The sequence below is a fragment of the Mixophyes fleayi genome, chromosome 3, assembly GCF_038048845.1.
Source record: "Mixophyes fleayi isolate aMixFle1 chromosome 3, aMixFle1.hap1, whole genome shotgun sequence".
Taxonomy (NCBI): Eukaryota; Metazoa; Chordata; class Amphibia; order Anura; family Limnodynastidae; genus Mixophyes; species Mixophyes fleayi.
The window spans coordinates 301,467,616-301,539,704 of NC_134404.1; the positions used below are offsets into that span (position 1 = coordinate 301,467,616).

Sequence of the window (72,089 nt, forward strand, 5' to 3'; positions counted from 1 at the left end):
ACAAAAGATACACACTCAGAGGCATAACCTATGGGAACTAATTTTTAAACAATGGAACTGTACTCCAAAATTATAGCTAGCCGAGAGCTATGACAATGATAATGTATTGCTTTGCTTTACAACTACATGAAATGAGATTAGAGCATAGGTTGTCTCCTGGATAAAAGTCTATTTACTAAACTGCGGGTTTGAAAAAGTGGAGATGTTGCCTATAGCAACCAATCAGATTCTAGCTGTCATTTTGTAGAATATACTAAATAAATGATATATATAATCTGATCGGTTGCTATAGGCAACATCTCCACTTTTCCAAACCCACAGTTTAGTAAATATACCCCTAGGTCCCGATCAGCAGTGCTTTGAAATATACCACAATCTGTTGGTATAACTCCATGTGACATGTCCTAATTAATATTAGGGTTGTATGATGGCTCAAAATTAAGACTCTTACTCGTAAATTGTGATTCACTTTGATTCCCTCTGATTCAGGGGATCGCAGCTTCGCTCACTTGCTATTAGCCATCTACAATTTTTTGTGGGAGCAGCAGCTAGCACTGCACAGTGATTGAAAGTTAGTGAAGGTGCCTAAAAATGAAAATACATGGGGGGTGGGAGGTTAGTGTTGGCCCCTGATTCTAAACTGGTAGTTGTACATATATGGGGTCTTTGTTCCCAGATATAAAATTTCATGCGGAGGTCTATCAAACCATAAATACTAACTCAGGCATTGTGATTCTGAATTCTATTTCTTCCCAATCTGTCACTATATGGATTATAAAGATAGAATATTCTACCCCTTCGTTAGCTAGGATATTAACTCATGAAGTATGACTATCATTGAAATACAGTCCAAATAATTACATAAATATAAGTACACTGGGTCATACATCTTATATAAAGATCCATTTCTAAGAACATCTTGACAATCAGAGAACATAACTATTGCTAATCCAAAGTTACAAAAGATTGGAAAAAAGTTATCTAGATTTGAACATCAAACTATTGAGGATACAAATACACTTGAATACATATGGGAACAATCATTATGCACACAAATAAACCAGTGTAAATCATACTTACCTTACCTCCGGGAGGGGGTCCGTCAAGCCTATGCAATTTTGGCCAATCGCAGCAGGGGGCGGGGCCACGATGCCGCATTTAGCCCCGCACCCACCCATCTTCAACAACGGAGACAGCTGGATCTGGGATTTTTGCCTGCTCTCTCGGGAGTCCAGGAGAACTCACAAAAATTCGGGAGTCTTCAGGACTATGATGTAAATGGCTATTAAATAGATAAGATATCTATGCAGGAAAGGACCCAACACAAACAGCACTAATTTTAATCACTGTAAATTCATTCTTTTTTACAGACCACCTATTTGTTTTTTATTTTTTCAGTTTTAAATAATTACAGTAACTTACTCAAAACTATTTTAAAATTAATTTAATTTTTAAATTAACTACCCCCAAACAACATCACTATAGAAGACTGTCTTTTTCTTTCTTCTGAGACTGTAAGAACTAGAAAAATATATATTAGGAGAGGATTAAAATTGATTCTAATTTGCGGCCAAGGACAAAAAATTTTAAACATATCAATCTACTTGTCTTTAATTTGGGAGGTCCCAGTCTGTCACAGCATTGCAGAATGTTTTATTTCTACCCGTGTATGTTAGTTTAATTCAAATATAACAGTTTGCATGTTCAAAATAGTCACTTTAGCACTGCCATCTGCTGGAATGTGAAATAATTGCAATACGCTAGAGAAATGGAAAACTATCGTACTATACACTTAAAAAGGCACTATCACCTACTGTAACATTTTACTAATGTGCTCCCAGAACGGGCTACATGTAGTAGCCACGGGGCTCCATTGTTCTTACAGTTTCAGCCAATCAAGAGATGAGACTTGTGATTGGTCCTCCCGCTCACACACCCCGTACACCATCATTTTAAAGTGATGAATGTAATTGATTACTTAAATCTACACTACTACCTACTGTAAATTTTTACAAACAAACATACTCCTCCTAACCAGAGCCCCTAGGTCTGCTGCATGTAGCCATCTTAACCGGGCTCTACTGACTCTGTAGTAAACTTTAGGACTGCTAAACCCCAAGTCATACCAATGGGCATGAGGGGGGGGGGGGGCAAATGGGGTGAGCACCTGGCTCCTCTCTTTCAGGGACCCCCTGGAACCTACTACTGGAGACAGCTATTGGCCTCCTGCATTTTAAATTATATCTACATGGAGAGGGCTGTAATTATAACTATAGGGAGACGGTTGTAATGATATCTATAGGGAGGAGGCTATACTGATATCTATAGGGAGAGGGTTGTAATGTTATCTATAGGGAGGAGGCTGTAATGATATCTATAGGGAGGAGGCTGTACTGATATCTATAGGGAGAGGGTTGTAATGTTATCTATAGGGAGGAGGCTGTAATGATATCTATAGGAAGGAGGCTATACTGATATCTACAGGGAGAGGGTTGTAACGCTATCTATAGGGAGGAGGCTGTAATGATATCTATAGGGAGGAGGCTGTACTGATATCTATAGGGAGAGGGTTGTAATGTTATCTATAGGGAGGAGGCTGTAATGATATCTATAGGAAGGAGGCTATACTGATATCTACAGGGAGAGGGTTGTAACGCTATCTATAGGGAGGAGGCTGTAATGATATTGTGGTGGTCGAGTACTGATGGGAAATCCTTCCCTTCCCTTGTCTCCCAGATACGAGTCAGGTTCTTTTCTCTTTTGGATATTCGGTGGTCAGGAGATAAATACTTCAATGAAAGGGACAAAGATTGGTCAAACAACTTGATTTTATTGAGAATGCGGTAAGGATAGTTTTGGTAAGCCACCGCGCCACTGACCCCTTCAGCTCAATAGTAATGACAAAATAATGCGTCTGATCAGCATAGAGCACAATAGCATTTAACATATAACATACACCTGGTGAGTATAAGGCAGAATAACGATAACATCTTCAATACACATTGTCTAATAAGGCACACTGGTAATCACAGTTACTACTTTCACGTTAACAATATCTGACTGGTGATGATGCAATAACCATCAATAATAACCCATCAAGACTCTTACGGTCACTACCGCGCCCACTAGAGGGCTACTTCTTATTCAGGTGTTTGGGGTACCGTGCTATTCCCTATGGGTCAGGCACCCAGCTTTTAGCATCTACTGCTGAGTTAACTTGAATTGCAGCGGTACCACTAACACTGAATGTCATACCTTCAATATTAATAAATCAATTCTTAGGTAAATCACATAACATTAACATCATCTAAAACATTTGGTGCACCAAAATTATCCCCGGTAATGTTACCATATTTTCCACTCAGTCCTGGGCTGACCTGTGCACAGGAATTTGGATAGTGTTCCAATGTCCTGCAGAGGTTTCCATCAAGGGTTAAGTATTATAGTAGAAAGCAGGGCTGTTGCTCATTTCAGCCACAAGATGGCGCTGTTCTCTCAACAGTCAATGAATATCAGCACATGTGCTCTGCAGCAGGGTATAATGTCCAGATATCAGCACACACACACACACACACACACAAGACACACACACACACACACACACACACACACAGGATATAGCTGAAACGACCGTCTTAATTGTTCCCTGCAGCCTGTGTATAGGTATGATCTGGGGGAAAAGCTCTCACAATCCTTCCTTGTACAAGAATGCAATGTCAGTTTTGGATACTCTTCCCTCTGACACTGGGGTGTGTGCAATACACTGCAGGCTGAGGTTTTACCTTGAAAAGAGTTCTGTAGTTAGTGAATACTGTCTTTGGCGCCCCACTGCGTGTCCCCAGCTGTTCTCCGTCCGCTTTGCTGGCAATGTCACAGTTCTGGCAGCAGCTTATCTTCTCTCTGCTCGGCTGCACATCCTCCCCCTTGTTCCTTCTACCATGCTGCTCTCTCTCTCTCTCTCCTCCTTCCTGCACAACCTCTTCCTGTTACTCCCCCAGCCAATCAGGGCCTTCATCCTCCTCCTGTCAATCACTCCTGGGCACAAGTTTTCAGGAGCACAATTAACCCCTTGTAGCCCTGCATTTTAAAAGCGTTTATGCACTCCTCTGTGCTGTTCAACAGGGCTTTGGGGTACCACATTCACCCCCGCTTTTTCAGGTGCGTGTCCTCACGCATTAAGACATAAAGGTGGTTGTTCTTTATCAACTCAAATCACACATCTACAACAGTTATAATGGTAAACATTTTCAATGACAGCAGTTTTAATATACATTATATACAACAATTTCAGTAGATCTCTAATCCTGATACCGCCAATAGTAGCTCGAAAGGGTCAGTGGGCAGCTGAGGCAAAGTCCCTTCGCCATCGTCTGGCTCTTCGTCCCAGTCATCCCTTGATGTTTCTTCTGGCCCTTGGTCTGGCCTTGGGCGGAGCTTGATAAGGGTTAGGCCGTAATCACATACGGGTTCAACTTCCACTTGGGATCCAGCTTACTCCGGGGTCGATTATTCTTCTTGAGGACGATGCTCCTTTCTGGCAGCCGACAGGCCTGCGCATCCCGGTCGTAGTCTTTCTTCTGCCGTTTGTAGAAGAACGGAGGAGGGCACCTGCGCTGAACAGGTCTCTGCTGAGGGGACACTTCCTCTGCTCTCACTCCCTCGCTCACTTGCTCTGCACTTACTTCTCCACCAGATTCTGCAGCATTCTCTCCTCTTGGCCGGTAGAAACGTCTGCGGAACCTTCGTTGGTAGGGTGCAAATCTGCTTCCTTTTACTGGTACACCACCAGGGCCAGTCACGTTTGCTGTCTCGGCACCCTTCTCTCCATCCACAACATCAAATTCCACAGTCTCCCCATCTCCAACACTGCGCAGAAACTTCCGTGGGTTATTTCGCTTTATTGCTGTCTGGTGGACAAAGACATCTTCTTTGGTGTCATTTCTGTTGATGAAGCCATATCCATTCCGCACATTAAACCACTTGACAGTGCCCAAAACCTTTACATGGGGACCAGCGGACTTTTGATGACCTTGTAGGAGCCGAACAGAATGTTGAAAGGCCTGATGACCGGGGGACGCCACTTGGGTTAATTTACCCTTCAAAGTCACCACTAGCTCATCCGGGCATCTTTGCAGCACATTCATCCCCAGGATGATGGGGGCTATGTTCCCTTCACAGGGGGCGGTGACGAGACAGCTATGTCTTGGCAACAAGGTCGCTCTGATCTGGATGTCCGCTTCCCAATACCCTTCACACGCAATCTCGAAGCCGTTACTGGCAGTCAGCCGCAGCCAGGTTGGGGGTGGTGATAACAGCTGCTCTTTGCCCCAATACTTGGGGAATGTAGGTAGCCGGATGGTCGTAATCTGCGACCCCGTGTCAAGCATATCCAGGGTCTCCACTCCATTAATTGTAACGGGTAACGTGGGACATTGTCCGATGAACTGGGGCCTCCAGTTTTCTGGATCCGGATCTATTCCCGGGGCTCGCCCCAAAATTCGGCCCTCAATCTCGGGGTGTCGGAGTTTAAATGTACGTTTTGGTCGCAGTTTCGTTCTATGTGTCCTATCCCATGGCACCGGCGGCATATCGGGCGCCCTTGACTATCGAATTGGTTGGGCGATCGCCGTACATACTCGCGAGGTGGTTCCCACCTGCCTCGGGCTGGTCTTTGTCTTTCGGGCCTCCACTCTGGTTCCGCATAGGTGGGTGGCGGTGGCCTCGCCATTTGGCGCATCTCTCGCTGAATTTCTGCCATTCCGACGGCCAGCTCCTCCATTTGCTCTTTGAGCGTTTGCATTGGGTCTCCGGTGGGATACTGACCGCTCTGTATTACTAATTCTTGGGCCCGTGTTGATTTTTCTGTGCTGCTTGCCATGGCTCCCCTCGAGCTTGCGCTTTCTCTGAAGCCCACCAATTCTGGGTATTCTTCCTTCCTTCTCCGTTGGTTACTGACAATGGCGATGGCGGTCTCTTTAAACTCTCGGAAGGTTTTGCCTGGCATCTGTGCCTTCATCAGTCGTAGCTGAATCTTAACGCTTTCTTGGGCGACTCCTTCTCTGAACTGTACGGTCAGGGCTTCGTCCGCGTTTCGTACTTCCTCTTTGTCCACTGCCTGAATGGCTCTTAGCATCTCTTGTAGGCTCAGGGCATTGTCCCGCAGTGTCTCGTTCAGTTGTTGCTTGCGAGCATATAGTTTCATCTTCAGCTCCGGAAGAGTTCTTGTCTCAAACGTTGTGGAATTTTTTTTAAAAACTTGTGCCACTTCTTTCTTGTCGTCCCTCGGCCATGAGATTACTTCTCTGAGCGCCGACCCTGTGAGTTGCCCTATTACGATCTCCACTTTCTGCTGTTCATTCAACGGGTATAGCCGGAACATGGATTCCAGTTTGATCTCGAATTCTGTGAATGAAGTCTCCTGTAGCTTGCCGTCGTCTCCGCTGTACTTTGGGAGCCATGGGGCCCAAAAATAGTACGGTAGGGTTATGGGCATATTTGATGTTGCTGCTGGGGCGGCCTGTTCTGGGTTTTGTGACCCTGCTGGTTGCTGATCCATTTTTCACTGAGGTTATTACTCTCCTGATGCACTCGGATCCTGTTCGTGACGCCAAATTTTATGTGGTGGTCGAGTACTGATGGGAAATCCTTGCCTTACCTTGTCTCCCAGATACAAGTCAGGTTATTTTCTCTTTTGGATATCCGGTGGTCAGGAGATAAATACTTCAATGAAAGGAACAAAGATTGGTCAAACAACTTGATTTTATTGAGAATGCGGTAAGGATAGTTTTGGTAAGCCACCGCGCCACTGACCCCTTCAGCTCAATAGTAATGACAAAATAATGCGTCTGATCAGCATAGAGCACAATAGCATTTAACATATAACATACACCTGGTGAGTATAAGGCAGAATAACGATAACATCTTCAATACACATTGTCTAATAAGGCACACTGGTAATCACAGTTACTACTTTCACGTTAGCAATATCTGACTGGTGATGATGCAATAACCATCAATAATAACCCATCAAGACTCTTACGATCACTACCGCGCCCACTAGAGGGCTACTTCTTATTTAGGTGTTTGGGGTACCGTGCTATTCCCTATGGGTCAGGCGCCCCACTTTTAGCATCTACTGCTGAGTTAACTTGAATTGCAGCGGTACCACTAACACTGAATGTCACACCTTCAATATTAATAAATCAATTCTTAGGTAAATCACATAACATTAACATCATCTAAAACATTTGGTGCACCAATATTATCCCCGGTAACGTTACCATATTTTCCACACAGTCCTGGGCTGACCTGTGCACAGGAATTTTGGTAGTGTTCCAATGTCCTGCAGAGGTTTCCATCAAGGGTTAAGTATTATAGTAAAAAGCAGGGCTGTTGCTCATTTCAGCCACAAGATGGCGCTGTTCTCTCAACAGTCAATGAATATCAGCACATGTGCTCTACAGCAGGGTATAATGTCCAGATATCAGCACACACACACACACACACACACACACACAGGATATAGCTGAAACGACCGTCTTAATTGTTCCCTGCAGCCTGTGTATAGGTATGATCTGGGGGAAAAGCTCTCACAATCCTTCCTTGTACAAGAATGCAATGTCAGTTTTGGATAGATTCTCTCATCACTCTTCCCTCTGACACTGGGGTGTGTGCAATACACTGCAGGCTGAGGTTTTACCTTGAAAAGAGTTCTGTAGTTAGTGAATACTGTCTTTGGTGCCCTACTGCGTGTCCCCAGCTGTTCTCCGTCCGCTTTGCTGGCAATGTCACAGTTCTGGCAGCAGCTTATCTTCTCTCTGCTCGGCTGCACATCCTCCCCCTTGTTCCTTCTACCATGCTGCTCTCTCTCTCCTCCTTCCTGCACAACCTCTTCCTGTTACTCCCCCAGCCAATCAGGGCCTTCATCTTCCTCCTGTCAATCACTCCTGGGCACAAGTTTTCAGGAGCACAATTAACCCCTTGTAGCCCTGCATTTTAAAAGCGTGTATGCACTCCTCTGTGCTGTTCAACAGGGCTTTGGGATACCACAATATCTATAGGGAGGAGGCTATACTGATATCTATAGGGAGAGGGTTGTAATGTTATCTATAGGGAGGAGGCTGTAATGATATCTATAGGGAGGAGGCTATACCGATATATATAGGGAGAGGGTTGTAATATTATCTATAGGGAGGAGACTGTAATGATATCTATAGGGAGGAGGCTATACTAATATCTAGAGGGAGAGGGTTGTAATGTTATCTATAGGGAGGAGGCTGTAATGATATCTATAGGGAGGAAGCTATACTGATATCTATAGGGAGGAGGCTATACTGATATCTATAGGGAGGAGGTTGTAATGATATCTATAGGGAGGAGGCTGTAATGTTATCTATAGGGAGGAGGCTGTAATGTTATCTATAGGGAGGAGGCTATACTGATATCTATAGGGAGGAGGCTGTAATGTTATCTATAGGGAGTAGGCTGTAATGATATCTATAGGGAGGAGGCTGTAATGATATATATAGGGAGGAGGCTATACTGATATTTATAGGGAGAGGGTTGCAATAATAACTATAGAGAGGGAGCTGTAACAATAACAGAGACATGGAGGGGACAATGTGTTAGATTTGGAAGGAAAATTGGGTGAGATTTGGAAGGGGCAATGAGAGAGAGATCAGGGTAACAATAACACAGTTTTTCTTTTTTTTTGTGAATGATGACACTATGCATTAATGTTCGACCAGAAGGGGCACCCTGTTTTAAGCGCTTCGGGCCTCCCAAAGCCTTAATCCAGCTCTTACTAAACCTAAAATAGAATGCCCTATGTCTTTATAAAACATGAGATAATTGACATTCTGGGGCATATTAAATTAGCTGCGATGTTCCTCCGCCCCTATAGAGAGCGAAGAGACATCTGCGGTGTTACATTGCAGTGGAGTGCTTACGTGACTGTTCCAGACACACTCTGCATCTAATTGAATATGCCCCTCTGTATGCATTTTCTGTGAAGTGAGTACAAGTTATTGAAGTTATTGGTCATCAGTATTTTTCTGGTAAAGATGGCTAGAAGTGCCTTGCTGCAGTGACCTTCAACAGTAGTCAGCTCTGTGTAGGAAATATCTCCCTCCTACAATAAGAGCATTACCTCAAATATGTACAGTCTGGATACGTTCTTGAAATATATATATATATATATGTAGTGGTTTTTTTTGTCATAGAACTCACAGAACTGAGACCCGGCACCTTTTTTCAATGGATTTTCAATGTTTTAAAAGTAACTTTTGAACATTTGATGTTTGGTCCACGTGGACTTGAATCGCCCTGTCCAGCGTAGCAGGTCGGTGGCAAAATCATTAAAACAGTGCATGCGGGCTGCTTGTGTGTTGAGTCCGATGCATTCGTACTTCCTTCTGGCTGGCACTGCTCGGCTTGTGGCGCTGCTCAGCTTGTGATTGGTTGTGTGGTCGTGCGCTGAGAGCTTACTGCGGGCGGTGACCGTTATGTTTTGTTGGGTGTGTGTACAGTGATTGACTACGTGATACGAGTTCCAGCACCTATTTTCTTATATAAAAGCACTATATATATATATATATATATATATATATATATATATATATATATATATATATATATATACACACATACACAGTGGGCTGGTATATGGTAGTATTACTATCATTATTGTTATCGTAGATTTGTAAGGCACCACAGTGCTCCGCAGCGCCATACAGTAGGGAAGACAAGGACAAACATCAAACAGGACATATGTAAAACAAGAACAGATAAGGCAGGCAAAATTAATGGAAACATGAAAACAAAGGGTATGAAGGACCCTGCTCATTAGAGAGCTTATATTCTAAGGGCATACTTGCCAACTCTCCCTGAATGTCAGGGAGATTCCCTGAAATAGGGGTGATCTCCCTCACTCCCTGAAGAGTCTGGCATTCTCCCTGATGCTGAGCCAGTACAAGACGTGGTTGGCTTCGCCATCTGTTGAATGATGACACAGTTCAGAAATTGTGTCCTATGTCCATGTATTGATGCCTATGGAGGTGGCCATTTTCATGGAGACCAAGATTTAATTAAAGACTGACAAGTAATACAACATGACTTCAGTAATAGATACAGAAATGTAAAAGACACTTAAGTCTCTAGAGATTCATTAGCTGCTTTTCTTTAACTCATAGTTGCCTACTCTCCCGGAATGACCGGGAGACTCCCGCATTTCTGGGAGACCTCCCAGGCTCCCAGGAGAGCAGGGCACCCTCCCGGTTCTCGCCCCCCCGCAATAGATAAATTGCGGAGCTTAATGACGCAAATATTGCATCCTCTTAGCCTCGCCCCCTGCTGTAATTGGCCAAAATTGTGACAATCGTTTAGAGGGCAGGGCCAAAATTATGCGATTTGTCAATCCCCGTCCCCACACGCCCACCTCACCTGGGATCTCCCTGAAGCCAACGAGGAAAAGTTGGCAAGTATGTCTAAGAGGAAGAGGGCACAGCTAAAACAAGAGGAGCGAGTGTGGCTCAGAGTGGAGATTGGGATAGTTGTGGGGGTGCATATATGTATATATAGTATATAGTATGCCATATATATAGTATATATGTATATATAGTATGTATATATATATATATATATATATATATGTATCTAATATATAAATGTCTAGTGGCGTGTGTTAGTCTGTCTGTGTGTGTGTGTGTGTGTGTAAAAAATAAAACCAAGCTGCAGCGCCACCTGCTGGGCGGAGTTATACACTGACCTACTAAATTCATAGTGTGTGTGGAAAAAAAAATTCAGAAAGGGCTGAAATTTGGTATACTAAGATGTTTTTAATTTGTTAATTTAATTTGTTAATTGTTAAAAGTGTTTATAAAGATTTTAAAAAAATACATACCGTATATACTCGAGTATAAGTCGACCCGAATATAAGCCGAGGCACTTAATTTTACCACAAAAAACTGGGAAAACTTATTGACTCGAGTATAAGCCTAGGGTGGGAAATGCAGCAGCTACTGGTAAGTTTCAAAAATAAAAACAGTGCTGGATATCGTTAACACTGGGCTCCCAATAATACAAACGTGAGGTTGCAAATGAATATATCAAAATTTATTGTTATTAAACATCAATAAAATTTTACAAGTACATAATATATACCCATATCCTAATAAATTGTACACAAATGGTTAAACTAAATCCTCTGCACTTGGTATCAAGCCCAATAGGTGAACACAGATATAAATAACATTCACTAAAGACAACTCAGATCATTAATATATAAATCAATGAGACAGTCTGTGGATACTAAATACATGTGCCAGTTAAGTTTATTCGCCTTTAGAAGGTGATGAGCAGTTACTCCTAAGTGTTCAGAACAGTACAGTAATTTAGGCTTTAGTAATGCAAAAGATGCTGCACATACACTAAATAGAATTTGATAAAATAGCTCAGATAAAGATAAGTTTGATTTTGTTTGCTGGAAGAAACATTTTAACAGAACAATTCAATTTGCTTTGTGTGATTTAACCCTTATTATACTTGAAGTTTGGGATGTTTTTAGACTTTTCAATGATTTCACAGTTATGCAAAAGAATCTTCAGACACTTATTAATAGGTGACAAAAAATGAAAATATTGGACTTTATAAAACTGCTGCAAATAATTGCAGTGGACAAGTCAGGGTACTCACATGTGTCTCTGACCAGCGGGGCTAGATGGAAATGTCCCGGTCTTTAGCTTTGACTGACAGGCTCCTTTTCATTTAACTTTATTGTTCCATGTGCAATGAACACACAAAAACGGGCTACAATAAAATGGTGGCTGACAGTGATCCACAGAGGCTGCAGATGCCTGCAGATGAGCGGGGGAGACTGGAAAACGGAGACCAGGTAAGTGGGACTTGAGTATAAGCCGAGGGGGCTTTTTTCAGCACAAAAAATGTGCTGAAAAACTCGGCTTATAGACGAGTATATACGGTATATATTTCTTGAAGGAGAAGTGACAGTTGGGAGTGGTTGGTGGTTGCCGGGGGTGACAGTGGGGAGTGGTTGGTGGTTGAGGCCCGGGCTATGGCCCAAATGCATGACAAGAACCTTTTTAACACCTTAAGTAGCTTGATTTGACTAGAATGCATGAGTATCATGCACGGGTTAACTTGTATATACATACATATAGTATGCCATACTGCCACTTCTCCTACTGCCTTTATTGTAGTCCCTCCCTATACCTCCTGATAGGAAGTGTAGTGGTGCCTTTCTGGGTCGAGAAATCCCATTCTAATTGCATACAACAAGCGAAAGTAGAACAATGAGTCCAGACCAGGAAGCTGTCTGAGGATTATCAAGGTTTCATCAGGGTCTTTGACAAAAAGCGGGCAGAGGCCTTCAAACAGCACAGAGAATGGGACTGCTGCCTAGCAGAATGCCACCAAGATGCATGGTACCACAAGGGGCATGGCCCATGTCTCAGTCTGATCCTGTAACAAGGGCCATGAGCAAATACATACAGAATAACATGGATTGAGGGTTCATGTCCAGGTCCTAGCTTGTCAGTGTTCTTTAAAACTCTTAAGTCTTTTCCTGCAGTTATGGTCAGATCCTTGGTATTAGCCTTTGCTGTCACACAGTTACAGTTTCTATGAGTTGGTCCTGATTCTGTTCCTGCTATCCTGAATTTCTGGTATGCTGATCCTGCTTTCTTGAGTTCCTGGCACCCTGTTCTCAGTGTGCAATCCAGAAAAAATGGCAAAACTGTTCCCAGTTTACAACCCTGAGTTCCAGACACCCTATTCCCTGTGTCAATCCTGAGTTCCTGACTCACTGCTCCCCTTGTGCATTCATCATCTACCTTAGCCTAAGAAGTTTCACAGATCTCTAACTTCACTTTTGACATAATTCCTGACACGAAGTATGGCCGCAACAAATACTGTGTCATGACATTTGGCTTATTCAGTGCCCCAACCATCTGCCAACCATATGTGATTTCCCTCTTTGGGACCTACTGGAAATTTTAGTTCTTATCTAACTGAATGATATGCTCATTTTCTGTAGCACACACGAGGAATATCATAACCACATGAGAGAGTTATTGCAGAGACTCCTGGATAATATATTTGTCAAGATTGAGAAGTGTCCCTTTAACCAGTTCATGGTGAGCATCCTGGGACATATGATTTTAGCTCAGGGCAACCAGAGAAGCTCTAAGCTGTGCTTAGGGTTTGGTAACTACCAGGAATTTATTAAGACTTGTTAGCTCCATAACCACCTTGAGACCCCAAGGACACATGGGTCCGCAGGTACAACATGCTTTTGACGCCTTGAATGGTACCTCGGTGCTCATCCTTCGGTATACCAAACCCAGTCAGCCATATATGCATTAAGTTGATACACTTGAGAGTGGAGGAGAGATGTGATCTCGTAGACTGACTTCAAGAACATCCTTCACCCCTGCACCTTCTTTTCAAAGAGATTCACCTCCACTGAGGTCAACCAAGAAGTGGGAAGGTGGGATTTGCTGGCTCTCTTGGAGGCATCTTCTGGAGAGGGTCAGATCTCCCTCTCCATCCTCACTGACCACAAGAAGCTGAATAAATTCTGGGAACGAAGAGATTGAACTCTCAACAGGCACAATGGACCAGGAACAATTTAATTATATTTGCATGGATCCTCTCAAATGATCAGTCATGAACATTGAAGCCATAATCCATCCAGTCTAGATTCTAGGATTGGCCATCTCTTTGGAGTTGCTGGTCACAATCCAGGTTGAATTGTCAGCCATCAATAAGGTGTCTGAGGCACGAGACTGCAACAAGTGCAGTCCCCTTTGCTGCCTTTGCTGCCAGCTGCAGCTCCTGCAGTAGGGACATGATTTATGATTGGCCTGGTACCCTTGCATCAGGTGAAAAATCAATTTAGTCCATCAAGAAGTCTGGTGGCTGGCTGTAAGGCTATCTGCACGGGATTAGAAATTTCATTCCACTTCTTGTCTGGCTGTCAACTTGGTGGAACAGACAGACAGAGGCGTTAACCATTCCTTCTAGCAGTTTCTATGGTGCTCTAATTGGGACCAGTTGCTCATAGCAACCCTTTGAATGATCCACTTGTTTTAGTTAACTCTGGATGCCAGTTACATATTTAATTGGCTTAAAAATATTTTTTTTTCAAGTGGTTTATTATTTTTGCATGACGGTCAAAAGCACAAATGTATAGAGGTCAGTGTTTCCAGGATTACAAGCCCTGAGAATGTGATCTTGCTCCAGAATCAACTTCTTTCACATTTCACTTCTATGCAAGAGACACACAGCAGCTGTTTGCATATATTTCAGTAATTAACATGACATAACTACAGTTTCAAGTGGAACCTATCTGCTATATAGCACCCAATATATGGCTCATACTTATTAGTGACACAGCAGGAATTATAAATTAGTCATGGCTTTGTATTGTAGTACTGTGGGAAATTGGTGATCAAATTAATCTAACATGTCTTTTCCTAAATGTTTAATGGTCATGTTTCAATTTGTCATGGGGCCACTCAAATAGTAGGCAAAGAAATGACTGATTTTGATTGGTGCTGCCCAAAAATGACTGTCTCAATCACCAACAAGAAACAAAAGCTATGATAAATTTCACAGTTTGCATTCACCTTAATTGTTTATTTAATTTTTGTCATATTGTATACAAAATATTCAGAAAGTGAACTTATAGTTTCTTAGAAGGTAAAAGTTTCAACATGAATGTATGACCAACATCTTATGTTTAGTAATAACAAGCATATTACACACGAGTTGGGTACGAAATCACAACAGAAGAAATACCGATACTTATCCTGCCAAGATTAAATCAGGCCCCTTGCTGAACAACCTGGGGTGAGGGTCATGATGACAGGGGGACCCCTGCTGCAGGTTCCCATGCTATAGTGCCACCAGTCCTGGCTGGCTTGCCTAGTGCTGGTTAGCATGAAATCAGGGCAACCCTACACCACCCCCCCCCCCCCCACCTCCCCAGATTTTGCGGCAACCAACACTAGGCTGACAGCTCAAAGGTTTTTTTTTATATCTATTTTTTTACCACATTTACCTGTGGGTCCGGCAACTGTGATGCAACCTGGCCCGAGAGCAAGAGATATGACATACTTTCACGTCCGTATTACTGGATACGGCTGTGCCTCTGTGTGCTTGAGTTTGGCTTGCCCACACTGTAAATTGACTATGGCAGAGAGCCCCTTCCCCGCCCAGTTCACTCCCCAAAATCATACAGGGTAGTAAGTGCCCTTTCTGTGTGCTGTTGCATGATACAGTAAGTACGGCCGTATATGTCGGTTCCAGGAATGCGCAGAGTGATTTTGTGCACGATACGCTCTTCCTGGGCTCCCCACTGGAAGGGCTGGATTAATACTGCAATAAACTCTCCAGTTCATCGGAGTAATTCTATAGCTTTAGCCAAGTCTTTGGTTTCGCAAATAGCACATTATAAGCAAATACCATTCAGATAGAAAATTAGCTGTTTCTAAGCAGTCTTCACAGGGTCATAAGAGTCAGGGATATCGGAGAACAAAATGAGTCAACATGTAAGTCGGGTTAATACAAAAAATGAATCATAATTGAAATACAGTAATAATTAAGGGTACTTATTCTCTTGAAAATGATCGCCCCCGCATCAGGGTTCATCTGCGTTCACAGAAAACTGGAGTGGGGTGGAGTGAGGGTGTTTCTTGCTAAATATGAACTAAGCACATGAGCATTTGTACTGTAATACAAAAAAAAGGGTGGAGATGATATTTGAGCAGGGGCATTCCCTGCTTTATGGGAAGGAGCACAGCCTTTGAGTTCTTCTTTTAGCTCTTAGTTAATGGAGCTCAAGGGGTAAATTTATCAAGCTGCGGGTTTGAAAAAGTGGAGATGTTGCCTATAACAACCAATCAGATTCTAGCTGTCATTTTGTAGACTGTGCTAAATAAATGATAACTAGAATCTGATTGGTTGCTATAGGCAACATCTCCACTATTTCAATCCTGCACCTTGATACATTTACCCCTAGGTCTTATCCTTATATTTATAATGGGACACATTTTGCACATTCCAGTTGCACTTCTGCGTTGAGTTTAAGGAGAAAAGCTGAAAACATTAAATTAATTGAGGGGTTGGATCTAAAGTGGTAGTAGGTTAGATTTCGTTGAGAAGGTTTTATTATTTCTACCATACCCATTTTCCAGACCATGCTCCAACCTTCAAAATTAGATGCAAATTGAATTTAATGGGGTGTTTCCAAAGACAGAGGAGTGGGCATGCACTCTGAAATGCTCTTGGCAGACAAGTAAGTTCTCTAGCCCACATAAAGAAGCTGTGTGGGTCTATAAATTTTGCGGTTTGTAAATGACCCTTGCACAGTTCTGTGACATTGGGAGGAGATGTACAGGATGAATACACTGGACATTGTATAAATTGTTTCTCCCAGTTTAAGGCTCATCAGTGTAGGATATGGCTTTCTGTTCAGCATGTGAATGCTATAGATACAACATCTGTTTACAACTGTAAATATGAAGCTTTATAGCTTTATTCCAAGAGTAGTCACTTCTTTGAACATCATTTAAATGGAGTCACTATGCATTCAAAAGATGACAGACAAAATTTGCCTCTATTGGGACTGTCTCGGCCCTTACCTGTATTATGCTTTGAATGCTCTGTGGGTAAATGTAGAGTGACATACCAACACTTTCTGCACTCTGCATATATCAGTGTGCTCCCTACCCTAAAGCATTAAAATCACATTAAAAAATAAAATTAGTTACATTAGCTAAATACATCAGATATTTAGAAAATAGAAAATAAATGTGTTTATAAATTACCTTATTTACGAATGCTCTCTTGTTTATAAACAGAAAAATTAACCCCAGTCAGTAGGAGAAATTGAAAAAGTTCTGCTGACTAATATCTTATATTTGAGAATGAATCAGGCAGCATATGAAACATTTCTATCATCCCACTCTGCTTCGCCCCCAAGCAGCCTACATTAACCTCACATTCTTTTGTACTGCCACATGTCCCACTGCCTTATGTCACCACTACACAAAGACAGTCTGGGAAGAAACATATGCAACATTTTCAAATATTATCTTGTATTAAATATTGCAGCATGAAACAAGACAACTCACCAGCATTGCACAAAACAGTGACAATTGAATAATAATATTTAGATTTTTAATAGTTTTTTTCATCAGATATCACAGTTTAGCATGAAAACTAGAAAATATCAAGGTTTGCAAAGAAATCTGGGAGATAGGTTTAGGGGAGAAGTTATGGATGCATGGGAGGAGTCTGGCCAAAAAAATTTTGGCCGTAGCTTTAGTTAAAGAGCGTGTTTCGGAATTTTATTACAAAAGACTTGTAGCTATAGCTGTATGTAAAAGTAGGTAAAGTAGGATAAATTTACTAAAGTGTGGATTTGTCAAACCTCCATTTTTTGGGCGATTTTCTTTACGGTTCAGTAAACAACCAGATTTACTAAAGACCAAACCATTGATCCTGATTTCTTTTTTTTTTATATATATATAATTTTAAAATTATTAACATAAAAAAATGTTTAAGCTGCCGTTTGGTAAACTGACGAAACACCCTCCAAGAAAAACACAAGAGAAAACAGGCGGCTGTGAGAAGTGAGGGCTCAAACCGCAGTACTAGAGTGTTTTACACCAATGATTCATGACTGTATCTCAGACACAATTGGACAAGTGGGCTTTCAGTTCATCAAACACCCTCTCTGTTCTATACCACCTTCTTGGCAAGGTTCAGGAAATATACCTCATGTACTGCTGTCTTCATAAACATTTATACACTCTACTTTTGGAATAAGCTGCATGTTACTCCTTATCTATGGAAGCCAATTGCTCTCTCGAAACCCACCTTTTCACATTAGCCTGTCCTACACCCACCTGATACTACTTAATGTTGTCAGGCGCTGCCTCCGCACAGATATTTGGTGCAGGAGACGACTGTCTGTCTGCTCCGACGGTCGCGTCCCGTTGCATACTAACTGGATGCCTTCTTCCTCTCGCTGGCCATGTACTGCGTGCGCATACGCAGGTGAGGTCGCATTCTGTTGCTGGGCAATGGGATGCTTTCTATTTCACATGAAATTTTGCTGCCCAATCAGGGCTCACCCCCTTCTTAAATAGCAGCCTCTGGCACCAATATGGTGCCAGAATATTGGTTTCACTATCTGCTCCAGCACTTCTTTGTTGTTCCTGTCATCTGCTTCACATTTGGTTTTGACTCGGCTTGCCGTTAGACTACTCTTCTGGATTGTGTTTTGGTGCCTTATTGCTCTCCTCGTTGTTTACTCCTAGCTTGACCCGACTATCCTCTGGATCACCCCTGTGTAAGTTCTGCATAGCTGGTTCTGCCCAGAAATTTGTTTGACCACGTCTGTCTACTCCTTTCAACTACGCTGGTGACGGTCTCAGAGAACCATGACCTGCACACCCTCTTGCAGCGAAGCCCAAACTCTCTTGATCCCTGATGAATACCGGGAGTGCTTTAGAGTCTACACCTTCCTATTCACTTGTGCAATTACCAGCTAGTAGACACACCTGCTTGTTATGTGACAAATGTTCTATCAGCTACATTCCCATCTCCACTCTGGGTCCCACTAGCTCTCATTGTTTCAGCATTGTTCTTAGTCTAGACTGTACGATTTCAAGCGCAGGGAACTCGCTACCCTTTGATTCACTTGCTTCACCAAACTTTTATGTACATGTTAGGTCTTTATATGGGATTTTGTATTTTGTGTTTGTTTGTTTCTTTCAATATTTTCTTGAATTTTACAGATTTGGGCTTTAGGGTTACATAAAATAATGTTTGTTCCCAATTGTAAAGTGCTACGGACTTTGCTGGTGCTATATAAGTAAATGTTGATGATGATGATGATGAAGGGTAGTCTGGTGGCATAATGGTTAGCATTAATGCCTCACAACGCTGGGGTTATGATTTAGATTTTTGACATAATATTCTTAGTCTATGTATGTGGAAGGAAATATAGATTGTAAGCTCCAATGTGGTAAGGACTAATTTAAGTGACTACATAGTCTCTGTACAGTGCTGCGTAATATGATTTGTGCTATCATTGTCATCATAGTTTATTTACAAGGCACCACAGAATCCATAGCACCATACAATCAACAAAATATAAACTAAACAGTATACAAATAAGTAAGGGGCAAGAGAAACAATAAAATCAGTAAAAATCAATACAAGAAGAGACAATAGAGAAAGGAACTACATTAGGAGACACAATTAGAATAAAAGAAACTTTGCAAAAAGGACGAGGAGATAGGAAGCAGAGAGGGCCATGCTTGTGAGAGTAAACATTAAAGGAGGGATGTAAATGGAGATAGTATGGGTTGAAGGGAAGAGAGTGGAAGATTTACATGGAGCAAAAGGAGAGTTGTTTAGTATGGGGTGGGGTATCAAATTGAGACAATAAGGGTGAAGGGAAAGGAGTAGAAGAGGCTGGTGGAGATTAAGAAGGTAATTGTCTTAGAATGGGGAGTGGTAGACAAGTATGAACAAGTGAGTTTTGATGGAGTGCTTGAAAGGTGGAAGGTTGAGGGCAAGTCTGATCAGGCAGGACAGGGAGTTCCAATGGTGGAGATAAAGTAGATGAAGTGTGAGGTGGTGAAAGGAGAACAGAAGAGATGATAGAAAGGAGTGGGAGAGTAGGGGAGAATTTCTTGATAAGGTTGAAGACATAGTAAGGGGAGGCCCTAAATGGGGCGTTAATAGGGTAAGCAGCTTGGATTGTATTCTGAAAGGAATGGGGAGTCAATGGAGGGCATTGCAGGGAGGCATACTAGAAGAGGAATGGCGGAAGAGGAAGATTACTTACAATGCTGCATTCTGGACAGATTGTAGGGGAACAGATGTGTGACAGGAATGCCAATGAGGAGGATATTGCTGTAATCAAGAGATACCACAAGAGTGTGGATGGTGGTCTTGGTGACATCCAGGAAGAGGAAAGGGTGAATCGTGGCAATGTTGCGAGGGTGGAGGTAACAGGATTGAGCGAGGGACTGGATATGGGGAGAGACATTGAGTGTGGAGTTAATGATGATGCCCAGACAGTGCATATGGGGAACAAATCAAGCTTAAGAAAGAGAGGAGGAGGGGAGATGGGGATGTGACAATAAATGTAATCTATATTCATTAAAATAAGGCTAAAGAAAAAGAGAAAGGACTAATGGTGTTTTCGGAGTCCATGATAGGGTGGCAAGGGGACGATAGGTAAGTATGTTAACAGTGGAAAACTGGGGAAGGAGATCAGCTTACAAATCAGGGTTTCAATCATTTCATGATTAGACCATTAAAAATCGCTATATCTTTTCATGATGATATCTAGTTGGAGGCCACATAATAGTAAAGCCCAGATGACCATGTGCTATGAAATCTATTGGAGCTGTTGTGGAGAATTATTGTTAATTATTAAGTGATATATTTTCTAAACCTTATTAATTACAACTAAAAGTGTTGGTAGTTGGTTGTTTATTTCCTAGTAGGATGCAATCAAACACTTTGCTGCATTTGAGATGTGTCTGATGAATATTGCTGTATGTTTAAGTGACTCCAGGCGGTGGAAGAGGGGGTGGGGGAGGTGCTGTGAAGGAATGAATAAGAAGAGCATCAGGGAAGCGCAATCCTACATGCTCTGCACCGTTTGAAGTTCTTTCATAAGATATTTCCAGACATTTGTTTTTGACGGGGCAGGTGGCTTATCATATGTTTGACATTGTATGTAACTGAGACTTATGCATTTTATATACAAGTAAAATATCTTTTACCGACCCACCATTTCAAGCACCCACTGTGAACCTATAAATTGATTGAACAACCTTAATTTTTGTATTAAAGCTGATAACATACATGCTCCTCTTAAGACAAAATTTTAGACAAACCATTTTTAGGATGTTCAGTGTTCACCATTAGGAGGGGGGACTGTCACTAACTCAGCTTTGGTTCCTGGTGATCAGTGCAGCTTGGGTGTCGGCTCATCTGCTGCTTCCTAGCCTCCAGCAACAGGTTCCCTCTCCTCTCTGATCCTGCCCACATCCGATATTCAATGCTTGTGGTCATGTGATTGCAAGTCATAGGGCAGGACATGCAAAGTTGCCTCAATATTTGTAAAGAAACGGGCAAGATGTATGAAACCAGAGTTACAACTCCTTATTCTAATCCAAACCCGGACTGCACGTTTTAGCCTTGTTGTTCTCAGGAAGTATCAGTGATGGAAATGTAACATCTTTTGGAAAAGCATGTCATGGGTTAAATTCCACATTCACAGGGAACACTCAGGATTTGAGAGAATTAAGTTACCATTGTTTCTTCTGTTTACTCCCTATTGTCCACTAATGAGCTCTACAACCAGGAGCCGGACCCAGCAAAGGTCACCTGAGGGAAGACACCTGGGGAGGTAGGGGAGGGGCTGCATAGTGTGAGTAGCCCACCAATAGAGACCTTATAGAGACCGTTTGCAACTCCCCTGGGCAGGCAGTTCCCAAGGTGGGATTATGAGGTGATAAAAGAGGCTAGCCTGGGAGTTGAGAGAGAGAGTGAATGACTTTGGCCAAGAGGTGATGCTCTGCCAGTGATTCACTGTGGAACATATCTCACTGGATTTACCTGAACTGATTTCACTTGTTGGACCTGCTATGTTAAGGGGGGCATGCTGTAATTAGTCCTGTTCTGCAGAATAAATCATCCTTATATTTTTCCTCTAATACCGTGTCTGAGTGATTTGGGAACCACGTATCTTCACCTACCACAGCTTCTGGTTTCTGTTTCCCTGTGATACGTTCTACTTGCTTATTCTCTCTAGGATTCTGGGATGGGGGCTCTTGCTAAACTCCATGCCTCCGTTCTGCTGGTGCAAATTCTGGTTGACAATTTGAATCAACCATATTGTAAATTGTTCATGACTGTAACTTACATAGCTGATATTAATAAAATCATTTTTTATCAGAATAGATGACTGTATGATAAGTGACACAGTGACCATATCATAATAGGTGGCATCACAAAATGTTACACACCAAAGGTGTCATTGTAACGGGGCCTACCTGTTCTCAATTGGTCAACCTACCATTCACATTGTATCTTCAGTATCAGTTCTACACACACTGCTTCAGTCTAGGGGAAAGAAAGCAACAATTACTCAGGGGGAAGTATAATGTAAAAGGAAAGAGGGAGTGTCCGAGTTGGTGGCAAGGAGAGGAGATACTGCAGTGTATTCCTGTTGCCAACACCTTTATTTTGATCTGGACCTGGGCGCAGGGCTGCAGATATTCAGGATAGAGAAGGCTCCTGCCTAAATATCTTACTCACCAATGGTGAGGGTCTCACCAAGAGAATAACAGAACTGGGACCGAGACTCCCAGGACTGGCGTCTATGAAAGGGACGAAGCACAACAACCCTCCCATAGAGCTGTCTACCCTTACTAGTATGTACCAGACACTCTAGTGTTAACTACAACAATAATAGCGGCACCCTGGTCCGAACAACACTCTATGTGATCAGTATGCTACACAACATTAGCTTCTAACACTAGGTATAGTATACTACCCTATCTAAGTCACCCACAATTTCATACAGCGAAACTAAGGAGAAATAGACAGGACAGTACAGGACAAGATACCAAAAACCTACAGTACTTTTAATGGATCCTATACTGGAAAGCACCTCAAGAGCCTATCATTAATGGGGGCCTACCTTTTGAGTGCAACCTCTTACTTGATAGCAGCTCTAATGTCTAAATTTCCCCCACATGCCTAGTTTCTAAAATTTGTTGGCTACAGGTAATACATAAAGAAATAAAGTCATCCGCACAGGGTTAGGATATTCCTCATTCCTGCTTCATTATTAGTAATTAGGTGAAGAGATGCTCTTCCCATTTGTAAGTATAGATGAAAAAAAGAATAGAGTAATGGATTTACAAAGCACTCCTATCCAATTCAATATTTCCATTAAAAAAAAACATGGGTCGGTACCTTTATTAATTATATTATATTAAAAGAAACCTATCTCTGTAGCATATAAATATACCCGCGGTCTATGAAAGTGAGATATATTAAAAAATAGAAAGAATGTGAACAGAAAAGAGAATGTTGTTTAAAATATAAACCATGGAATATGGAGCCAGTAAGTGGGATCTGTGGATCAACCGATGATCACCATATAGATATTCATCAGTCCATGATCCTATTATCATCCATTGTTTAAATGAAATCCCAAGATATCAACGGCAATCAACAATGTATAAGGTAGTGACAGTAGATAGTTAAATCATATGGTCATTCGTATATATGTATTTAAAAAGACCACAAACTAAATAGTCACAGGTATTTGGAGACAGAACAAGGCAAACTCCCACAAATTCTATTCCCCAGTGTATGTATATAGAGACATTAGATCTGAGGGATCCTGATTACAACAGTCCCTAAAGCAGCCATAGATGGTATCTAATGGTGTTATTCTCAGAAGAAAAGCTCCATTGTGAAAGCTCAGTACATTTCCCCTGCTGCTACTCCTGTGGATGGCCTCCAGCTGTTTTCCTTCTTCATCTTGGCATTCCCTGGCTTTCTGCTGCCTCTCGCCATCTTATATCAGTCAGCTCTTCTGACTTGCCCTGCCAGCTTCTTGCTTGATCTCGGTGCCGCTGCTTCGCTGCAACTCTTCATGCTTGAATTTGCTGACTTGTCTCCTGAGATTCTCTTGAATCTATGTCCTCTATCGGACTGATTGTGTCGCTGCAACGACTGAACGTAAGTCGTGAGTGCGTAGTCAATGACACAGCGAGCACCGATTGGCTTGCAAATGGCTGGGGATGAGCTCGGACAGACGGAGAGGCCCCCTAGTCTGTTTGGGCCCCTCACAGCAGTACTAGCCATACCCCCCTGATGGCGGCCCTGCGAGACATTTATGTCAGATCAAAACCGTGTCTTTTTTCTGAGGTGGAGGGGACAGTGTGCGCACACTCAACACCACTGGATGTCACTGGAACAGCATCGTTTGACCGTGTACACGCTGGAAGTGAAGGAGATTGCAGCTTTCCTGCCCTTTTACACATAATGGGAATACGAGACGGTCACATCTTTCTCCTTCCAAAAGGAAAGTGGGGACAGTGGGTAATGACAGTTCAGTGGTGGCTCTAAAATAGCCTGGAGAGCTGAGGAGATGGGTATGTTCCTGACCCTTCAGAGGAGAGTGGTTCAGACACCAGCAATAGCAGCGGTGATGAGCCATTGCGAAGCAGTGGAACTAAGTGATGGAACACAGAGGCACGTTCTATGCACATTGATTCTTGATTTGATGGCAGCGGTATTTTGAACACAGAAGGCAGAAAAGGTGACGCGGTCTCCATCAAACACTTTCCCAAAAAGTGATGGCAGCAGGACAAATAACAAAAAGCAGTACTGCCTGCACTGTTAGAAGTCCCTCTCAAAAATAGTCAGCAATATCCAGCATGTTCACCGTAATGAGAGTGAAGTAGCCTGGGTCATGAAATTTCCCAAGCACTCAAATGAAAGGTTCAAGCTATTTGCACGATTTCAGAATAGAGCTGACTTTGCACACAACACTGAACTGATGAGAACAGGGCACAGCGTTCTGATTCCTTGCAAATTTCCTGACAAAGAGATGGTTGCCGATGGCTTCATGCACTGTGCAGCCTGCTAAGGCTTGTTTGCAAGAAAATACCTGTGGAGATGTAATACATGAAGAGATGTAAACTAAATCAAATGGGCAACATTTGCTCAGCCTGTTCCACCGTACATCAGTGGTGTCTTTTGGAAGCTCCTGATTGACATGACCCCAGATTAAATTTCACTTGCAGTAAAAAATTGTCACTGTATCATACACATAGGGCAACATCTCAGTTAAGTTAATACTACTCAACATTAAATCCAGGGGACAACCAAGTACCGGTGAATATATCTGGTTCCATAGTAACGGGGGTTGTTGAAGTTGAAGCTCTTGTCTACAACGGGGTCTGATAACTTAACTGGTAGGGTGATTCATGACACTTAGATCTGGCTTTGCTTTCATTTTGGTCTTGTCACCAGGAGCAACCTTGGCCTCTAACATGCTGGTGAGATCTTTAACACCAGGAACTAGTACATTGCTCGAATCCAAACTCACTCTCTTTGACCTATTTATTTGATCTTTGTTTAGGCTCTGCCTGTTTTGACATTGGGTGCCCTATTTAATAACCCAGGTTCTATTTGGTTTAAAAAAAAACATGATTAAAAGGGCATAGGCAAAACAGGAAATTAAATACAAACATATTATAATATTACTGATTTTATTACACAATCTATTAATCAAAATAGATAATTTATGTAAAAAAAAAACATAGGAAACAATTGTACATAACAAAAAATACACTTATAATACAAAAATGTACAAACTGTATTTACAAAAACTCCAATAGTCTACGTAGCACTTATAAAACTACCATTAGTAGTATGGAGCAATTGTGCACATTTAATATATTTGTTATAATATATAAGTGTCTCTATCTTTTTAAGTCCTTCATCACAGAATGTAGGTCACTATACAGTTAAGGTGAATTGTTGTCAAAATTACTAAAACAGAACCAGCTTTGCAGTTCTGATCTGAATAATTTTAAAAGTGTTATTTGTTACATGTTAGATAGATAAAGTAGAAAGTACTTTTTAACTTCTTCACTACTAGACATTAATGTCTACTACTATAGTTAATGAAACCCCCATGACTGGATGTGAAATCCTGTAACTGCTAATAATGAAACATCAAGCATTTTCATTGCCTTTCCACAGTCTGTTCCATCTTACCGTCAAGTAGAAATTTATAGAAATCCACCCTTTAACAAATTTTCTTTAAATCGTCCTCCTTCCAGTGCCTCAATAGCGGTCTTTTCTTCTGCTGTTAATGGAAGAAGAATTTGGAATCTTAGCACTGCCGACACTTTTGTGTCAACAGCAACTGATTGGATAGAGAACACAGCTACCTAATCAATGGCTACTGACACAAAAGTGTCAGCATTACTGAATTTCAAAAATTCTACTGCCAGCAGCTGCAGGACAATGCTAGTCACCAGCACGGGGAGTCATCCAAATGGCTGGAGTTACTGGAGCTTAAAAAAGTTTTTCTGATCAGTGATGATTTTCCTTAGAACTGGTCCAATGTTGATATAAATATGTATGTTCCCTTAACACAGTATAATCAATAACCATTTGGGTAAAATGCAGACAGGTAATAGATAATTTAATATTACAGGATTAATGTTTCCTTGGATGAAGTGTTGACAATATCATGGAGCAAGGAGTAATGCATTAAATTCTTCTTACTCCAGGGGAAACGATATCTTGTTTGACATTGCTGCATTAAGTGGCTGCTTGAAATGTCTCCATATGACTAAAACCACACGCACAGCGAACACAGCACAACCCACCGCCAGCAGCACCGCTGTAAAAATGGGAATAAACTGATTAACACAATAGGAATTCAGAGGCAGGTTGACCATACATTAGCAGAGACCAATCAGTACTGCTAAATTATTGCCGGGCTGCATTTTCTATGCCATCTGAACATATACAGTACAAGAGTATCATAAATGTAACACTATTCTAAGATTGTTGTAATAAATATAAACTTTTCAACCTTCATGCAGCTTTAGCCCTACGTGACAAAAGTAGAGGATATGGAATCAATTTTAACATTACACTGACTGGGATCCCACGTAAAAGCACAGTGGTGTTTTTAAACATTGAATAAGTATCTGTGTAACTGACAGAACCTGTTGCCTGGACTGTCCGGACCAGGCTATAGGTCAAACATGAACAAGAATACTGTCTGCACTTGGTCTGTCATACAACGTTTCTTTAAAGGCCCTACGTGTTAGAAGTGCAATTGTGACACAAAAAAATACAATGCTCAACATTCTAAGGGCTTGTATCAATTTAATTTAATATTTGTAACAAAGGATTTACATGTGAGACAAATACCTAAACAGTTGTTCATTGGGAGTAGTCATCTAGTTGGCTTTATTTTTTTGGCTTATACGTTATTTATTATTTTTTGGTAGAGGGGAAAAATACACAATCGTCAGGCAGTGAGGAAATAATAGGTCATAAGGAAATATTAGATGCGGCAGTAAAAGTATAGCACATAAGTCAAGGAAGTCATAACTTCACTAATAAATATGAGAAAATTTGGTATCAGTGGAGGACTTCTCCTTTTATTATGTAGGTACTGTGGGAGATGGTTGGTACTATGTCCTGTACTGATGCCTAGCCCCTAATATTTTAATATTCGGACATTATAGATATATATGATCATTTTGAAATGATAAAGACCACTTTTTGTGACTGAGGACACTTCACAAAAAAAAATATTAAAATGTTTTATTTATTCTTATATTGTATGTTTAACCACCAATATTTTAATATTTACTGATTTACTCTTTGCTTAAATATTGTAAGTTTGATTTTATGACACTGTTACTACCCTTACGTGGGTTTAGCTTTAATGTAGTTAAGCTTTTTTTAATAATGTAAAATATTTCAATAAAAAATTTGCGTAAATAAAAAAAAAAACAAAAAAACATAAAAAATGAACATGTGCATATAAACATCGTTGTATCTTTATATAGACATCAGTATTTTAAAATATGTATTGCTGGCCGCAAAGACTGTATACAAGACAACGGAATTGTAAAAGGGATGATCAAGTAGCCACATTTTATATGCTTACAATAAAAATATTACCATATTGTTTTAATAATAAAAATATGCTAAGAAATAGGTTATCTTACCTATGTAAATATTGTTTCCATCTGGTGAAGATTTATTAAAGTTTTTGTTCAAAGCTCCAGATAAGGCCACGATAACCACAGGGTACACCGTCAGTGTATATCGGACATACTTATCAAATACAAAGTTTTCCAAATAAAACCTGGAGAAATAAATGAAACAGACATATGAATGTTCTGTGTGTCCATTTATGTGTACTTCCTAATAAAGTTTATATAATGACAGTGCTGTCAAAGTATATACATGCATAGGATCAAAGTCATAATTAGGTGCTTGCGGGTTTAATACATTGAAAGACTTGTTGTAACACAGTTTAGTCGTTCAGTTAAGTTGAAGCATTTAGTGTTCTTAGTAGACCCAGGGTCTCTGCCTTCTGTTGGTGAATTCTCACTGATGACACCAAAGTGAAAGAGAAAGCGCAATTCTCACCACTTCATCACAGCTTTCTATTGAGTGCTATGCTTGGAGCAACCTTCAGCGGATGACTACAACAAAGGTTGCCATTCAGGTTCACGTTTGTGTAACATCAGGAGTATAATGTCTTGTGACTCAACAGGACATAGATTTGCTTTCTACTATAGGGAAATATAGAATGGATGCCCTCTCCTTTTACTATTCCATCACCCTCTGTGCCTCTTGGCCTGCTTCCCTAGCCCTATTTTCTTAAGCTTCGGCCTACTTCTCGCTGATTTCTACCATCACTTTCACTCATTGTCTCAGTAATAATTTGAATTGCATCACCATGTTACCTGTGTCTATGTATATAGTTTTGTTCATTTTTGTTTTTTCTGTATCATATTGTGTCATGGCTCACTGTTTTTGGTGTGTTATGTACGGCGCTGTGGACCCTTTGTGGCGCCTTATAAATTAAAGATAATAATAATAGATTGTAAACTTGCGAGCAGGGCCTTCTCACCTCTTTGTCTGTTTTACCCAGTTTGTTTATTATGTTTGTCCCAAATTGTAAAGCGCTACGGAATATGTTGGCGCTATATAAATAAATGATAATGATGATGATGAATAATAATTGCTCCTCTTACATCCCCTGCTTACATACGGACTAATCAGTACATAAGAGTCATATCTGCATAGGCTATGAATTGTCCAGAAATGAGTACCCTTATGTAAGCTGAGGGGAAGATATACGAGTTGAAGAGATATGTGTTGGCAGATGGAAAAAAAACAAAAATGTATTGCTAGGTATAGTTTCTGAATTGCCATCACAATAATGCAAGATAATCTAAACGATTGGCCAGAAAGCTCAAATCATATTTCCCAAACAGAATAATAATCGGTCACCTTCAAACTCACAAGTCCAAAATATACTTTTACGTTTTGTCTACAATATATCCTTGTACATATAATAGAACAATACAACACATACAAGAGGCAAACTAGTATGTTAAGTAATGCTTTGTTTTTCATAGTGAGATTAATATACAGAATATAATTGGACATTAAATGTAACCACATACCATAAAACCACTTCAAAAGCCAGGATGGATAGTGATACCGTAGTGGATGTACTGTTGGGGATGTTACCATTGTATGTCAAAGCAACAGCAAAGTTGAGTAAACAAGCTACTGTAGTCCAAGTAGCGTATACAGCGATTCCATTCTGAGCCTACGGTACAAATCAAACATTTGCTTTAGTTTGTGAATAAGACTTATTTCTGTGTCACTTCTAATTTTAGTGCAAGAGTAATAATACAATTTAAGCGTTAACTTTATTAAGTGTAATATATTTTATTTTAATGCCAGTCACTATTCAGGCCAATGGAAAAAACAACAAACTAAAAGTGCACCTGTCACTTACAATAAATGATATGGCAATACCAAAATTCACAACAATCCAGCATTTTTATTATTGAATATCTTTCTCTATTGTTTCAAAAAATCTCTTCTCCTATATATTGTCTTATTCGAGCCAAGCAAACTCACCAATATGATGTGTTACATCTTGGTATAGTTTTGTATCCAGATTTAGATTGTGCTATTTAAATCTAAACACACACACATGTATACACATTTTGACTTTGTTTCTATTGAGTCTGACCAACCCCAAATTCTGATTTCATGCAGTTACTGGATTCTGAATTACTGCCTTCATGAGCTAAAAATATACAAACTATAGTTTAGATTCTGTTCAAGATCTGGCAAAAATTTGAAGAGTATAGATAAGGTAATTTTCACATAAAATAAATGTACTTATAAACATATCCATTGCTTGATATGCAAAAATGAAATATCAGCTACAGACAGAAAATTAACACAACACAATAATAGAAAATACCACTATTACTACCAGATAATCTCCTCATACAAATCTCTTTACACAGCAAAAATAAGCATAGAAACATTTGTATAGCCAGATACTTTACAGTATAATATTTGTTTAAATACGCTGTAAGATATTTATATTTCATATATCTGAATCTCAATGTATTTCTCCCTGCTAAAATACTTTGTTAATAAATAAAATAAATAATATTTACAAGTAGTAATATATAGATAATATGTAGACGCTGCAACATTACCAATAGCTCTTACTCAAATGATCTGATCAATGGCGCCACCACCAGGCGTTTAAAATATCAAATAAAGATTAATTGTGCTTTGCATGTAGCATGTAATATTCTCACTGAGTACATGGCACAGGAAAATATAAGACAAATTGCAGGATATTATTAGGCATATGAGTCTTACTGTTATTGTCAGACTTCAACTAAACTGCGGGTTTGAAAAAGTGAAGATGTTGACTATAGCAACCAATCAGATTCTAGTTATCATTTATTTAATACATTCTACAAAATGACAGCTAGATACTGGTTGGTTGCAATAGGCAACATCTTTAGTATACCCCCAGATTTCAATTGGAAAAACATTTGGATAATCAATGGGATTGATCTTGTATGGTTGTTTTTAAAAATGCAACTTACAAAAATTCGAATGAGCCACAAGTCCACTTTTCTTTGTTTGCATAGCCAGACCCCATTAAGGTATAAAGCTCGGTAGGAAATATAGAGTACTATATAATTTGTTAAGGCAATAGCTCCCAGAAACACCAATGCAGGAATCAAATATCTAAAATAAATAAAAGGAGAACATTAAATACCGTATGTAACTAATGGTATTATTCACTTAATACTTTTAGTATATATCTAGGGATAAATCAGTGGTAAGCAACATACAACACTATAACAATGAAACACAAGCACAGTAGGGCTTATTGGCATAAAGAAGTGAGGGGTAACATAAAAGAGGTAACGGGTCACACATGCGGCCCTCCAGTCTACAAAGGGGCCACACATGGGAAAGAGGGAGAGCACAGTGCACTCCTTCAGGTATGCCATGTGACCTTCCTGCACTGTGCAGAGGAGGTAATATGACGCGGAGACAAGATCGGGAGCAGCCGGCTGGTGGGATGCAGGTGAAGCCTCGGCGGGCCACCTGTTTCTCACCACTGGCATCGAGCAATGATACTATTTAACCCAATGAAACCAATGTTTATCTAGTGTAGTTATTCTAATGAATGTTAATATATAATTGGTTGCGATCGGCTACAGCATATGCACCATTTTGTAATATAAGCTGATTTTAAACTAGTGCTCTTTCTGGCAGCGAATTGAACTCTATACTCTATTTGCTGAGAACCATCAGGCAGTGTATATATGTTCTATAAATGATGATACACTCTAGTATGAACACTGGTCTTAATGTGAGCATAAACGTCCTGTCCTAAAGACTAAAATACACAGGCGCAACAAACGCCCATGTGACACTACCCTTACGTTGTTGACACAACTAAAGCTCCACGATTCACTATTTATGGTTGTAACTTCTAGTACATCACCTTTGGGTTATAGCATATACAGATACATAGGCATATTGCCCACATCATGCCATTGATTTGGCATTAAAATTATCAGGAAGAGGACTAGAGAAGTTATGTATCCGCTGGTTGAAAGGGAAACAGGTAAACCTTTTGGGGAGAATTCAATTCTGCACAAGGTCCCGTAGGAGCCTCACACTATATGCGGCTGCATACCCTTCCAGGTTATACAGCTATTAAAACATTGCACCGCTACAATGTTTTAGATACCGAACACCCCATGGAGACACATCGCACAAATCTCAGAATGGGTTTCACACTGAATCGAATTCCCCCTTTGGAGTACAACATGCAGAACCAATGCAGTCTGCTGTTCCCTACAAGTATTTGCGATTGTATGAATTGTGTGTGTGTTATCTCATGTACCACCAGGGAAAAAAACAGCAATATGTTCATGTTTTTCCCATAATCCCTCGCCACCAGGGTTGTAAAGTGTACTGAAATGGATAGAATCTGGCAAATAAGAAACATGGTTTCCTTTGTTGTTGTTTTTTTAACTGAATATTCTAGCAAAATCACAAGCATGGACTAAAACTGAATGATAACCCGGAAAGGAAATACATTTGCAGCCTGGCTCCGCATGTAGAGGTTGGTTCAGATTTCATGTCTCCTGGGTGAGACTGGCTTATCTCTGTGCACAGATGAAACAAAACACATCTATTTACCATCAAAGTAAATGTCCATTTACAGTAAAATGTGTCTTACTGTAACTTACTCTCGGTCCCACAGGAAGAGCCATCCTATATTTAAGACATTATTCAGCATCCACACAAAGTAAAAGTAGACTGGAAAAAGATCTGGTTTTGAATACATCCACCCAAGCTCGCTCCTGCAGGTAAAATAAAAAAAAGTTATTTCCAGTGGTAAATGTATTTTAATTGTTATATTTTATTATTATTATTAATAATTTAAATTATTAGGCATACTACATAACAATATACAATAAGGGCCTGTTTTTAGCTTAGTGCAAAATTGGGTTCTTACCCGCTTATTTTGAATGCAAATATCTTTGGATACGTGCAGCTCAAAAAGGCGCGTAAGAATATAGGCTTAAAGCGCATCAAGATCACACTTGGCCACTCTCCCAGAATGTCCGGGAGACTCACTAATTCCGGGTAGGTCTCCCGGGTGAGCAGGCCATTTTCCTGCATACTGCCTTAGTGAAGAGAGCAGGATGGGAGCCTCCATGACGCAATTTTTGGCGCCCCCCCTTCCGTCCTCACACATCACTTCCCACTGTGATCTCCCAGAAGGGAAGTGTAATAAGTTGACAAGTATGATTAAGATACACTTTAAGTTACATAGATGCGGCAGCTTACTAGATACACCAGTCATCATCATCAACTGGTGTTTTAAAGATGTTTAAAAAAGAGAAAATAAATAACGAAAATGTTACCATCAGCATGCTGGTGCCATGGATATGCTGGCACTAGTAGTTCTATCAGCACCAACATACCTAAGCAGATACTGGCTGCCAGGTTGTGCTAGGACCTGTAGCGCCGAATACTAAAATATTATTGTGACACTGCCATGCTGGTACACCTGGGCTGGTACCCGAGACTGCTTACGATGGATCAGGGTGCTGTGGATGGATCCCCCTTGGCCTACTACACTGACCAGAGCTGCTGGGTAGCGGCAGAGCGGTGGTAATAGGAGCTGGGTCCAAACCTCAGAACAGCCGGATGGCGGATTAGATTTAGGGTCTAATCTGTAGGTCACAGGAATACAGCAATATTGAAAATGTTGTCAAGCAGGGTCTTGAAGCAGAGTGATGTTTATTTAACTCAAGTGTCATGATTAAAGGTATCAGTGGTCAGGTCAGATGGAACATCAGAATGATACATTTCAGTGTACAAGGGATCTCTTATTATACAGTTTTAGAGACTAGTCTTGGAAGATGGTAAGCCAGCCCCCTGATCAGAGAAGGCTTCGCACAGACTGCAATATTTCATTTAAACATTAACATCAGGATGTACTCTAATCCTGCATCTAACACAATTTAACTTCCATATCAAACAGATTTCCTCAGATTTCCATCAGATCTCAGGATGTTCTTAGATTTTAAATGCAATTTATACTTAACACAACTTACATTTATCTGTGATCCTACATCACGTGATGTTTACAACATTCAGACAGGTTCTAAAACCCTTAACAAAAGCCATTCAGGAAGTCAGAGCAATGACCTCCTGTGGGGTGTTCAAGTGTTGGTTACTCACATTGAATAGACTTAATTAGCCTTAATGAGGACATCCTCTAGAAACTACACACAGACTGCGTCAAATAAAAGCTTATCAGAAATCAAACATATACCGCAGACATGAGTGCATTTCCTCTAGCAAAGTTAAAACAAATGAGTTTCTTCCCTGGTCTCAGAAATAAAGATTTCCCTTACCAAAATATACACAATATCAAAAATAAGTGCATTTGCAGTTATATAAATTAGCGCCCTGTGCTATTTCCTTTAAATAAATGTATATCATAAATTACTTATAAGTGATCCAGTCACACTTATTTTCTATTATTATGTATAACCCCACACCCATCACTCTGAGTGCTATCACCATGGGGACAGATTTTTTCTGCTATAATGTGACCAGGCCAGCCCCAACACTGTCATAGCCTGATGCTGATTGTGGCTTTTGCAGGGGACCAAATGCCGCTTCAGCAACCACATTCGCTGTAACCAGCCTACACTATTAGTTCTCGTTTTATTTTAACATTTTTATTTACACTGCAAAGAACAGTGCTGATAATCATCAGCATGTATGCACCTCGTCTCAGGTAGTCGCAGCAGATACACCTACTAATAGGTGTATAACTAGAAATGCGCCCCACTCAAAATAGGTCTCTTAATCAGTGTACACACTCGTACTGTACATCAGCTACACCTGCAGCCCCCCGATCCTCCTATCCAGATGTATGGGACAACCAGTGGATGCAAAGCAAAACCAACAGTATCTTTTGCGATGTGTGACCAGCATATGTATCATGCTGAGAGATTTAGCATAAAACATGGTAGGATCATGTTCAGAGCCGTAGTCCATGGGACTCTCTGCCTGCACATGACTCTTAGTATCATTTGTTTCTACTTTCTTCAGCAAAGTAAAGTGAACTAACAAAATGAGTAAAATGACCAGATTAAACTGTTGGGAATATCCAATTGTTGTTAGGAAATATCCAAGATAACTCTGTACTAGGTAATGCGATGAGCATGATGTACATGTATTGCTGTTATATTCTGGATGTGCATCCAACTCTGGAACCAATCATTGTGTAGTATAAGTGCAGGGGATGCAAAAGACACTGTGTAGTGCCTGTAACATGAGATTTTGTTGAGGAGTATAAGGTTATTTTAGTAAGATTCAAGGGGTCGATAGAGTGATTTCAGGAGGGAGAGCATTGATTGTTTAGTGGGGGACGCAGGCATTTTTCTTCCAGCAAAATAACTTTTTTTCTGTGTTCCATAAATGACCCTTGGGGGTATATTTACTAAACTGCAGGTTTGAAAAAGTGGAGATGTTGCCTATAGCAACCAATCAGATTCTACCTGTCAATTTGTAGAAAGCACTAAATAAATGACAGCTAGAATCTGATTGGTTGCTATGGGCAACATCTCCACTTTTTTCAAATCCGCAGTTTAGTAAATCTAGCCCCTGATGTGTTTTCCATCTTGATTTCAATGTATGATATGTGTAAAAGACAGGACTGGAGTGGGTTACATTTACCAGAAGATTCTCCAGTGGGCCACAAGCCCAAGTGGACTCCTCAAGTATGTTTGGTACACGGAAATAAATGGTAAAAGTTATCTTATATTTCAAAATGATTAACCAAAAAAGTTACTATTGCAGATTATTGTAAATTTATGATATAAATATATATTTGATACATGAAATATATTTTGGTGCTAGTAACCGATGGACTCTGCTAATACAGTACAGTGCTGCTAAGAGGAATTCTCTATTCATTATGCAATATAATGCCAAAATGTTTTGTCTTGTCACGCTGTGGAGCATTTTTATTTACACAACAGGGGCTAGAGGATCTCAGGAAAATAAATCCAACATTCCCAACATAGCAGGATGGACTAACTATAGTAGTTATGTATACACTGATGTTATTATCATAATTACCGTCTACATATCCCAGAAAGGACATATCCAAGCCAAAGAAACTGCCAAGCAAAGATCACATTCCAGATCATGAACGTCCACCCAGATGGTGTAAAGTCTGTATTGAATTTATTTGAGATGTTTCCCACTGACTGGGTGAAAATACCTGTAAACAGAAAATACCACTGAAGAAGTAAATTTTCCATACTTTGAACTTATTTATTTAAGCAATGGTTTGTTCAGTTTTGTATGGTGTATTGGTAGCTATTACCAATAAAAGGTTAAACAACAACATGTTTTAAATAAATATATATAGTGTAACCTATACCCACCAATCATCTTAGCTTTGTTTAGTAGAAAAACTCCCCATACCAGTCGAGCTGGACAAATATCTGCTGCAACGGTACATACTTCCTTTTGTATTTTGCACTAAGACCTTGATTAACCATTCAGACATATTTTTGTTCCTTTTGGATACACCCTAAAGCAGATTCATGCACTGAATATAATTGCAGAGCAGTTCCGTGTCATAATCAAGGGTAACTAAAATATAAATCTCTGCCTGAACGATAGATATAGATTGGTAAAAAAAACAAAAAAAAAACACACACAAGGAAGTCAGAAAGATAAAGTAAAATAAATAGTGAACGTTTTGAAACAGCATGTACAAACCAATAAATTACAGTTATGCGAAGGTAGACAACCCCTTTATTAAAACCCACCTGGGAGAAGCCCTTGGGTCTGGCAATTCTCATGTGAATTGAAATTTTTATCATGTCAATTAACCCTACTACAATGTTAACTGCAACCAATGCCATTCTTCCGCTTCAATGCTTTGCACAAATCAGATCTGGCATGGAACAGGGGACTGATAGGAAATGGACAGAGTGTTGCTCGATATGCTATTACCAAATTGAGTGTACTTTAAATCTCTCCCTCTCTCAGGCGAACCACAGAGAGAGGAACATTTTTTCTCTGCTACAGGATTTAAATAACCTATACTTAACCAAAGACAACCTGTCACATAGACGTATCATCCTGGCAGAGAAAGGGTTGGCCAGATAGCATATATTGATCAGAGTGCAACTGTTAAAATCTGATACGATAGACAGGGATCATCTCACTTCACAAAAAACATTTTTTCCTTTACCTTTCATTAATCCAGAGCCAGCCCCAGCATTGAACGCCACCATAACAATATAGACAGCAAGAGTGAGGAAAATCACAATTATTTTGAAAATGTTGTGTTCATACATTTTTAATATCTGGTAAAACAAAAAAAAGAGAGGAAAACTAAGGTTAGTGGGTTGTTCTTCACTTATTCATCAAAAGAAAATCAACAGTTGTGGACCGAACCAAATCAACTGTTCTAAAGCTGGCAATAGATATTCACAGTATAGTACTTACAGGCTGCACTGCCACCCACTAGAAATATTTTATGAACATTCTTTCCCAAGCCAGAGAACTGTCAATCTTTTTCACCTCTTTAAAATGATGGGAGAGGGGGGTAATAGCGGGTGGGAGAGGGGGTATTAGCTGGTAGGCCAATCATACCCCAGGAATTGGCTACTATTGGTCGATGCAGGATAGTGTCATGAGGTAAAGTATAGAAAAGGACACAGGCCAACAACATGTAGTATTATTTGCAAATAAATGTTTTGTAATCATAAAGATCTCGTTAAAACATAGAAAATGGGTTAATTAATTTTAATTGAATTGTCAAATAAAAAGGATCTGCAAATAAACAGTAGCTTATTTAACAATCTAGTGCAAACTCAATCATTGTGTGGTGAGGTGACCCATAGTAAACACATCAGCTTTGATCAGAATAGCTAAAGCTAAAGAGGTCTCCTCATTTCCTTATACTGCATTACAAGGAAGGTTCACATACACATTATATAGTGCAAGGCAATAAAAGAACATATCAAGAGAAATATTTTGAATAACACAAAGCTTACTAATTGCACCTATATATTGCTTAGGTAACTGATATCTCAACTGAAAACTATATAAGAAAAAACAAACGCAAAAACTACATGTTTTGAATGAAATCATTAATTGCCAATCAATATACAATGTGCATTATTTTCAACTGTGCATCATGAGCAGAAAGAATTCATGTGCAGAGTATGGAAACGCCCTGATTTAACATACAGATTTTACTACATACATAATTATACTACTCAGAATTAATATCTATACTTACAGTTCCTTTTTCTGCACTCTCAGAACTTCTTTATTCAGCAGACTGTAGACAACATGAAATATCACGTTTATTTAAACATAATAGAACTTATACAACAGCAGGCAGGGCTTACTCTTAGTTTATGGAGACCAATAAGGAGGGAGTGTGAGTCATTTACCTTGTTTGTGATTGGCTGCTAAGTGATGAATGGGGAGGCTTATGCAACTCTCAATGGGAGAAGTTACACAACATTGTTAACGTGGAATGCAAAGAGGGCTTCACACGACGATCTTGCTTAGCACTTCTGTGACATCCACACAGTGAAAACTTAAAGCTGTTTAGTCACACATTTATAATGTGGGAATATGGGCAGTCTGAATAAGAGGGCTGAAGTAAAAAAATATTAATACACATTGGTGGTCTTTATTTTGATGAATGGTCTTGGGACTGACACACTGTCCTATGAAACTAGCTTTACTTTTGCTGGATGCTGTTCTCATTTTCTATGCTGTATTATGTATTACTAATGCCTGATTTTAACATGAAAGCTAAAATATAAATCGGTCCCATAACCAGTAGCCCTTTGAAAAGCTTTACAGAAATGGGCAACTAAATGTTCCTTGTATGAGAGAAATAATAAGTGATCATTTTTTTCTTCTATTAGCATCTCCCAGAAATAAGGTGTACATGATATAGATAGATTTACACACACACACACACACATATATATATATATATATATATATATATATATATATATTAGTAAAATTATAATTGGGATGCAAGATACATGAAAAATATTAACCCTTTGCACTCAGTATATTTATGCTATTATAGCTACTTCAAGCTGTACTCTGTATTAAAAACTGGGTATGTTAGTTCCACATTCTGCAATACATGTCAAGTTGACCAAAAGCACACCAACGTCTTCTCCTTCTGGCCAGTCTTACACTAAATATAGACATGATTTCACTCTGCAATTTTACCTGATTATTGCTATGCATTTTAACTGGGTCGAGTCTTACCTGCACACAGATTTTTTCCAATTTTTATTTATTTCTGAGGTAGACATTAACATAAAGCACATTTGTTACATTGAGCATAATATCACACAATATGTTTACAGGAATTAGAAAGCTTAGATAAATGTTATATACGAATTGCGCGTCCCATTAACATATACATAGAGCATTTTGTTTTTTTAGCGTTTGAAGAACAAATAGGTACTTGCATGAGCACAGAGACACAGGCCAGCACCCTCTGACGATTCCTGACTAACCAGATGAAATTTGTTCAATCGGAGGATCCCCAGCACACATTCGTAACTCGTACCATTCTGTGTTGTGGAAGCTTCTCCACACTTGTGTGCGTATGTCTTGCGGCAATAGCCCCATTAAACTCTCCAATATTCAACCCTACTTTCTTTCTGTAGTGAAGTTGCACAAAGCTTTTTAATGGCAAGTATTACCCAAGCCAGGGTGTCTCAAATCCAGTTCTCAAGGAGCCCTAACAGTGCATGTTTTCCCTATCTCCTTGCTGTAGCACAGGTCTATTCATTACTGCCTGACACTTTTTAAAAGATCCACAGCTTTATCAGACACCTAGGGAATCACCTGACACAAGTTTGATAGGGAGGGAAGCTACAATAAGGGTATGATCTCAAAACACATATTTAAAGCAGCAATCCAGTGACAAATTAGGTGGTTTTTGTTTTTTACATAAATCACTATAACAGGCTATAAGAAGAATGTTGATATTTATAACTTTACCTTAGTTTTTATCTTTGGGCTGCAATTAATAATTTATAATACTACTAGAAAACCATGGCAACCACAGTCACATGGCTTTGGAACACCCCTCTGAGCCCTGTCTGCATTGTCTAATATAATATCTTCCCCCTCCTTCTCCCTCCTCTGCTTTCACATTACATGCTGAGAGCTTTGAGCCTGTGGTAGCCATATTTTTTTCAACCTTAGGAGAGATTTTAAAATGAAGATAATGATTTGTGGAAAGACCGCTAAGAAAAATGATGCATGTTTAAAAGGTAGTTAACTTGCGATTCAAAGAGCAAGAAATAAATCTTCTATGTTGGATTGTTGCTTTAACAAAAAAAGATAATATAATATTGTGCCCTATCACAAACATTTAATGAAATGTAATGTGGAAAGTTTAGTGAGTTCTCCACTTCCATTTTTCATCTTTTTAACTTCTTTTCTCCTGTTAAGTGCAACTATAGTCCTCATCTATCCATGTAAATACTTTCCATTCAGTGAGAATTTGTCTTCCCCTTTCCACCACTTTTCTTGTTTTCCTTATTGTTTATTTATATGTGTCGTGAACATACAGAACTTACAGTTATAAGTGTTAACCCATCACATAATTGTGGGGAATAAGGCCTAAATCATAACTGCAGTACTTATTTGATATATCAACTGAATCCATTGATAAATCGAGCTACTAAGGTGTAAAATATGAAGTCAGAGGGTCTGTTGTGTGTTTATTCGCTGGCTCTGCACATCCGGGTGTTAGAAGATAGCAGTGTCACCTGTGTCAGCTTCAAAGACCTCATGGGGTGAGCTATATCCTGGCCTAGGATGGAGTTTTGACACCTGAATGGGAATCGCGACCCATGGTGTCTGGCACAAGGAGACCATGTGATGACTGGCTATATTTTATATAGACAAAAATAATTCAGTTTTCAATTATGCCTCTTAAAATCAATAAAAGTAGTGATCAACCAGATATTCCTCAATAGCATGATGAAGGGCAGCTCATATGTCAAATTAAGGATTCTGCCACACAGAGAATTTTTACATGAAAAAACAGTCAGTATTTAACTTATGTGCAGAACAGAACACTCATTTGCACCCCTTCCATTGTAACATGGTTTTGTCCAGGAGACTGAAATAAGGATCCTCTTCATTTAAGATCCTCAATGAATCAGGCCCTAGATGTCCTCATGAACATCTCTGTGGGACTGAGCAGAGCCGGATTTACACCTCATGGGGCCCTAGGCAAGATATCGGTTTGGGCCCACCCCCCCTTCACACACACAGTGGCCCCTCACACACACACAGTGGCCCCTCACACACACACACACAGTGGCCCCTCACACACACATAATACACACACGCAGTGGCCCCTCACACACGCATAATACACGCACGCAGTGGGGACACACACATAATACACGGACGCAGTGGGGACACACACACATAATACACGGACGCAGTGGGGACACACACACATAATACATGGACGCAGTGGGGACACACACACATAATACACGGACGCAGTGGGGACACACACACATAATAGACGGACGCAGTGGGGACACACACACATAATAGACGGACGCAGTGGGGACACACACACATAATACACGGACGCAGTGGGGACACACACACATAATAGACGGACGCAGTGGGGACACACACACATAATAGACGGACGCAGTGGGGACACACACACATAATAGACGGACGCAGTGGGGACACACACACATAATAGACGGACGCAGTGGGGACACACACACATAATACACGGACGCAGTGGGGACACACACACATAATACACGGACGCAGTGGGGACACACACACATAATACACGGACGCAGTGGGGACACACACGCACAATACCAGGACGCAGTGGGGACACACACACACTTAATATACTACCCCACCCCTCCCCCAACTTACCTTTTTCCTTGTAGGAGCTGTGGAGTATTCATCCCCTTCACACATGGGACGGCACTTGTGATGTAGTGCATGTCCCATGTGACACACAGCAGGCCACACAGAGGAGGGAGGGAGGAGACCAGCCGCTCCATGTGGCCCCTCCCCCGATTCGCGGCACCCGACCCCCTCCCCCGATTCGCGGCACCCCCCCTCCCCGCCGGCACGAGTCGCGGAAGGGGGGGGGCTTTTTTAAAAATTGCTCCTGTCCCCCCCAGCTGTGCCCCCCGAGAGCCACTAGGCCCTAGGCAGGTGCCTAGGTTGCCTAGCGGTAAATCCGGCCCTGGGACTGAGTCAGGGAGAGCAAAGCATACAAAAAGGAGTAACTTTGTACATGGGCAAAATTATATTGCATTGGAGGGGAAGGTACATTTAAAATGTGGGGACAGATTTATAATTGGGGTAGGGAATGTCCTAGATAAGCTTTAATTTTCATGGTAAAAACAACGCTATCAGGTATTTGTGTGCTACATGAAAAAACAGTCAGTATTTAACTTATGTGCAGAACAATAAACTAATTTGCACCCCTTGTATTGTAACATGGTTTGCCCCGAAGAACATATACTCTTTTTTGCCTTATTTTGCTTAATGACTCAGGCCCTGTGATGGCAATTAAAATGGTAGCCCAGATACCCTAAACTAGTAATGTTGCCAGTTACTTCTGTGGAGCCTCTGAATTTAAGATTATCTTGTATGTAGAAGACACTATTTTATCCTTAACTCAGCCTTTATAGCGTGAATACTTGTTCAAGCACTTATATGACTTTTTCAGGATATTAGGGATCATGATAAATGCTTTAAAATCTGAGGCAAATCTGGTTTATAATATCTGAAATATGTTAAAAAATGTATTTCACTTAACTATTAGTTCCTATTATCTCCTCTATTTTGGCATCCACGTCTCCAGTCAATATGCTTCCCTACAGCCAAAACTACCAGAAATCTCTTGTAGAGCTCAAGAAGCTAATGGAGGGCTGGTTTCATATTTCATGGCTTGGTCATGTTGTCACAATAAAGATTACTATCCTCTTGAAGCTGCTATGTTATTTTAGGTCTTTCTAATGTACCCTTTGATCCCAAAGGGTGCATTAGAAACATTTCAAAACACTTAAAAAAATTGGGTGTGCAGTAGTCCTAGGATTCCAAGGGTCACAATGTATCAATCTGTGCGACAGGTGAACTCAGTTATCCAAACCTTTGGCTATACATTTGTAATGCCCTCATTGTTATTCACACCTCCTGGGGACTGAATCTGGTGGCCCTGGCACTAGGACCCAGAGGAGACTCACCAGGAATGGTTGCTCAGCAACAAAAACCTTGTATGAGCTGAGGAGAAGTGTGTGATGCGGGAGTGACAGTGACCTGGGGTGGAAGGGAGGTGGTCCTGGGATCCCCCAACAATCTGGGGAGCAGGTCCATGTCCTACTGGTATGAGGGGTCAAAGTACATCATGACAGAGATAATATAAGTGAAATGAGACAATTATTAGGGAGAAACTACCTCAATGTGGCTGTATGATAGAGAGGAGAGCTCAGACAGGGGGTATATACTGCATTTCCTCAGAATATAACTGTATGACTGAGAGACACAGCATCTGAGTGAGTGAACCCAGAGACATCCTGCTGGGAGCAGAGAGTCAGTGTTGTGTCACAGCCCAAACATATGAAGCGTCACCCACGCAGAAGGGTGAGCAGGGCTGAGAAAACACCAGCAAAGTTAGTGCCAAAGACTGAGTGATGTCATGCCCGCTGCGGAGCGGTGAGTGAAACACTGCTGAGAATGGATGTGCACTGAGGCACCACTTTTAATGTGACTGTCCTAGTAGCATAACCATGTCCCCCTTTAAGTATTATGCAGGAGGAGAAAGGGAGTAAAACGTATATTCTGTAAAACTATATTCTGCACAGTGAAAGCTGTGAACCACCTAAGAACTGTGTCGGTGTGGAAATGTATAAAGTGACTTTATTATCTGCTACCCAAGTTTTGTGTTGGAGGAGAAGGAGTGTAAATAAAGAGTTTCTATTTTCCCATATAGAGATGGTCTGGCGCCCAGCTTACTGCACTGCAGCACCACGCAACAACACCCGTGTCCCTACTTAACAGACATTGCTGTAAAACTCATATATGCTTGAACCTGCTGGTCCCTTATGTAAGCACCCAAGAGCCAGCCAGGGCAGAGTAAAGTACAAGTGAGAAATTGCATTATCCACCTATGTACACCAGGACCACATACACAGTGACAGGGCATTACCTATTTTAGCAGCACAAACCTCCGACTTTGGTTCCTGGAACGTGCTACCTGCCAATATTCCTTCTGTCCAGTTTTCCTGAGTTCACTTCATGCATTAACAAAGAGTTTTATTGCTGCTATGAAAGTTTCTCTGTGACCACGGAGGTTCTCATAACGATATTAGCATATCTGTGATTAGAGAGATGTACATAGTTCTGACTGAGTTTGGAAGGCAGCATCTGAGGATACAGCCAGGAAAAAGGTACATAGTGAATGTCAGCCACATCTCTGTGCTGCAATTGGGCAGGCGGGTGGATCTTTACACTTAAGTGAGGAGGCTTCTTTGCTTTAAGGGTTGATGTCTGCTGCTAAGGTGTTTGGTCTCTATGCAGCAGTATATCTTTGCATAGGGGAATATTTACAAGAGAATCTCTGTGTATTGGGGTTGCAATATTAGTGTAGTACCCCAGAGGTTAATATATGTGTATGGACCCTTTAAAAAGAACTGTGCAAACTCAGGAAGCAAGTACCCAGGAGTTTCCCTGCTCCTGTTGCTCATTGGTTTGTGCAGCTGTCAGTCAAGGAGGGACATCCTGAAAGTGAGATTACAGCCAAAATCCCACAAGATTTAGGTGTGTTTTGTGCAAGAAACCTCTGCTGAGAGGAAAGAAGAAGTGTGATGTGAGGTGCAGTGTGAAGAAAACTGAAACAGAAAACAGACAGCAAAAGGCTGGTTGGAGTGTAACAGCAGCTATACTGACAAGTTTTCCTTGAAGAGAAGGCAGCAACAGCGATATCAGCAGCCCAGTGTGCTGGGGTGAGTCTATAAATTATATCCTATAGGAGTGGGACTTTGTACTGTTTGAGACAAAACAGTGGTGAGAAACAAGAGTACAGCTCTTAGTATAAATCCTCAGACTATATTTGAAACACTTGTATTAAGAACCAGAGGAACTGAGAGAGTGAATGTCAGTATGATATAATCTGGCACTACAAGTCACAGCCAGCTTCATGATATAAAAGCACCTAATAGTTAAAATTTCTGTAGCACATCACAAGGGAATCTACATCACTAGCAATAAAATATCCCTCTTCCAGAACTGTAATTAAGACTGCCCATCAGTTAAAGGAATTGTGTTTGTTAACCACCACCATTTTGGGACAGTCTATGCAGCATCAATGTTCAGGCATTTTACTTAGTACAGAGACTGAATTATCTGTCAGAACTTTATTTGGATTTGTAGGATTATGAGACAGCCTGCATTGGAGTACCATTTAAAACACAAAATAGTAGCTTTGTTATGGGAACCTTATGATTATTGGATACATTTCAATTCTGTAGATCTACAGATTCCGGCCAGCCCCAGAATGTTATTTGTCCTATCATGAGACTATTATGTTACAACACTATGACCGGCATATAAAAAGTACTAATCCGTGCAACTATTGTGCTGATGAAGGAGCAATCAGTTATTTAACTGGTTCATTTCATCCATTTGTTAACGAAATGAATGACTGTTTCTACTTCACCTAAAATTTAAAGTAAAAGACTGAGATATTGTGGGGAACCTTATCACCAAAGGTGGGAGAGTATTGTACAATAGTGATGCAGGACTATTAATCTCACCAGGAAGATTTACACATTGCTATTAGACTCAGGGACTTTTTTTTAAGTGTCTACGCTAAATGCATTGTCTAACTAATGTGTATAGAATGTATTATTTCCAAGTTGCCTTTTCCACCTTAACCTCTTTGATCCAGATATAAAAGGTTAAAAGTTCTGCTGTCGGTTATTGATTTGGGAGCGAGTAAGTCCTGCCAGTACCATTGCCCCTCTGTCACCCATATTCATCCCATATCAACTGAATCTGAATCGCGAGGAAAGAGGAAGAACAGCATTGAAGATAAAGAAGTTAGTCTTTGCATTGTAGTCACTCCATTCCTCCGGGGTGTTACATAAGTATCTGTCTGCAAGGAGAGATGTGTGCACAGTGGTTAGCTCTAAACAAGGGAGTTTCTGTGAAAATAAGAGTTTGCTATGGAAGAGTATTATGGAGATTACGGTGTCATTTCCTCAATTTGGAGTATTCTGGATTCCATACTCACATTTTGCCACAGCAGCATACAGTTATTTACTTATAACTTCTCTCCGTACCACAACCAGGGACAGCGCTACCATTAGGCATACTCAGACAGTAACCTAGAGTGCCAATATTTTGGGGGGCACCTTAAACACTGACTTACTAACACGTTATTCCATAGTGGCCGCATCCCATGCAGTGGTGATAGTTCTGCCACTGCCATTCAGAACCCTTCCACAGGACCTTAGAGGTGCTAGATTACTCAATTCCTTCTGCGGGGACAAAAAAGGTGCTCACCCTCCTAACTTACTAACTCAAGTAACCCAGTTAGTACAAAAATAATGAAACATGACAGAGCTGAATATAATATAAAGAGGTAAGAGATACGCATGCTTAGACCTATGGAACAGCGCCATGACACATACCAAAACAGACAGGCACCTAACATGTGAGAAGCATGGGCCAAATGTAACTAGATTGAAACAAACTCTATGTAACAAATTATTGCTTTGGTGAAAATTTTCATGAGCTCTGTATTGGGGAAGATCTTGGGGGAACAGCACTACGTTTCAGGTTCAGGTTTCAGGATCTTTTCACAGAAACATCTGATATTGGTGAATAAGCACCATTGTGTCTAGAAATAAGCCTAAATATCTGAAAGTTCAATAGACTCGCAGAGGGCTTCCCGGGAGGAGTGGATCTTATGGGTCTTGTTAAATAGGTTTCTCCATGGTTAGTATGGGGAAACTTCACTGGAGGCCCCGGGCCAAGGCTACCACCAGCGATAGTCCTTACCAGTCCGGGGGCTTTCATAAATTGGGATAAGCCCTAAAACCAAACAAAACTCCCATTTTCACCAGATTTAGGGCTTATTTACCTGTGATAATAGACCCCATATATAGAGTTTTTCATAATGTGGAGCAGTTATACATTTACACCACCACCAGCTGAATAGGTCCAGGTATGGAAGTACAGCTTAACATTGGCCACAGGGTGTAGAATATACAGACACAGAAAATGGAGGGTGCTGGACGAAATAAAACATACAATAGACAGGGCCGGATTAAGGGAATGGAGGCCCCTGGGCTAAGGGCACCTCCATTCCCCCGTGAGGCCCCCAATGTAAGCCACCCGCCGCCCCCCAAGCGCTTACCTGTCAGTTCAGTCCACCGTCCCCGGTGCTCTGTAAGCTCCTTACTGATGAGATCTTGCGAGAGTTCACTGAACTGAACTGACTGTGCTCAGCAGCATTGATCGGGCTGGGGTCGCCCCCGCCCCCAGACCGATCAATAATGCTGCTGAAAACTTTGAAGGGCCCCCTGGATGCCCGAGGCCCCTGGGCTATAGCCCAGTTAGACCTCGGGTTAATCCGGCCCTGACAATAGATCAAGTGGTTGTGGTGTGTTTGGTATTGTGTATTCAAATAGAAATAAAACAATCACATTTCCACGGGTCACCTGGCATTAGAGCATTAAGGGTGCAGCTCTGCACCACACCAGGCAGCGGTCCCAATCACAATAATTGTGGCAAGGTTTTTACCATTGATCACGTTGATGATATTTGATGCACTGAATTCATTGGTATTATTCACAGTGACCAAAGGTTAAATGATATTACCACAATATAGTATTTCTTCTTTTTGTATTTGCAATATATTGCACCACTTCTGTGTGGCTTTGTTTTTCAAATATTGGGTTTGACCTTGTATATCATGTTTAGCCTGTAACACTGGAAAATGTATTTTGTTTGATGACAAATGTAGGAATGTAAAGTATGTCCATCTATGACAGATTTACTCCCTCTAGTGGACGAGCTTGTATAGCACACGAAAATGATAGCGTCTGTTTTTGTAAAGCAATCAGAAACATGAAAACTCCTCTGAAGTGTGTTTATCCTCTCTCATGAATATAGAGCTGCTATTTTGCTTTATTGCAGACTTTAATTATCTTAGTACATTTTCAGCTTATAAAACATATATTATATAAACACTTTTTTAATAAAAGCAGTTACTTGGTTTTACCAACATTTAAACTTGCCTTATATATAAAAAAAGCTAGCAATATTGAGAGACATATCAGCTATTATGCTATAATGTAATGCACAATACAATTTGAAACCTATTGAATGCTGCTAATTTCCATACTCCTTAGTGATGTCCCCCAGCTCCCAGATTTATGATAAATGATCCATCGAGATATCAACTGAGTATTGGTTAGAGAAATGCAGCCACAAAATGTGAGAAAGTTTGATTTCACAAATAGATTGCATTCTAATCTTTATAGCTTCAGTCTATGAAACAGCGGCCTCTACATTGTGCATTTATAGAATATTATTTCTCTCTATATATAGATGTATTCATCTAAATGGGAGATACCAAAGTAATATCCAGAAAATAGTTATATCTAGAGATTAGCAAAATTGTGGTAAAATTTTGAGCAAATAAGGTAACCACATAACAATAATAATAATAATATTAATAATAATTTTATTTATATTGTGCTTTTCTCCTAATAGCATTCAAAGTGCTTTACATTTACATAATACAAGATAAACATATAAAGGATTTACAGAGCACAGAAGAGAGAGCTTAGCATTTGGGTTCTTTAGAAAGTGAAGGGGCATTAATGCAATGCTTGAGTAAACGGGTAAGACTTAGGGCTAGATTTACTAAGCTGCGGGTTTGAAAAAGTGGGGATGTTGCCTATAGCAACCAATCAGATTCTAGCTTTCATTTATTTAGTACCTTCTACAAAATGACAGCTAGAATCTGATTGGTTGCTATAGGCAACATCTCCACTTTTTCAAACCCGCAGCTTAGTAAATATACCCCTTAGTCGTTTTTGATTATCAGAGGGGGCCTTCACGGACTCTATGAGGCAGTGAGTTGGACTATAGGGACTATCCTGCTTCAAGTACCCAGGATCCTGAATGTGTAGAGCTTTGTATGTCAATAAGTCAATCATGAAACAGATTCATCATCCTAAAGGGAATCATTGAAGGGAATGGGGAACAGCTGTTATGTGGCAGGAATGGGGCAGGTTAGTTAAAATCCTGGCTGTTTTAGTTTTTACCAGCTACAGGCAGCACAGTTCTTTTTCTGAGAAACTCAAGTAGAGTGCACAGTAGCAGTCCAAGCATGAGGACACAAATGCATGTATGAGTGTAGGAAGATCTTCTGAGGGAATCAAATGCTCCTATGTTCTTCTAATGAGAGAATGAGGATTTGATCATGGCTGAAACCTGATGGTTAAATGTCAAGCCAGAATTAAGTACAACACCAAGATTCCGCACATGAAACCCCGAGATTAAGCCCAATTGGATGGCCCAGCTGCAATCTTATTTGGCATTCAGCTCTTGTCACAAGAACCTCTATTTTATAAGCATTCAATTTCATTCAGCTGTCACTCATCCGCCTCTGGGGCTCAGCTAAATACCCATTTAGGATTGGTAGTGGGTTCTTAGTACCTGGAGCAAAGGACAGGTACAGTTGAGCATAGTCCACATAGCAGTTTTAGTTCAGGCCATGATGACTGATTTAATCACCCAATAGTAGCATGTATATTGCAAATAGCATGGCTGATAGGATAGAGCCTTGTGGATCATTACATGACAGGAGCACTGGTGCAGATGAGTACACTCGTGAAGACACTGTCACAGAGTATCTGGACTGAAGATCACCTGCGGGTATAGGTGCCGCTATGCTAGGAGGTGCGGAGAGAAGGAGAAAAATGGGGGGGAAGAGCGAGACAGTATACACAATACAGCCGAAAACGATCTGCCGTTTGTTTATAGCTTAATTTGCAGATTTGGTCTATAGCTCTTTTGCTATGTTTATAGCTCTAGTGCGGTGTATACTGGGGTGGTGAAGGCTCTGCTATGTGTGTATAGCACTTGGGATGAGGGCGGGCAGAGGGGGGGTTAGTGGGCTCTGTTTTGTAGCTCTGTGTTTATAGATCGCAGACCTTACTGCTTATGCTCTTGGGCTTTGTAGTTTTTCACTACACAATAGTAAGCTTGTAGATTACAACGGAGGGTGTATGGTGTTGCAAATGTTAATAGCTCAGAATGTTTAGCACACAGCTAGCAGTGGATGATGTATAGTAATTAAGGGATTTTATGTTAGTGGTGTGGTATGTGATGTGTGGTTATTTTATGCTAAACTGTCTGGGATATGTGCAGGTAACACAATAGTGGTGTGTGATGAAATGTAAGTGGGAGCAGAATTAAATTTGAGGGGATCTACGGAGATATGTGTTTACCGTGGTGTGCTGATTGTAGGTATAAATACCGTTATTTTGCTCTCTTGCTCTTAGAAGAGCAGTTGTGGGATGTCAATGCTTTTGTCGGTTTCCTTATCCCGATGCCGTGGGTTGGCGGGTGTATCTTAGGTATGTCTTGCAGGTTTGTAGCGCTGGACGAGCGGTTGTAGTAGCTGCGGCCAAGCGGTTGAAACCCCCGCTGCACTTCCGGGTGATAGGTGGAGCGCACAGACGCCTGTGCGTTCCACTTCAGAGTCGGGCTCTCCTCTCCTGTCTTGCTTGCCTTTTGAGTGTGTGGTATCTCTCTCGTGGTGACTGGTGAATATCGGTCGATGTCTTGTGGGTGTATTTCCAACGCGTTTCGTCCGGAGACTTCCTCAGGGATGTTACTGGATAGTTGGTATGTTGGCCTTCTTATCCTGGTTTCCCGGTGTATTGTCTAATGGGATAAGGGGTGGGAGGAGGGGCGGGGTGGGGGAGGATCTATAAGTTGTGTGTTTTTCCCCCTCCTTTTCTCCATCCCAGGTTGCACCACGGAAAAAATAAGAATACAACCAAAAAGCACGGGAATTGGAACACCCGGACAATCCGTCATGGCAGCACCAACTATCAAAATACCAACACCAAGCGCAGACGTCCAAGGTAAGCCCTCCCAGAAGGGTTTTTGCCACCGACTCCTAGGAGGTGCGGAGTCTAACACGCCACCAGTCTTCACCAGGAACCCCCACAAGGGAGTTTGGATTTTGCGGCAAACAACGTGCAGGTCGCGGCCCTCCCAGGGAGCTACCTGCGATGTGGGCGGTGAACAATCATGGTCGTACAGGCTGAGGTCAAAACTGGGTAATACAGCATGAATCCGAGGAGAATCAAGAGCAGGGTCAGAACAAGCCGGGTCGGTACACAGGGAGACAATCTGGAGGCATGGATACATAAAGGGAAGCTCTAATGGTGCCAGAGCCTTCTATAGAAAGAAGTGGGCCGTCATTGGTGGACAGTGGGGCGGCGGTCAGCGCTGACCACCGACAGGAAGTCGGGACGCGCATGGCATGGCAACAGGCGCGCATGTGCCCAACAATGGCATGTGCGCGCATGTGCCCAACAATAGCCGTAAGGGGCATCCTGTTGCCTAGCAATGGGATGCTCCTGCAGAGGAGAGAGGCGTCCGTCCCCGGCGAGCAAGGGGGCGCGGGGAGGGTGCCTAACAGTACCATGTCGTCTCCTTAATCCTGACTGGAATGAATCAGAAATATTTTGGGTTGACAGACAAGTTTCCAGTTGAGTTGCAACCACTTTCTCAATAACCTCTCTAGAAATAAAAGATTTCATGCAGTCTGGATCTAGAAAAGATTTTTTTTTAGATGAGGTCTTATAACTGCTTCCTTTAGTGTTCCAGGACAAATGCCTGTCTGCAATTGTGTTGTTCTATTTTGGAAAATACTGGACCAATTAAATCAATACACCCAATTAGAAGGTTCTCAGGTGGTTGGACGCATCCTCGGGTAATTTAAAAAATGACAATTAGAACCAGGTGATCAAAGCTTAAATCAATAGCCTATTTCACACCCAAATTACAGTAGAGACCCCCAGCAGCAATAAATTAATAGCATTGCATTTAATAAACATACCTATTTCCCTCAATCATCACTGCCATTAAATAATTCATATTCACATTTTTTTAATAGACCTAATTTTCCCCTAACAACCCCACATTCAATTCATAGCTCGCAAACTGCTCTAGCATGAAATTAAAGGTCCCATCCCCCGTCTTAAATGAAATAACCCCACCAATAAATGAAATAGCCCCATCATCACCCCACAAATAAAATAGCACCCATTAAATAATTAGCAACCAGCTCCACCATTAAATTAATAGCCTACCACCCACATTATATTAAGACCCCCTTCCTTCCCTGCCCTCATCTTATATATTATAGTAAGTCTCCCGCTCCCTTCCTTCGCATATTATAGTAACACCCCCCTCCCCCTCCATTCCTTTACATTTACCTTGTTCCACAAATATATGTTCTGTCGGACGCATCAGCTGTACAACAGTAGCATTTGTACCAGGCGTATATAAGGCTTACAAGTGATTATACTTATGCCCCATGATGGCATAGAAATTCATAACCTATTTGTACACAATATAAGACAATGTAGTTAAGTGTCATATACATAAGATAGAATATTGTCTGGACAGTTATTAATTTATGCTAAAGTTGCATTTTCAATGTAAAATGTATTTGCATACAAACACATTTACACAGTATATTAAATGAAATGAAAAACAACGAAACTAAATACAATAAAATATAAAAATCTGTGATGTAAGTTATGCGAATAGACAGCCGTAACTTCATATAATATAGCCACAATACTAAAGTTTTAATGTTCAGGTGAAGAGGTCAATTCACAATCAGCCAATCATAAGCTGCTAGAGAAAAAACAAGCCCGGGCTCGGTATATCCCATATTTTATATGATACCAGCTGCATGGCAATAATCCCACGCTTGGTATATCCCATATTGTATATGGTACCAGCTGCGTGCAAATATAAATACCCATATATGCATACAAAACAAAAAAGACAGTTGTCAGCGCTTATCCTTAACACTGTGAGCTAAAGATAAGCGATGACAACTGTCCTTTTTAGTCAGAAGTTACTAGCTAGCGCTGTTAATAATCATCATCATCATTGCGTATTATTTCACCAGTCACGTATTATTTCACCAGGCATATGCCTGGTATATCTAGACGATATAGGTATATCTACACGAAATCGCTGCACTCGGACTACACTTGCTTGCCTCCCCTGTTCTTTAAAATAGAGCAATGGGGATATCTGTGTTGCTTTTAATGGTTCAGTACACTTTTTAATTTATGTTTTTCTAGCTTAATACGTGTGCTTTATTATGGGTTTTCTGTTATGTTTTCTCTATTTATTTACAGCAGGAGAGTAACTAACAAGGTTTTCATAAAAGGGCAATTTGGGCGGCAAATAAATGGTAGATGGGGTTTAACCTAAATAAGTGTGAGATAATTATGCTATTTACACATTAATTGGGAAAATCAAAGATGGAAAAGTTTATATTGGCAGCTGCCTCTCTGGAAGTTTCAAGCAGCAATCCCATGAAAATATCAGGTGTATTTTTAACAAAAATCACTGTGGTAGTCTAAAGGAAAAATGTTGGTATAGACCCTTTTCCTTACTTTTAATGACTTATGATTCTAGACTACCATGGCAACCATAGTCACATGGCACATGATGTAGTGATCAGAGGTTCTTTGGGAACATCTCCCTGAACTCTGCACTTTGACAACCTCCTTCCCCCCCTTTGTCATCCCATGACATGACATGCTGAGAGTTATGACTCTGAGGTGAAGTGCGGTCGTCTCTTCCAGGAGACGTTACCCTTAGCCTGATCTTACGACCATATAAATAAAAAAGCATGGAATTACATTTTTGAAATATGCCAAAATAAAACAAATCATAAAAAATGTGACCATGTATAAACTGCATCACATTGGCAACAGTCCTAAAATTTTAAAACATATGCCCAATGCATGCAACCATGTCTAAACATTTGAAATAATGCAAGATGAGAATTAATTAGGTGTATTTTATAAGTCTGAACAACATTTTAAAAAGGATCAATAAGACAATGTAAAGCCTTCTCCCATGCTAACATATGCTATGCTTTTGAAAGTAAATACTGAGATGCACATGTGAAAGTATCACCTACCTCTTTCCAGTCAGCAGTATCTTGTAGTTTGCTTATTACTTTGAATCAACATGACACAATGATGCCATGATGTTCTTTGATGAGATCAGTGGTACCAGGTGCGTAGGTGACTTGATAATGATGCTTAGAATGCGTATATATATGCTGTGCTTAGTCATCACTATCATCTGCCACTTTCACCTGACTTGCAGCAGGTGCAAACCTTACGTCTCAAAAAGAGTACGTCTGTGTGCTTGAATCACTCGTAGCTGCTTGGGAATGCCTTTACTTTTTATTAATTTTATAAATCAATTAATAAAAATAAAGTAACAGGGCACTGTTACTAACCAGGGCACTGATCCCAGGGCCTAGCAATTCCTTTAATTATACAGAAAAGGAAGTTGCTTAATCAATTTATAGGTTTATAGCAGGTGCTTGAAAGGGTGGGGTTATTCTGAAAGGAACAAACACAGAGAAAAATCCCCCAGCACACTGCTATAGCCAGCAAAGGATCTGCTTGTCACATGCCGCTCACCCACGGCTGCCGTCCAGTAACCTGAATATCATTCATTCCTCATTCCCTGCTTCTTCCCCGGCTGTCAGGCCAGCAATCAGCTCTGCACATGTGCAGGTGATTATCTGACCTGTGTTCACCTGTCCTGCTCATCCATTGGTTACCTCTCATTTATAAGGCTCCTTCCAGCACTTCTCAGTGCTGGTTCTTCTCGTCAGACTCCTGGCCTGGAAGCAGCTCATGCACTCTGCTGCTGCAATCACCTATTACCTGCTCCACTCGTTAATGGCAACTCCTGCAGTTCATCGCTGTGATCTCTCTAAGGGCTAGATTTACTAAGCGGCGGGTTTGAAAAAGTGGGGATGTTGCCTATAGCAACCAATCAGATTCTAGCTTTCATTTATTTAGTACATTCTACAAAATGACAGCTAGAATCTGATTGGTTGCTATATGCAACATCCCCACTTTTTCAAACCCGCAGCTTAGTAAATCTAGCCCTAAGTGTGCTGCTGCAATCACCTGTTACCTGCTCCAGTCAGTAGTGGTAACTCCTGCAGATCATCGCTGTCATCTCTCCAAGCGTGCTGCTGCAATCACCTTTACCTGCTCCAGTCGTAAGTGGCAACTACTGCAGATCATTGCTACCATTTTTCCAAGTGTGCTGCTGCAAATCACATATTATCTCTATGTGGACTATCACTGAGCATCACTCAGTACTCCTATTCATTTGTGGCTATCTATTGCCTACATTCTTCTCTGTACTCGGTTCACTATCGCTGCTCACTGGGAACTCTGTGGAGGGCTTACCTGTCCGGGGCCGTCGTCGTTCCTCGGGCGGCGGCGGTCCCCTCGGTTCAGCCGGGACGGTGAGTAAATCAGGGCTCACCTCCCGGCCATTTGAAAGTCTACAATGGCGGCGGGCCAATCCGGACCCACCACATCATCACGTAGCGTCGCGTTGACGCTACGTGACGGCGTTAGCGCGCCGCCGACTATATAAGTCGGCGTGCGCGTCGCCATGTTCAGTTCGTCGGCGGAGAGAGAAGAAGCAGGACGTGTCGCGGAGAGCTGCGGGATCAAGACCAGAAGAGAAGAAGCCAGCGGAGACCAGCAGTGGCGGCAGAGAGCCCTTGTTAGGGCTAAGAGCGCCTCTGCTGCCTGAAGACCGGTGTGATCAAGACCAGAAGCCGGCGGCAGAGCGTGGAAGCAGCGGCAGACGGGGAAGGAGTCCAGGAGAAGCTCCCCGAAGACAGCACCAGGTGAGGCCTGTGTCAGGCAACCTCTCTCCCGGGCCCCCCGCCCGCAGCACACCTACTAGAGTCGGGCAATTGGCCTGTGGCCACGGTCGGGCAGAAGGGCCGTGGGACGGATTAAATTAGGGGCACTTGGGACTAGGCCCCAAATAAGTAGTGGGCCAGTAGGCCATATTGTTAACGGGCACAAGGCCCTGTTAGTCAGGGGAGGCTCAGAGCCCCCAGGTACAAGGGCACAAGGCCCTTAGGTAGGTAGTGGCCTAGAGGCCATAGGAAGGCCATAGGGCCTGAGCAGGGGCTGGTAGCCCGTAGGCTTCAAAGGGCACAAGGCCCTCAGCCAGTTAGGAAGGCCACAGGCCTAAGTAGGCAGCGGCTAGAGCCCCTAGGTAGCAGGGCACAAGGCCCTAGTTAGTGGGCTCAGAGCCCTGAGTTAGAGAGGGGGCTGAGGCCCATTAATCAGAGCACAAGGCTCTGTGTGCAACTGGGCAAGAGGCCCATGGTGTGAAGGGCAGAAGGCCCTGGTGGTGGTGTGATAGAGGCGTGAGAGCCTCGTGAGTGTAGGCGCGGTCCTGTGTGAGATGAGCACACGGAGTTAGGAGGTACAGTAGAGCGGAGGCTCCTGTGGTGCTGTAGCAACCGGCTGGTTGGCTAACAGCGGTGTGCTCTGGTGAGTAGCGTGCAAAGTACTGTATACTGCATTTATTTTATCTGTGCGGCGAGTATTGTTTGTATTACTGTATTTTGGGGTGTGCTACATAACTGTGTTCAGGGACAAGACGTCAGGTCCCCATTAAAGGTAGGCTCTTGTTCCTGTGTTTTTCTGTGCTAACCCGTGCTGTGGGGGACAAGTGTAGTTACCAGCGTACACATAGTCAGGGAAGAACACACGTAGTTTTCCCATCCCTTAGGTCCCTGGGGTCGCACTGGTTTCCAGAGGGGGTGACTGAGTGAGTCAGTGGCAGTACAGCACAGCTCAACGCAGTTCCAGGGGCGTCCCGTGGTTCAGGTTGAGAGTCCTAGTCCTCAGTTCCGTGCACGATACCTGGCGGTTCCGGAGTGGGACACGTGTTCGATACCTGAGTGCAGGCAGTCGGGCGGTTCAGTTTCGATCGGCTGTTCCGGGCGGCAGTCTGTACGCGGGTTAGCGTGCTGTTCCAGTGAGCCTCAGTCGGGCCTTGTGCAACCGGTCCTTAGGATCCGTGGGTGATCCCATAGCAAGAAGGCAGCTTCTTGGTACGACCCGGGTGAGGGGGTTAGGAACCGCCCTCCGGTTTAGTCCGTGAACACCGGCTGGTGTTCTCCGTAGTGGTAAGTGAGCAGACTAGGTGTGGTTAGTGCACCACACCTAGTTAGTCATAGTTGTTTGACTTAGTTGCGTTGCCGACCATTAGAGTGTTGTTAGGGTCGGGTCGCTGTTGCAGTCAGTTTAGTTTTGTGGGTGCCATCTTAGTCTCACTGAGAGTGCAGAGGGAGGCTGTGTGTTCTTGTCCTCCGCAGGTGTCGGGAAGGTGCAGGAGAACAGGATCGTAAGTGGGAGTGTCCCGGTGAGTATCACGCTCGATTCCCCTTTCGGTTCGGCCCTCACCGGCAGGTGGGCCAGGTACTTGAGGCGGGACCAGTCCTGGTCTCAAGTGCCTGTAGTCCCCCGTGCCTTGGCAAGAGCAAAGCGAGAAGGCGGCGAGTGAGCTTGGACTGAGAGTGTCCTCGTTCTTTGCCGTGTTCTCGGACAGCTCTTTCCTTATAGGCTCGGGTTAACTCTCCGTTTCTCTTCTTAAGCAATACCAGTGGGTGTACGGAGGGCTCCCCGATTCGGAACCGAGGTAGGATACAGTCATCCACGCGAATCGTGGTAGGTTTTTCTTAGGTACTAGAAGCTAGTCGCCCTGTGAGGCACCGCTCTTCTACGGACCTTACAACTCCCCTAGAGGTCCGCAACCTGCAGGGTGGGAGCTGCTAAGCCCAAATTCCCTTGCGGGAACCTCTGGTGAAAACCTTCCGTGCCTCTGGGTGAAGTACCACCAATCCCAGGCAGAACAGTAGGATCCAACTCATCCTAGTGAATCCTTACACTGCTATTTCTACTTGTATATAAAAATGCAGAAATCTCAGTAGCACATATTTGCAAAATGTATGGAAAGCCACCGCCACTTTATGGAGCTTCTGCTATTAGGGTGGTCCTAACTGTAAACAGTGAGAGTCCCTATATTGGGTCATACACAGTGCTCTTTTTGTAAGAAAAAAGGTGCCGGAACTCGCCTCATTCCGCCCCCTCATTTTTTTGTAGCCCTTTCTTTTTGCCCCCCCCTCATTTTTCTGTAGCCCTCTCTGCTCCCCCCTCGTTTTTCTGTAGCCCTCTATTTCTGCCCCCCTCATTTTTCTGTAGCCCTCTCTTACTGTGCCCCCTCCCCCGCTTTCTGTAGTCTGTACTTACCTTCTGTGCTTCTTTTCTCGCTTCTTTGCTTGATCGCGGCTCCTCTCACTGGCAGCGTTGTGACGCCACGGCGCTGCTGGAGCCATAAGCAGGACACATACTAAGATGCGGTGCTGCACTGTAGCAGCGCTGCAGAGAAAAAAAAATGTTAAAAAGTTAATTAAACTTTGAAAACCCATGGAAAAAAGCTGCTGGAATGCCGTTCTGAGCGTTCTATGACAAAAAAAGCCCTGGTCATACATATGTGTTTTTAAATTAACAGTTAACTTACCAAGAGGTACCCCAAAAAGCCTCCAAATGGCAATACAGTAGCAGCACTCCCCATCAGCTACTGATACCAACGGGGCCGGACTGGGACAAAAAAAATCAGCCCTGGCATTTAAAGCACACAGGCCCACATCTGTTCCAGATGATAATAATAGTAATAATAATAATAATTACAGTACTGTTTGCAAAGCTCATTGTTATAGGGTGTCCCGTGAGATACAATGTATTATGCGCAGCTTGACTCTCTATTTTCAGCATAGGGCGCACCAGTATTAGGTAATTTTATGTACAGGACTGCCAAGAGAAATTTGGGGTCTGGGTACAGTGAATTTTTGGGTCCCCTCTCCATAGATGAGCAGGAAACAACCTGTGTTGCACCGCACACCGGTGGTGCCGCAAAAGGGCGCAACCACACATGCCTCACACCTGAGTGCATGCCCACAATTGATATTAAGCCACTATAGAGCCCCCAAATCAAAATATTGCCACACAGTAGTACCCCTAGATCATATTATGCCACATAGTAGTACCCTCAATTCATATTAGGCCATACAATAGTGCCACTGATCATATTATGCCACAATAGTGCCCCCAAATCATATTATGCCACAATAGTGCCCCCAATCATATTATGCCTCAATAGTGTCCCCAAATCATATTATGCCACAGAGTAGTGCCACAAAATCACATTATGTCACAGAGTAATGCCCCTAAGTCACATTATACCACAGAGTAGTGCCTCAGAATCACATTATACCACAGAGTAATGCCTCAGAATCACATTATACCACAGAGTAGTGCCTCAGAATCACATTATACCACAGAGTAGTGCCTCAGAATCACATTATACCACAGAGTAGTGCCCCAACTTCAAGAAAGGGTGGTTAAAAAAATACATTGCAGCACAAGAAAATACATTAACATACCTGATTATGGTGTGTTCTGTCCTGATACTGGGTGCTGGGCGAGGACAGAGCCGCAGCTGTCAGTTTAGACAGGCGGTCTGATTCGAGATGTGTGCATCCACCGGGAGCAGGGGACAGGGGACAGAGGAGGTGAGGATCAGGATGGGGGGGGGGGGACAGAGCAGGGCTGGGCTGATCCGTGCAACATATTTAGTAAGGTGACTGCTTCCTGGGGAGGAGCCAGCCACCAGGCCACTAGTAGGCTGGGTCCGATCCCATTAGCTAGGGACTGCAAAGTCAGGTCCCAGGTCTCTGCACAGGCCCATCTAGCCAGCGGCCCTTCTGGCATTTGCCAGAACTGCCAGATAGCCAGTCCGCCCCTGGTACCAACATGCCTCTCTAACAAACAAGACAGAAAAGGAAGTTGCTCATTCAATTTATAGGTTTATAGTAGGTGCTTGAAAGGGCGGGGTTATCCTGAAAAAAGAAAACACATAGAGAAAAATTCCTTTAATTATGGTGATAGGCCACTGTACATGAAAAAATTACTGACCAAACTGCAATACCGTCACAATGGATAATGACTATTGGATCCTTATATAGCATTGTGTACAATGACCTCACAAGGACTACGAGCTGGGCTCACCTTTTCAACCTCATGGTGGGGCCAAGATTTTAATCCATTGGGCTCAGGAACAGCAACAGATTAACCCCCAAAGAAGATTAACACTTTGGATTCTTGTAGGATTAACAGTTACATTTAGAACATATCAGGAACCTAACTGTACATATTGGAGTGAATTAATCTGTGTATATAATGTTTAATGTATATAATGTTTCTAAGTGAAGTTCTATGTTCAATGTAATTAAAGTATATTGAAACAAAAATAAGCAAATTACTGGGAAGTTTATTTTTATCTTCTCATTGATAAATTATTTTCATAACTGTCAATTTTATTACTTGGAAATTATGGTCTTGCTATTCTTTATTAGAGACAATCTCCTATAGAAAAGTACCCAGTGAATTCTTACAAGCAAAAGATTACAAAAGATAACTCCCATAGGAAACACTGTCTAAATGTGAATAAATGCACAACATGTCTCTGTGTACTTATTAAACACCTTATTTGTTGTTTTAAATTTAACAGGCTTTTGCCTTGGTGGATTATAGTAAGGGTGTTTGGGCTGTTAATCTGGAGCCCAGGACTGTAATGGAACCCAAAACCAGGGTGGGCCAAACCCGGGGACATCTGCTCCTGTGGTCGTACCAATATTAACTGCTTTGCGCTGAGCTGGTTGCCACCATTTTGTTATCTTTAATGTCATTGTTTCTGAAAGGCCGCAGGGCAGGCCCCTCACCAATGTGGCTACACAATTCAGCCTGGTGTATTTCTGCACCTAGGAAGGGAACACTTTTGGCATTAGGCAGCTCCTGTACTCGTTCTGCAGGGTTTTGTGAGAAGAGTCTGAGACCACAATGATGGACCCCATTGGGCAATCGCTGCAAAGGAGGAAGAGAACTGAACTTACTAAAGGACTGAGCACAGCACCAGATTGCAAGGTGGAACTTCAAAAACACTTTACTTTTATCAGAGCCCGTGGCTCTTTAGTGCTGTGGAACTACAAGACACTGCCTGTGCTGCCAGAGGACAAGTATAGGACTAGTGGGTCCTCAACACTGAAAAGTCATAGCTTACACTCAAGTGAAAAAACGCTAAAAAGAATTATCATAATTTACTATTGCACCGCATTTGGCTTGGAGGGTCAATATCCACTTAACCAATTAGTTTCCCACACTAACCGCTTGTGATTGGCTGAGCAGCTATTAAACCTACTAGTCAATTTAGTTCAATATCATTTTATGGCAGGACTCTGAAAGTAGCTGGTGCAAGTGATACGACAGAAAAACACGTACCTTTGAGATCCCCAAAGCTTGAATCAGATGTTACTGCATTCGCTCAAGCTTGACATGCCCTTACTGTACTATGACTACGTGAATACTCCCATTCCCTGCCCCATTCCGCCCATGTGATCCTAGGCCATAGTAAGGGTCCTATGTGCTTGAAGATGAATTAAATGTGGCTGCGTTCAACGGAGTATGTTGCCGTTCTTGGCATGACTATATTGTGACAGGTTACATTAATTGAATAATTTTTTTGTTCTCTGTGTGTTCTTTTCAGTCATATCACTTGTACCAGCTACAGTTCTGGTGTGGTTGCTGATTGCTAGTGATGTAAGTTGTGTATGTATGCTAGAACATGTGTTTGCAGTCAGGAGCAACTGTAAAAAATTATTTTATGTTCAGTGGACATTAAGAACATCCTAATGTTTTTCATGAGTTTAAAAGTTTTTTTTACTGTTTGATCATTAATATCTTTAGTATAAACAGGTGGCATTAATTATATATATTTTTTTTTCTGTGCGCTCTTTGGCAAATTTATATTCCACATAAATATTGGACCAGGCAGTATCTTGTGTGGTAGAGCACTGTAGACCTACACTCGAATTCAACAGCGCACGTATGTTGAGATCCGTGTTTTGATGATTCAGAAGTGCGTAAAACCAAAATACGTGTGCTTAATACCAAGCGCAAGTTGCGTTCAGTGGTTCTGATTCATTAAGGAAAGTAAAGCAAAAAAAAAGGAGTAACTATGCACCTTGGCAAAACCATGTTGCATTGGAGGGGGAGGTAAATTTAAAATGTGGGGACAGATTTATAGTTGGGGTAAGGCATGTCCTAGATCAACTTTATATTTCAGTGCAATAATAAATCTATTGCTTAATTGTGTGTTACCACATTTGCTATACAAATGGGTGGTAACATTGGATAAATCCAGCCTTTTGGCGTTCAGACCTCATGACCGTATTACATAAGAAAAGAAAAAAGCTTACACCACCACACAATGCAAAACAGTCCAATACTTTCAGAATGACCAGTTGTTCAGTACATCTATGGCAGGCGGAGGAATAATGGAGGGTCAGAGACAGGCGCGGCCTGGCAGGTATCAGCCCGGGGGGCACACAGGCGGCCGCATCACATGACACGCGGCCTAATGACGCGGCCGCATCGCGTGTCATGTGATGCGGCCGTCTGTGCGCTGATGCGGCCGCCAGTAATATTGTGCTAATTTTTCACCCGGGGAGGGGGGCGGCCGGCCCGAATAGCCGTTAGACTGAGCGACCCGGGGGCCCGCTGCCCCCCTGCCCCCCGGTCCAGCCCGCCTGAGAACCCTTCCCTACATTGGTTGTATTAAATGAGAACCTGTTAGTGCTGTCAGCAAATGACTGCACATGCAAACAAATAGCAATCATCTGCCAACCAAATGTAGCGGCGTGCCCAAAAATAAATGGATCAAATTTGTTTATGGTCATTACAATCATTGCGGGACCGCATATGCTGCTAAATTTAGTAAATATGCCAATATTGTGAGCAATTTTAATGTGTTAAGCCAAAGTGTTACTTGTTCACTAATTTTTTTCAGTGAGAGAGATTAAAGTCATGACATGGAGTAAGACAACTGTATTGATGACTGAAGTACAGTTTGGCTGTGCTGCACCTGTGGCATTAAAATATCAAGACAAATTTGAATATCTCAATAAATGTTGAAGATAACCACCAGAGGGTGTCCATTCCTAAAATAGTCAGACGTTTGTTACTTTATATCACTATATTGTGATTCAATTTGAAAGAGCTTAATTAATCCTTTTTTTCACCTTACTAGGAAGCTGTAACAAAATTGATCTAGAGTAAAGTTAGAAAATATTGTCACATTGATCCATAGTGGTAGATGTCTCCAACAGCGTGAGAAGCCTATTAGAGCAATTCAGCAATGTGGTACACAGACAAAACTGGTGGACTTTATCTGATGTCTACATTTAGTAGATGGTATTTATGAAAACTGGTGCACAGAAAAATGTGTTGTTCTACAACCTATAGCAACCAATCATATTGTGAGTTGTAAGTTAATTGCAATTCACAAAACAAAAGCAAACATCTGATTGGTTGCTATGATAAAAACATTTTTTTTTGTGTGCATCAGATTTCATAACTGACACAGTAAGATTGTATATTGCATGGTCAGTATCTAAACCATGCAACACAACAAACAGTTGATCACTTACATTGTGAAACAGGCTTTCAAAAGTCCAACAATAAGTGAATATAGCGTCTTAGACCACCACAGCAGTGTAGGAAAGATTTCTCATCAACTCTATTATTTTCTCAATCATGTAATGCAATCAATGAATAGACAATAACAATAACCAAAGTGATAACAATTTAATCAATAATATGTCTATACTTTTGTAATATAAGGAGGATTCATGTAGGACATTGTGAAGCAATATCTTGATATGACTGTGTAGATAGTTTATTTTATTAAGCATATATAGTATATAGATTAGTTACTTAGTATAACATAGGTCAGTATTGTTATAACGTTGGTTTATTTAGTTGGTAGTTAGCATAGAACTTTAGTGTTTAATTAAGGTCACATAGAGGTTAGTTAAGTTAGAGTATAGTTTTTATAAGGGTTAGGGGCACAAGATAGATTTCAAATCATCTGGTTATTGTTCCACTAAGCCAGTGTTCCGAACCATTGTGGAAGTATAGTTAGGTTTATGTTTGTCGGTTATTTTAGTCAGCTAGGATCTGGGGTCTCATGCTGTATAGCTCTGTTCTGTTGACCTAATAATGGACAATTATGAATGCACGCAGAACTAGGCTTTACAGTAGGCAGCTCTGCTGTCCTAGTTTTAAGTATTCTTATGTAACATGATCTGTGCAAAAGAAACAAAATAAAATGTGGATATGGAAGTCTGATAGTTAAAAATATAAAACATGGAACTGACTAGACCAACCTGGAGACATTCAGTTTTTTCATTTTTATCTTGAATAGTTGTACAACATTTAAGAAGTAAAAACAGACAATTTTTAATGCCTGGTCAGGAGGTGTTGATAAGTCGTAATTTCAATAGTAAGTTCTTTGATCACCCATTTATTCTAGTTACACACTGGAGGTTCTTCAGCCAAGGTTTGGGTCAATAAGCCGTTATACGACCGTTCAGTCAGATATGGCGTTAGTGTGTATTATCACACAATAAACGATAGTCATTCCAAAGTGCCGATTGTCGTTATATTTGGTTGGTCGTACTGTTTAATAATCTCGTTCCAATCGCCTCCTGATCATGCAGTGTGTATGCACTCATGATCACGATCTCCATAGTGTTTACAAAGTTATGCTCTTTTCAGCCGATGCCGGCAATGAACATGTCCCGGTGACTAAATGTAGAGAGAGCTGTAGATGGAATAATTAGGTCTGAGACTGAATATTTCGTTTCAGAGTCACAGAAGCTAACGAAATTCGTAAGGACATGTGGATAGCTATAACAAGGCGGTTAATCAGTGGGACAGGAATGAATGAATGAATGCATACTGTACTGTCATTCTCTAAATGACTAGAGGACCAGATGAAGAGAACAGATCTGTAGGTAAATTGTGTCTAGTGTGTACACATGAATCACCCAACCGATCTGAAATTCACACGTAAGTACAATCGTTGTAGATTACACGTCAGTTGGAAAATTCTCCAGTGTGTACCTAACCTTAGGCCCTATCCATTGTGGACAGTGGAAGTATAAGCATACAATTTCAGAAACCACCCCCTAATAATATAAGATGTCAGCAACTGCTCTTGTTCATTTGACCTCTGGTAGTCCTTCACAGACCACAGAAGGAGAATTTATTTTTATCCATGTTTATATTCCTGTTTTGATGCTTTCTTATGAGACATTACAAGTTGTAATAAAATAAGAGGTAAAGCACTAGACGTGTTCTATCCTCTTTCTTGTATGTGACAGGTTTTCTGACAAAAGAAAAAGAGCCTCAGGAAGCGTGTATAGAATTCCAGTGTTTACTGTGCAACATGAGCATAGTCAGCGTACAATGAATCTCATGTAAGTGCATTTACAAAGGGGTGTACCAAGGAAGAATATTTTGGTTTCTGTATGGACACATTGTTTTGAGTTATACCTGTTTTTTAATGTTGAGTCGTCACAGTATCACACTATTGTTTGCTATTTCTTTTCTGTTTTGCAAGTAACTGGAGGAAGATTATTCACATAAAACTTTGGATTTGTAGTTGTACATTGGACTATTTAGGGACACACTGAAAAGACTTTTTGATTACTTAAACAGCGAGTTACATAATATTTACTTCAGAATATTCATTCTAAAGACTTTTGTGGATAATAAAGGTCATTTATATAGTGTACATTGTCCACTGTGCAGTACAGTTTTGGGACCGCGGTGTGCCTCCATTTGTGCAAGTGAGCCTTTATTTTTGCTGAGGCACATAGGATTATAGAGCAAGATCACAGCGCCGCATATCGCCATGAGCGAGAGGCGTCTCTTAGCGCCTTAGAGGAGGAGGACGGCGGTGACACACAGGTAAGTACACCAGGCCACAACCCAGCGGTCTGCGGGTCTGGTGAGTGACAAATGTGTCCCAGGGAAAGTGTAGGCTGAGGTCTGGTTTCCACTATTTCCAATGCCATGGAAAATTGCTAAAAATGAAATGCACAGCCCTATGCTAGACATGGGATATTACGTGCACCCTCTAAACCAATGTTTCTCAACTCCTCTCCTCACACAGGCCCAGTGGCGGATCCAGGGGGGGGGGGGGCGATCGGGGCGATCGCCCCCCCTAGCAGGGGCTTGCTGCCAACAGCTGCACACTGTGCAGGTCCGTTCAGCAGTGACAGTGTGCTGCCCGGCTGCTCTGATTGTGTTTTAAACACAATCAGAGCAGCGGGACAGCACACTTTCACTGCTGAACGGACCTGCACATACTGTGCAGCCGCCGGCAGCCTTAGAACACAGAAAGGGGGCGGGGCCTAAATCGCCCCCCCCTAAAATCGCCCCGGGTAGGGCAAATGTCTGGGTCCGCCCCTGCACAGGCCCAACAGTTCATGGATGTCTTTAATTAGGCACAGCTGACTTAGTATACTTATCTGGGTCAGTTAATATCAATCAGACCCTGCAGCACCATCTTTACAAGAAGAGCAGCAGGATCCAGGAGAGTGATCTACTCTAATAGTAGTCTGGGAGGATTCCTCGGGAACTCAGGAATCTCCCATGCTAAGGTATCGCATCTTATACATCATCCTTCTGTCCATTTATTAGGTATTCATAAATGTTTACTATTTGAAGAAGTAAACTTATATTTTAAGGACAGATTACAGGTGGCCACCTAAGCCCAGTGTGTCCATGTGAACTGGATGTCAGCTGCCTGAGTGCCATTAACTTTATTTATTTATACGTTAATAAAAATTTGGGTCCCGGATTCCGTGGGGGAGGGGGGAGTTCGGGCGTTGGTGGATGAACTGGGTCAGCGCCTATAGCGTTAATGGCATGGCCAGGGCCATCTTAACAACATTACGGGCCCCCGGGCAAAGCAGTGCATCAGGGCCCCTATAATTATATATATATATATATATATATATATATATATATATATATATATATATATATATATATATATATATATATAGGCCCCGATGCACTGCTTTTTTAAAATGTACTCGTTCAGAGACCCTTGTAGTTTTTCTTTTGCAGGATATTTTTTTTTGCAGGATTATTTATTCTTATTAAGAGCCTTGCCTATGGGGCCCCCTTGCCCGTGGGGCCCCCGGGCACCTGCCCATCGTGCCCAATGGAAAAGATGGCCCTGGGCATGGCCGTAGTGCATGCCCGGCAACTATACTATCAGTGAAGCAGTGGCGTTCCTTTCTACTGCTCTGTCTCTAGTGACAGCCTCAGTCACATGAGACTGAGCACCAGGAGTCGGAGGAGCATGTGCTAAGCCCTGATTGGAGAAGTTGAACACATGCTCCTCTGATAACTGGCCTCACATGATTGGGGCCGAGTAAGAGTAAAGGGAATTTGGCCAGCAGAGGACCATGAGGCATTCTGGATTTTACTTCATACAGTCATTTCTGACTGTGATCTCTGTACACAGGTCACACTGATATCACACATGTGATACACGAAAATCACTATACAATTTAAAAAACATGAAAAGCGTTACAAAAAGTCAAAGTTGTTCTTCGCCAGGTTGATTCTTCTGAGGGAGATTGAATACACTGCTCTAACAGGTAGGATGAAGAATTCAAGCAGAATGTGGATGAATGAGCTTGCTGACAGATGTGCTTTTAATTACTAGTAATCTTACTATTACTTCAGTGTTTGTAGTAGTTTTCTTAACACCCTTAACACTGTGAAAAGGGAACTTTTGCAGGAACTTAGGGCTTCTCCCTGTGTACCAAAGCTTGGGGAAGCCAATTTACCAAGGATAGCAGCGGTACAAGTACCGCAACTGTCCACCAATTGCTAACTCCATCTTGGGATGGCGTTAGCTTGGGGTGCCCAGAGGGAAAAAGCTTTATTATTAAAATAAAGCTTTTTTCCTATATTTTTTTGAGTGGATTCTGGAACTGGAAACCCAAGTCCGGACTTTCAGGTCCAGCTCGCATGCCCGGGCCGACATTCCGGGTCAAGCATGCACAGAGGGTCACAAGGTTAGCCTGGCAAGTGGTAAGGCTTCTCTTACCACTGCCAGTCAGTGGCAAAGGGGAGCTGAGCATTGCTGCATAATGAATGCCCATGGAGCAGTGTGACAGTTGCCCCAGGAGAAAGGTATCATACAAATAATCATGTTAAACTGAATTGGAGTATAGACTGTCTAAAGGCATGGTAATAGGAAGACTCAGAAGGGAAGTAAAAGGTGAGCATACATCATGTCACTAAGGTTTTATTAAAAATATAAGAACCTTAAATGGATCTCCTTTTATATTTATTTTCCACAAGGGGCCTGATTCATTAAGGATCTTAAATGAAGAAGATTCTTATTTCAGTCTCCTGGACAAAACCATGTTACAATGCAAGGGGTGCAAATGAGTGTTCTGTTTTGCACATAAGTTAAATACTGACTGTTTTATCATGTCGCACACACATATCAACTTTAAATTGCAGTCGCACACACATATCAACTTTAAATTGCAGTGTACAAATAAGCTATCAAGTATTTGTGTGTTACATGAAAAAACAGAATACTCATTTGCAGTATTTCAGGCAAATATAACAGGAAATGGATTAGTTTTCGCTCACATTCAAGTATACTTGCAGTGTTATCCTAACATTGCCTCTGCTTTGAGATACCTCAGTTAACTATTCTGGGGCAGTTTGAGGCTTAAGAAAGGACACCTACAGGTCTACGAATGTATCTGTTTTCTCTTTGTACTGGGAAACACTTTTACCGCAGCTTGTTGACTACTCTAATAACTCTCTGCTCTCTTCTTGCTGACCGGTTCTCACACACTCTGTCTATGTTCTGCCTCATAGATCTCCCCTCTTCCTCCTGTCAGAAGAAGACAGAAGAAAAGAAGACCATAAGAATTTAAGTAAATTAGAATTGTGCAAACTGGGGCACAGTAATGAAGGAGACAATGTAATGAGAGGCACAGTAATGAGGGGGACAGTGTAATGAGAGACACAGTAATGAGGGAGACAGTGTAATGAGGGTCACAGTGTGATGAGGGTCACAGTAATGAGGGGGGCAGTGTGATGAGGGGCACAGTATTGAGAAGGACATTGTGATGAGGGGCACAGTAATGAGGGGGACAGTAATGAGGGGCACAATAATGAGTGGGATAGTGTGATGAGGGGCACAGTATTGAGGGGGACAGTGTGATGAGGGGCACAGTAATGAGGGGGACAGTGTGATGAGGGGGACAGTGTGATGAGGGGCACAGTAATGAGGGGGACAGTGTGATGAGGGGCACAGTATTGAGGGGGACAGTGTGATGAGGGGCACAGTAATGAGGGGGTGTCACAACTATATGCATACCTGCTATTGTTGGAGCAACTCGGAAGAAGGTGCGGAGTCTAACGTGCCCCTGGTATTCACCAGGAACCCCCGCATGGAAGTATGGACTTCACTGCAGGGGCACGCAGGTCGCGGTCCTTCCACGAGTCAACAGCAAGATACAAGGAGGTGTCAGACAGGCCGGGTCAGTAATGTTCTGGTAGTTCACGGTACACAGGGATATCCAGAAGAATGGTGAGACAAGCTAGGTCGAAAACGTTCAGGTAGCGCAGTACAGAGGGAGAATCCAATAGGGGTGGTCAAACGGTCTGGGTCAAAAGGTCACAGGCAGCACTAGAATAGTCAAGAACAAAGTAGGATACTGGTACAAACACAATACGCTGGAGGCAGGAAGACCTGATACTCTGGCACAGGGGTCAGGGCAGGAAGTGCCTATAAAGCCCAGGGGACCAATAGCTGTAATGGGCGGCAACTAATTAGCGCTACTGCGCTATCCAATAGTGTCCCGTCAACTATAATGAGTGTCAGCTTAATTAGCACTGCTGTGCTATCCAATAGCATCCCATTGCCTAGCAACGGGACGCGCAAGCTCAGATGGCTGCGCCGGGCGGCGGAGACTTCCGCGTCTGGTTGTTAAGGAACCAGACGCGCGGGATGATGACACAGGCGGCCGTCCTGAGGAGGCAGCAGGACGGCGCCTGACAGGTGGAAAGTGTAATGAGGCTCACAGTGTGATAAGGGGCACAGTAATGAGGGGGGCAGTGTGTTGAGGGGCACAATAATGAGGTGTACAGTGTAATGAGGTTCACAGTGGGATGAGGGTCACAGTAATGAGGGGGACAGTGTGATGAGGAGCACAGTGGGATGCAGGGGCACAGTGGGATGAAGGGGCAGTAGTGTGAAGATGGGGGAACAGTATGATGAAGAGGACAGAAGTGATATGAAGGGGGAACACAGTGTGATAAAGAGGGAACCAGTGGTTGAAGTGGAAATTTAGAAGTGGTGGTATGGAAAATTCAAGTGAATAGTCAGGGTCTGCCTAGGCTCAGAGCCTTTGATTGATTTTATAACTCTGTAGTAACACACACAGACAAATGATAATAGATAACTGTTTTATTAAAGAGTTTAAAATAACATAGAAATAATAATATATGAGCAGGAGGAGTAAGGAAATATACATGCAACCATATTCATATTGCTCATCAAGAACTGTGCCAGGGAGCATAAGGAGCTGTACATATTTCCTTTATTTAATGGAAACCAAGTAATGTGCTGGAGGGAAAAAGTGGTTTAAATAAAAGAGTTCAGAATGTAATAGAAATGGTGTGGTACCCACATTTATGAGACCTTTATTGAACTGCACCACAAAGTTACATCACCTGTGTCCCACCACCTACAAAGAGACTTTGTAATAATAAACCTGCATGTGCAGGGGCCTCCTGAACATTTACTCCCATGCCCATCAGCTACGTAGGGCTAGAGAAGGAGGTGCACTGCTTAACCTGTACACCTCACACTACACACCGGGACAGGGGGTTACAATTGGTTGTGGTACATATGGAAATACAATTGCCTTTCTTAAGAGGATACTCCCCAATTGTTATGCATAATCAGTTCAATTATATATTATGAAAATTCCCATGTCATTAAGTTTTATGATGTGTATAATTAAAATCTCATTGTACTTATTATCACAGTGATTGACTTATTATATTTAGTAGAGTGCAAAATATGTTTTTAATAATAATAAAACTGGCTTTTGGACATTATTGGGAACCTAATCTAATTTGTAGTACCTGAAGGGTAACTGTATCCCAAAAGCAGAGTGTATTTGGTTTGCTCAAGAAAACTCCCTAGGATTGTCCATTAATTATTTTACACAGTGCACTGTATATAGAAAGTGTAATTTTTTTCTCATTTAAAGTATAGGACAAAACCTAATCTCCGCCAACTGAGGTGGTGCAAAAATCAAGTATTTTGTGGCTTACAAATTCCTCTCTTTTCTCCATCATAGCATTAGGATAATCTTGCTCCACATAATGCAATCTTGTTATTACACTACTCTGCAAAATGAGGTGCATCTGTTTACCTATTCCATATTTTAATGGGGAAAACTTATTGACTTTTGGAATTACAAATTTATTTTGGACATGGTGACAGTCATTTTTGGATTGAAAGCTGCTGACAACAGATGAAAACTTCATCGGTGAGTATATTGGGGATTTATTATTTTTAATAAAAATATGTTGTGTAAATGAGGGTGTTTACTGTCACTATTGTGGGTTTCTTATTTTTAATAAATGTTAGTGGTTTTAACCAGGGTGTTGTGGATTTGTAAACATTTTGTTTTGTGGAACTAATGGTCCCAGCCAGCCCTGGGTGTCAGGGCTTGTTGGCACTTGTGGTTCTCCAAGTGCCAACATGCCCTGGCTGCTGTGGGTATGCCGGTGCTTGTAGTTATACAAGTAGCAGCATGCCCACACTATTTAGGGCAACCTGGCTGGCTGGGACTTGTAGTTCCACAAAACAAAATGGTGTCTGTTTGGTTTTTTATCACTTACTTCGCCGTTATTACCCTACACCCACGCCCAGGGGTGTTGGAAGAGCCCTAGTGCTATCAGCACTGGGCTGGGTGTCCATAGGGGGGGGAAGAGCTTGTTTATTTTGGCGGACCCCACTCCCTAGGTAATCCAGCCCAGCGCTGAACAGCCTGGGGTTGGTTAGTCATTATGGCACGGGGACCCCTGCTGCGTGTCCCACTGCTATAGTGCCTCCAACCCTGGCTG

At 41.7% G+C, this 72,089-nt stretch overlaps 1 protein-coding gene across 1 annotated transcript; it reads right to left on the reverse strand.

Moving 5' to 3' along the window:
* Positions 1–25,398: 25,398 nt before the first annotated feature.
* Positions 25,399–38,129, reverse strand: LOC142144743 (uncharacterized). The gene is made up of 8 exons (XM_075203901.1): positions 38,048–38,129; positions 36,992–37,106; positions 35,863–36,007; positions 32,445–32,558; positions 30,777–30,921; positions 29,313–29,461; positions 27,840–27,979; positions 25,399–26,491 (listed from the first exon to the last, which is right to left on the reverse strand). The coding sequence occupies exons 2-8, from the start codon at positions 37,095–37,097 to the stop codon at positions 26,370–26,372; spliced, it is 921 nt and encodes a 306-aa protein (XP_075060002.1). The 5' UTR covers positions 37,098–37,106; positions 38,048–38,129; the 3' UTR covers positions 25,399–26,369.
* Between the last annotated feature and the right edge of the window lie 33,960 nt (positions 38,130–72,089).

Bases quoted from the DNA above. Each gene is read 5' to 3' on its own strand.
- LOC142144743 (XM_075203901.1), bottom strand. From the start codon at position 37,097: ATGTATGAACACAACATTTTCAAAATAATTGTGATTTTCCTCACTCTT. The intron at 36,008-36,991 runs GTAAAGGAAAAA...TTCTGTTTACAG, and splicing joins TGGCTCTGGATTAATGAAAG to GTATTTTCACCCAGTCAGTG. The intron at 32,559-35,862 runs GTAATTATGATA...TTTTACCTGCAG, and splicing joins CTTTCTGGGATATGTAGACG to GAGCGAGCTTGGGTGGATGT.